The sequence below is a fragment of the Schistocerca gregaria genome, chromosome 3, assembly GCF_023897955.1.
Source record: "Schistocerca gregaria isolate iqSchGreg1 chromosome 3, iqSchGreg1.2, whole genome shotgun sequence".
NCBI lineage: Eukaryota > Metazoa > Arthropoda > Insecta > Orthoptera > Acrididae > Schistocerca > Schistocerca gregaria.
In genome coordinates, this window is record NC_064922.1 from 636041564 (window position 1) to 636113652 (window position 72089).

The window sequence follows — 72089 nt, forward strand, 5'->3', positions numbered from 1 at the left end:
ATAATGAACTCACTGCAAAAAAGTCATTAATTTTGGATTTCCACGTAGATTTCGTCGAAATTGTTATGGCTCATCTTGTTGATCCTAGGCTGATTCCACTGTGACTGCTAGAAGGTCCGGATCTGTATTTTAGCAATATTTGGAGACCTAACAAATGAGTGTTTCAGGAAATTCTTAATGATCAAACAATCCCAGTTTAGAGCAATGGTATGATAGAAATAATTTTTGACATGGTGTTCACGATTCACATTTTTATCAAACTTCTTGTACATTCACATATACTTCTCCTTAATTGTCACATCATCAAGAAAACAGTTTCGTATCAATCTTCATATATTTAATTTCCACTTTGACCAGACACAAGACTTGACTGTTCTTCTACAAAGCGAAATAACAACTTAACTTCTGCAAAGTGAGACTTAGACTGCCCTGTGCACATTCGCACCAAAACAGTTACAAGTAAGTCAAAGATTATGACAGTCTCACAGAAATGAATACATATAAGAACCATATCCCTGTAGTATATCGATACATGGGAGTACCTATATATTAATAAAACCAAATGTGAATACTGTCACAAAATACAGTATGTCTATTACTTTGTAGAAAAGTTGTACGATATGACTGGTATCGATAACTGGGGTTGGAATGCCGTAATGGTAACGTAATAAAGAACCATTACAGATTCCATCTACATTTATTACCTGGAAAAGATAAGCCTCCAAACTCACACATGTTTCATCAGTCAATAAACTAAATAACATATCAGAATACTGCAGCTTCTTCAAACTTAAAAGGGCATGTTTGTTACTTTCGAACGCCAAAGACATTTCTGTGACCAGTACCATTTGCACCAAGTTTCTCAATACATTTAAAAGCTATCCTGATTGTATAAACTAGTCTTAAATAAACGTCCATTGCAAATATAGAGGGCTGATGAAGCGTTTCAATAGTTTGCTCATATCTAGGGCAGGCAAATTTGCTATTGTTCTTAGTTTTGCGTTCTCAGTATATATTGTGGAATGATTTGATCATACAGGAAATTAATTGGATCATATATGGTTTCTGTAGTTTGGCAGTTACTCTAGCCTGCTAGATGTGTTCAACACGTTCTATATCAGACTGAGATGATCTGCCCAAGTTCCTGTTGCACTTAGCAAATTATCCACAACAATATAACTTGGTCTAGGATTTCACGTCTTCAGGCAAAGTGCAAATACTCGTATAAATACCTAATATTGACGTGCATTCTATTGCTACATTATGTAACGAAACATCTAGGTGAGTCTGCTCTTTCCCATTTTTATATCTGGTATCAACTTCTTTCACCATCTACTACTGCTCACGGATAATGTAGGAACTCTTTCTCATTCACCACATTCACGGTCGAGACTGGGTCCGTTATTATTATGATAGTTAAATTCACTATGCAGTTGTTGATTGCCGACTAGGAAATCAATTTACTGCAGTTGTTGATTCGAGAACATAGCTCCATTATAACGTCTGCAACATCAATTCCATTACACAAGCCCACTGTGGGTGCAGGGGTTAGAACAGGCCCTGCCTATCGTTAAAGGCGACCAAAAGGATTCTCACACTTTTTGGCCCTATAAGTTCAGATCCTATTTCGTGGTATGACCTGCCAATATCCTAAATCCTACAAAAGTGAGGGCCATATGGGGAAAGACGACTTTGGCACTACCCCGTTATCCACGGTGGTATGAGATTCAATCTCCTGAACCTCTTCTCGTTACTGCTTTGCATCTCCATCTGCAATTCAACTATTTTCATGAGGACACTTTCTGGGGTATTTCATCTTCTTCCATTGTCTCCTGTCCTCTTTCGCCCCCACGACATTATTGGATTTATGTGCCTGAATATCGAGCATGGTAACTAGTCCATTGTGTTGTGGTACTCATGTACCCATTTGGGGGTAGGGCCTGACAACCCAGGGACCGCAGTGCTGGTGCCTGAGCTGTAAACTTCCCACATATGCCAAGGAGTATAGGTCTTCCTGGGGCATTGAGACTCCCAGCAACAGCAGTCATACCAGTTGACCTTCGTTGTAGCTGGATGGCTCCCATGAGGAGAGCCACTGATTGGAGTGGGTGGCGGATGACTTTCAATTAAGTGGACTAAATCATCTTTCGCTAAGGACCAAATGGCCCCAGGAGACTCTAAAAAGGGGAAATGTTGATTTCAATGGTAACAGGTATGATCCTACATCGGTCCCTTCCCTAGCAACAGCTTGGGAGGAACGTATGGCTTTAGAGATACAGGGTCTGTATTCGCCACATTACTTATGTGCAACAGAAGTGATGGGTACTCCTTCCTGAACACGAAGCCTCTGTTTTTTGTTGACCATCCGGAGGATAAATTTGGGGAAGTGACAGCTCTGTCCAAAGGTTTTGATTCAGACGGCATCAACAACCCAGACTATTGTGTTACTCGCCTGTGACAAGCTGGGTGATATTCCTGTTTCGGTCACTCCCCACAAAATCTTCAATATGGTCCATGGAATTATTTTCCATCGTGACCGCATTTTACAGTCCGATGATGAGCTACTTGCCAATTTAGAATGGCGGGGTGTTAATTTCGTCTAACGCGTTTACAGAGTAGCCAAAGACAACATGGCACCCACCAGTGCCTCTATCTTTGCTGCTAAGGTGATTCACTACATGAAAAGGTGACGGTGATGGTGTACCGATGTGATGTCAAACCCTATGCCCATCTCCGTATGCTGTTCTTTTAGTGCGGAAAATGTTGCCACATGTCCTCCCAGTGCCCATCCAGTGCCACATGTAGAGCCAGTTGACGTTCCTACATCCAAATACTACATGTGTGCCTCCTCCCACCTGCGTGAACTGTGGATAGCTTCACTTATCCTGCTCGCCAGACTGCCCAGTACTCCAAAAAGATCGCAAAATTATTTAGTACAAGACCCTGGACTGGCTGTCTTATCATGAGGATAAGCTGAAATATAAAAGACTTAACCCTGTTCCCATGCGTTCTTGTTATGCTACCGCCATGAAGGCGTCACCATCGATGACATCATTATGACCCTCATCTCAGATTACTCAAGCAGGACCTCAGGGCTGCCCATCTTCCTCCCGTCTCCAATTGGCTGGGGGCACTTGTTCTCCTGTTGCTCCCAAACCTTCTGCTTTTGGAGCACCGTGGCCAAAATGCTGGGGACATTGATCTCATGGGACTCTACCTTTCACCCCCCCCTTCTCCGCCACCGCTAGTGTTCCAGCAGACACCAGCCATTGGTTGAAAGAGTGACTGGCTGCTGGTCTAAGGGGTGTCAAAGTCTTCCTCTGTCCCTGAAGCTACTGCTTAGAAACCCTCTCAGCAGTGCCCTAAGAAGGAGTAAACTAAGAAACGGGAGCCTCCAGTGCCCCCTACACCATCACTAATCCATGGCTCTGCATCTGAGGACGATGTGGAGATTATGACGTCCTCTGAGGACCTAGCTCTCGCCAAAGCCTTGGATAAAATGGTACTGGATGTCAACACTCAACTAGAGGCGACAGGTTGTTCTGAGGACTAATTTGCTTCCATATAATGCCAGACAACAGAAACCATTATCATCCAGTGGAACTGCGCCCCTTCAAACACCTTTGGAAGCTGTGGCTGTCAGAGCCAAATGGCTCAAATGGCTCTGAGCCCTGTGGGTCTCAACTTCTGAGGTCATTAGTCCCCTAGAACTTAGTACTACTTAAACCTAACTAACCTACAAGTGCCCCACACATTTCAGTGTGGTACATGGCACATATTCGGCCATTGGTCTCTTGGTTTGCATCCCTGACCTTTTCCCATCAATCCACTTGTAAGCACATGACGACTTGTGAGGTACTGACCAATATCCAATCTTCCTGTCCGTACCACAGCGTATCTCATCTCGACACTTGCCCAGGAGGGCTCTTCCCAAGGCTGACTGGAACACTTATATATCACTTACCATCACTGAATATCCGCTGCATGCCACCATCAATAAAGTGATCCATGTCCTCAATAATACGATTGTTGCCACAGATGAATCAGCAATCCCTCATACCTGCGGTTGGCTCCCACTTGATTTCAGTGCCATAGCGGTCGCCGGAAATTGCTGCGGTCATTAGATACCGTACGCAGGCCCTCCAGTGTCATAAGCGCCATCCCTCCCTCGAGAACCTTATTGCCTTCGAACGGCTCCGAGCGCAAACAAAGCAAGCAGGAGTGTTGGGAACGCTGTGTCTCCACCACTGGAACATGAACCTCCTCCTCTTATGCCTTGAGGGAAAACCACTATATTTTTTTCAAAAAACCGCTGAAAGACATTAACTCAAAATTCAGACGCCAGTGAGAATATTTATATGTCATAAGGCCTCACGTTAAGAAAGTTCTACAATTGGCTGAAGGCCCAAAATCTAACACTTGGAAAGAAACAGCCCTAATTTAAAGACGGTGAAGGCCCATGATTTAAGACTCAGGGCAAAATTAAATTTAAATAAACACAAGGGAGAAGACCTTATCTTCAATCAGGCCGAAGGCCACAAACAACCTGATGCTCGAAACACAAAGAATCCATAAAAATCGGCTAAAGTCCCCATGACTTAAAACTCAATGTAAAATAAATTTAAACAATAAAATCTTATCTTAGTTTAGTTTGAAGGCCCCAAACAATCTAATACTCGGAAAGCAAGGAACTTTAATTTAAATTCGGTGGAAGGCCCATGACTTAAAAAACACAACTAAAATGATTTTTTGTAGACAGAAGGCAGAAGGCACTTATCATAATACAATATATTAGTTAGGCTGAAGGCCCAAACCATTTAACAATTGAACAGCAAGGAACGGTTGAAGGCCACTGCCTTAAAACACAACTAAAATAATTCTTAGTAGGTAGAAGGCCCAAAGTTTTATTTCTAAACAATACATTAATCAGGCAAAAGGCCAAATCAATCTCACACCTGACACGCAAGAAACTTTTAATTTTTATACGGCTGAAGGCCTTTGACTCACAATACCACTAAAAACAATTCAACTTTAATTCAAAACCCTCGGCTATGAGCCATACAAAATGAAATGGCTCTAAGTAGTATGGGACTTAACATTTCAGCTTATCACTCCCCTAGTATTAGAACTGCTTAAACCTAGCTAACCTAAAGACATCTCACACATCCATGCCCGAGGCAGGATTCGAACCAGCGACGGTAGCAGCAGCGTGGTTCCGGACTGAAATGCTTAGAACCGCTCGTTCACAGCGGTCAGCTGAGCCATACAAATACACACAACAGAGAATATGAAAAAGCAGTGCAGCTGACGGTGCTCAGAAGTTTCGGGGGTCAACCAGCACTTGAAATGCTAACGTTCACATAGGTGAGACAGGCAGACAGCCCAATCAATCTCGATCCGACGACAACCCAACCAACAGACAGTCAACGGACCCACAAACAAAGCAACTTGCAGTCTACTCGACCAGCACACAACCGGGAATTCAACGCAAAACGTAACAGGCATGGACGCCCACAACCAAGCATTACGCTGTCAAACTCCAGACCGTGCTAGATGGCGACAACACAGTGAGATATGGACACTGCCTGAATTTACTTCAACGGCCTGGGCAGGTAACTGGAACGTTAGCGGACAAAAGGCAGAAACTTCCGCTGGTGCACTTCATTTGCAAATAACCATATACAGTTAGACTCCACCGGACGGTGGCCAAACCTATGCCAACTCGAACACACACTTGGTTGCTCGCGGGAATGTCCCTACAGCCATTAATGAGAAAGCAGATTTGCTGATAAATTAAATCCAAACTCAACTTTCGTGTCCAGGGTCGATGAACCAAGGACCTCATAACAATAGAAACAGCCCCACACACTCCGACACTGCATAGAAACCGCCAGCAGGCCCGGCCAAAGTACGTCCCGTGGAGGTTTCCTCGCTGCCACACGCCAACCAACCGACTGCTCTCACACAGCACAGCCGGAACTTAGGAGAAACAGACCAAAGATAGTACATGGTGCGAATATCAATACACACCGCTGCTGCCCCTCTCGGACTGAGTGAAAAACAGCATAATTGCAATAACCGCGTGAAACCAAACATAGAATATGAACCAAGGTGTAAACCAACGAATAACATGAGCCCAAGACGGCTCACATGTTACTGAGCATTCTGCTCGCATCTCTGTGTCGGAGAATTACCACCCCATCTTTCGTCTTCTCATAACAGAGGGTGGAGCAACAACAACTCTCTTTTGCTCCATGCCACTCTGATTCTAATAACGCTCACTTGTGTGAGTGGGACTTTCTCAGTGTCCTTTCCGACTTTCTTGACGCATCGTCTGGCGCAGATCGCATCCATTTGTAAATGCTGAAACATCTGTCAGTGGATTCTAAATGATGTCTCCTCACTGTTTTCTACCGCATTTGGAGCGATGGTGAATTCCCATCGCAATGTCGGGAATGTATCATCATTCTAGTGCTAAAGCCCAGGAAGAACCAGCAGCTATCGCCTCATCAGCGGCACCAACTTTCAGTGCAAGCTGCTTGAACGTAAGGTAAGCCAGCAGCTGTGTTGGCTCCTTTAGTCTCAGGACCTTTTGACCCTATACTAGGACGGTTTCCGCTAAGAAAGCTCCACCATTGACTACTTGGTGTACGTGGAGTCTGCCATTTGATTAGCTTCTCCCCAGCGACAACACGTTCTAGAGTTCGCGTCGGTGCTTCACACAGTGCACCACATATACAAATGGGGTCCCGCAGGTCTCTGACCTGGGTGTCCCACTCTTTTTAATTGCCATCAATGCTCTCGCCTTATCAGTAGGATCTCTCCCCTCCCACATGCCGACGATTTTTGGATTTCGTTCTGCTCCTCTTCTTCTGTTATGGCTGAACATTGGGTGCAGTTAGCTATACAGATGGTGCAGTCGTGGGCTGTCACTTATTGCTTTCAATTTTCGGCCAACAAAATTTGCGTGCTGCCCTTCCGTCGTCACCGTACCTTCCACGCCCATCCACAGCTTTACCTCAATGGCTCACTACTAGATGTAGTGGAGACTTACCACTTTCTGGGACTGATCTTCGATGCCCACCTAAATTGGCTTCCACATCTTCGTAGCTAATTGAGAAGTGCTGGCGGCACCTTAATCTTATTTGATGTCTTAGCCTAAATGACTGGGGTGCTGATCGTCGTACAATGTAGCACTGTACCAAGCCCTAGTGCAGTCCTGTGCTTCACTTGCTCTCACGTTAGCCCTACTGAATAACGCTCCTTTCTGGATGACTGCAGTGTTTTCACTGCAGAGTTAGTTGCCATCTATCAAGCTCTTGATTATATCTGTTCATACTCTGGTGAATCCTTTGACACTTGTAGTGACTGCATAATCAACATACATGCTCTCAACAAATGCTTCCCTAGACGTCCTTGGGTACTGCTAATCCAGGAGTCTCTTACATCTACATCTACATCTACATCTACATCCATACTCCGCAAGCCACCTGACGGTGTGTGGCGGAGGGTACCCTGAGTACCTCTATCGGTTCTCTCTTCTATTCCAGTCTCGTATTGTACGTGGAAAGAAGGATTGTCGGTATGGTTCTGTGTGGGCTCTAATCTCTCTGATCTTATCCTCATGGTCTCTTCGCGAGATATACTTAGGAGGGAGCAATGTACTGCTTGACTCTTCGGTGAAGGTATGTTCCCGAAACTTTAACAAAAGCCCGTACCGAGCTACTGAGCGTCTCTCCTGCAGAGCCTTCCACTGGAGTTTATCTATTATCTCCGTAACGCTTTCGCAATCACTAAATGATCCTGTAACGAAGCGCGCTGCTCTCCTTTGGATCTTCTCTATCTCTTCTGTCAACCTTTCCTGGTGCGGATCCCACACTGCTGAGCAGTATTCAAGCATTGGGCGAACAAGCGTACTGTAACCTACTTCCTTTGTTGTCGGATTGCATTTCCTTAGGATTCTTCCAATGAATCTCAGTCTGGCATCTGCTTTACCGACGATCAACTTTATATGATTATTCCATTTTAAATCACTCCTAATGCGTACTCCCAGATAATTTATGGAATTAACTGCTCCCAGTTGCTGACCTGCTATTTTGTAGCTAAATGAAAGGGACCTATCTTTCTATGTATTCGCATCACATTACACTTCTCTACATTGAGATTCAATTGCCATTCCGTGCACCATGCGTCAATTCGCTGCAGATCCTCCTGCATTTCAGCACAATTTTCCATTGTTGCAACCTCTCGATACACCACAGCATCATCTGCAAAAAAGCCTCAGTGAACTTACGATGTCATCCACCAGGTCATTTAAGTATATTGTGAATAGCAACGGTCCTATGACACTCCCCTGCGGCACACCTGAAATCACTCTTACTTCGGAAGACTTCTATCCATTGAGAATGACATGCTGCGTTCTGTTATCTAGGAACTCCTCAATCCAATCACACAATTGATCTGATAGTCCGTATGCTCTTACTTTGTTCATTAAACGACTGTGGGGAACTGTGTCAAACGCCTTGCGGAAGTCAAGAAACACGGCATCTACCTGTGAACCCGTGTCTAAGGCCCTCTGAGTCTCGTGGACGCATAGCGCGAGCTGGGTTTCACACGACCGTCTTTTTCGAAACCCATGCTGATTCCTACAGAGTAGATTTCTAGTCTCCAGAAAAGACATTATACTCGAACATAATACGTGTTCCAAAATTCTACAACCTATCGACGTTAGAGATATAGGTCTATAGTTCTGCACATCTGTTCGACGTCCCTTCTTGAAAACGGGGATGACCTGTGCTCTTTTCCAATCCTTTGGAACGCTTCGCTCTTCTAGAGACCTACGGTACACCGCTGCAAGAAGGGGGGCAAGTTCCTTCGCGTACTCTGTGTAAAATCGAACTGGTATCCCATCAGGACCAGCGGCCTTTCCTCTTTTAAGCGATTTTAATTGTTTCTCTATCCCTCTGTCGTCTACTTCGATGTCTACCATTTTGTCAACTGTGCAACAATCTAGAGAAGGAAGCACAGTGCAGTCTTCCTCTGTGAAACAGCTTTGGAAGAAGACATTTAGTATTTCGGCCTTTAGTCTGTCATCCTCTGTTTCAGTACCATTTTGGTCACAGAGTGTCTGGACATTTTGTTTTGATCCACCTACCGCTTTGACATAGGACCAAAATTTCTTAGGATTTTCTGCCAAGTCAGTACATAGAACTTTACTTTCGAATTCATTGAAAGCCTCTCGCATATCCCTCCTCACACTACATTTCGGTTCTCGTAATTTTTGTTTGTCTGCAAGGCTTTGGCTAAGTTTATGTTTGCTGTGAAGTTCCCTTTGCTTCCGCAGCAGTTTTCTAACTCGGTTGTTGTACCACGGTGGCTCTTTACCATCTCTTACGATCTTGCTTGGCACATACTCATCTAACGCATATTGTACCATGGTTTTGAACTTTGTCCACTGATCCTCAACACTATCTGCACTTGAGACAAAACTTTTGTGTTGAGCCGTCAGGTACTCTGTAATCTGCTTTTTGTCACTTTTGCTAAACAGAAAAATCTTCCTTCCTTTTTTAATATTTCTATTTACGGCTGAAATCATCGATGCAGTAACCGCTTTATGATCGCTGATTCCCTGTTCTGCATTAACTGATTAAAATAGTTCGGGTCTGTTTGTCACCAGAATGTCTAATGTGTAATCGCCAGGAGTCGGTTTTCTGTTTAACTACTCAAGGTAGTTTTCAGATAAAGCACTTAAAAATATTTCTCTAGATTCTTTGTCCCTGCCACCCGTTATGAACGTTTGAGTCTCCCAGTCTATATCCGCCAAATTAAAATATCCACCCAGAACTATAACATGGTGGGGAAATCTACTCGAAATATTTTCAAAATTATTCTTCAAGTGCTCAGCCACAACAGCAGCTGAGCCCGGGGGCCTATAGAGACATCGAATTACCATGTCTGAGCCTGCTTTAACCGTGACCTTCACCCAAATCATTTCACAATTCGAATCTCCGTCAATTTCCTTAGATATGACCTCTGAAACAGTGGACTCTCAGTGACCTACATTTTGACCTGAAGACATGTTGGGATACCAGGCAATGAACTTGTTGACCGCGTGGGCCAAAAGGTATCTCTTGAGATTGTCCTACCAGAGACCGATCTGAGAGCGGTCTTCAGCGACAAAGTTGTCGCAGTCTAGGATACTGAATGGCGCACCCTGAGTACACCGAATAAACTCCATGCTATCAAGGAGACGACGAATGTGTGGCGGTCCTCCATGCGAGCCACTCCCTGGGACTCTGTGGTTCTTTACTGGTTGTACATTGTGCATATGTGGCTAACACGTGGTTACCTCCTCCATTGTGAGGACCCACCTCGGTGTCGCTGTGGCTCCCCTATGACTGTCGTCCACATCTTTCTGGACTGCCTAATTTTAGCCACTCTCTGGCAGACTTTTACCCTTCCTAGCACGCCACCTTCGGTGTTGGCTGACCATGCCTCAACATCAGTTTTAGTTTTGCGTTGTATTCCTGAGGGGAATTATTATCATACCCTCTAAGGGTGGGCGTTTGGCCTTATCTCTGGGGCCTCCGTCCTCCCTCCATTGTAACTGTCTGTCAGCCATTCTTTGTATTTCTTTGTCTTGGTGTATGTCTTTTCCCTTAATGTGTTCATCTCGCCTTCTGTTTTGGAGTGGACATTTTAGTGTGTTGCAGAGCGGCTGGCTCATCCTCTTTTATTCTTGTGATCATCCAGTCTACACCTACTGTTGTGTGGTTTTAATGCCTTCTTCTACGTTTGCTTGTGGTGTATGTTTTCCCCGTTTTTTGTTCGTTCAAATCGGTTTCCTTTTAGGTATGGTACCACATTCCTTTTCCCCCTTTTATTTTCCCAAATGTCCTTTGGGTGTTGTTTTATCCTGGGTCTTGTTTGAGGTAGCAACGAGGGACTGATGACCCTGGGGTTTGGTCTCCTTTTACCTCAAACTAACCAACTAATCCATTCCATGACTACAACGTGTTGGTGCTACAAGTAATTGTGTTTAATATCTACGCTTAATTTTATTCGGACAGTTTATATTGCCGATGAGTTCAGTAATGACTGGCGGCCAATTCCTACAGTCACGAGTATTCTGCATTTCCTGCTCGCTGTTGTGCCATTCGATTTGATAATTTCTTAGCACATAATTAGAAATGTGTCTCTACTCCTATCTTTTTTAGTTATTACACTTGTTCTGCTGATTATTATGGTTATTAAGAAACATATTGTTACGTTGCGCCCAACAATCTGATGCTTGTGCCGGCCAACACTATAATATTCTGGTGAAAAGTACCTGGGACTGCTGTTTCTGCTACTACTAGCAACAGTCGGCTGATTTTTCACTTTTTTCTGTCGGAGCCTTTGCATATTCATGTACCAGACTGAAGAAACCGATCATCGCCATACATTCCCCGTAGTCCCGTTCAGATACATGGAACAACTATTCTCTGACACCGACAGGCAGTCTGGCGTTAAGAATTCGCAGGATATCATGAAGTGACAGATTATCGCAATATTATGCCGTGTTAATGTACTTTTCAGATTATCGTCTCAGGCTTCTCTGCTGGAAGGTGAATGGTGCTACACTAAACACTTTGTTATTGAGGCGTTCTTCCATCCCATTCGTCCAGTATTTGACCACAAAAGCTCTTACAAAATATTTTGTGGGTACAGTACTATAGTGTCTCCATACAACACAGTTTCACTTACAGTGTGTAGCCTATGCATCCACTGCTGGAACCTATTTTTTGGATTCATTCCTCGTATGTGGAAATACATCTTAGAATGCTTTAATAAATAGCACGGGCAGATACTTTTTCATTTGGCGAAAATGTTGGAAGCTACCTGTTCGTAATTAAGATGTCTTCCATAAGCACAGATGTGTACTTCAGAATAGTGCCGGCCATATATTGTGTTTTTTTGAACAGTTAAGCGACTGGCTCATAGCTCTATTGCTACATACCACTAGACACTAATTCAGAGGCCAGCATCTTTTGACTTCGTCCAGCACAGACTGTACGTCATGCACAAAGCCCTTAACATCAAACAAATCATTACTGAGAATTTATATTATCTCGTTAATGGTTTCAAATCTTTGCAAGAAATATCTTCGTATTTCTGTATTATACCAACTGAACCTTCACAATTAGCTATGTGATTTATTTCTGCCTCAATTTAGCTGTCAGTGCCCCTTGCAGTTTTCCAACTTTTCCACATGTAAGCAATTCATTTGAAAATTATTCTCTCTGCAGCTCCAATTGTATGTTAACTTTTTTGTAGCTCTATGGACACATTACTGATACAATCTGGTAACTGGCGAATGGTCGCAGACAAAAACTGGAGCACTTGTTTCCCGTCTCCTGGATCAACAATTAGTTCTGCTATAATTTCAGGAATACTGCCTGAGCATGTCTCAAATCGGTTCTCTCTTTAGATGAATGATCCTGATTTTCCTAGGTTTGTAGTTTCGTTGAGAGAGCTTCCTGGTTTCCCAACATAGCAACTACTAGATTTAGCACGGCTAATTTCTCCAAAGTGAACATTCCCATTTTTCGACATGTTAATGTAGTTGTAGTCTTCAGTCCTGAGACTGGCTTGATTCAGCTCTCCATGCTACTCTATCCTGCGAAAGCTTCTTCATCTCAAAGTACCTACTGCAACCTACATCTTTCTGAATCTGCTTGGTGTATTCATCTCTTGGTCTCCCTCCACGATTTTTACCCTCCACGGTGCCCTTGATTGCCTCAGAACATGTCCTACCAACCGATCCCTTCCTCTAGACTAGTTGTGCCACAAACCTCTCTTCTCCCCAATCCTATTCAGCACCTCCTCAATAGTTATGTGATGTAACCATCTAATCTTCAGCATTCTTCTGTAGCACCACATTTCGAAAGCCTGTATTCTCTTCTTGTCTTAACTATTTATCGTCCATGTTTCACTTCCATACATGGCTACACTCCATACAAATACTTTCAAAAACGGCTTACTGACACTTAAATCAATACTCTACGTTAACAAATCTCTCTTCTTCAGAAACGCTTTCCTTCCCATTGCCTGTCTACATTTTATATCCTCTCTACTTCGATCATCATCAGTTATTTTGCTCCCCAAATAACAAAACACCTTTACTACTGTAAGTGTCTCATTTCCTAATCTTATACCCTCAACATCACCCTACATAATTCGACTACATTCCATTATCCTCGTTTTGCTTTTGTTGATGTTCATCTTATATCCTCCCTTCAAGACACTATCCATTCCGTTCAACTGCTCCTCCAAGTCCTTTTGCTGTTTCTGACAGAATTACAATGTCATCGGCGAACCTCAAAGTTTTTATTTCTGCTCCATGGATTTTAATATCTACCCCGAATTTTTCTTTTGTTTCCTTCGCTGCTAGCTCAATATACAGATTGAATAACATCGGGGTACGCTACAATCCTGTCTCACTCCCTTCTCAACTACTGCTTCCCTTTCATGGCTCCTCAACTCTTATAACTGCCATTTGGTTTCTATACAAATTGTAGATAGCATTTCGCTCAGTATATTTTACCCCTGACATCTTCAGAATTTGAAAGAGAATATCCCAGTCAAGATTGTCAAATGCTTTCACTAAGTCTACAAATGCTAGAAACGTAGGTTCGCCTTTCCTTAATCTAGATTCTAAGACAAGCCGTAGGGGCGGTATTGCCTCACATCTTCCAATACTTCTACGGGAATCCAAACTGATCTTCCCCAAGGTCGGCTTCTATTAGTTTTTCCATTCGTCTGTAAAGAATTCGCGTTAGTATTTTGCAGCCGTGACTTATTAAACTGATAGTTCGATAATTTTCACATCTTTCAACCCCTGCTTTCTTTGGGATCGGAATTATTATATTCTTCTCGAAGTCTGAGGGTATTTCGCCTGTCTCAGTTTAGTCAGGACTGGCTCTCCCAAGGCTGTCAGTAGTTCTAATGGAATGTTGTCTACTCCCAGGGCATTGTTTCGACTCAGGTCTTCCAGTGCTCTGTCAAACTCTTCACGCAGTACCTTATCTCCCATTTCATCTTCATCTACATCCTCTTCCACATCCAAAATATTGTCCTCAAGTACATCGCCCTTGTATAGTCCCTCTGTATAGTCCTTCAACCTTTCTGCTTTCCCTTCTTTGCTTACAAATAGATTTCCATCTGAGCTCTTGATATTCATACAAGTCGTTCTCTTTCCTCCAAAGGTCTCTTTAATTTTCCTGTAGGCAGGATCTATCTTACCCCTAGTGAGATAAGCCTCTAAATCTTTACATTTATCCTCTAGCCATCCCTGCTTAGCCATTTTGCACTTCCTGTCAATATCATTTTTGAGACGTTTGTCTTCCTTTTTGCCTGCTTCATTTACTGCATTTTTATATTTTCTCCTTTCATCAGTGAAATCCAATATTTCTTCTGTTACCCAAGAATTTATACTAGCCCTCGTCATTATACCTACCTGATCCTCTGCTGCCTCCACTACTTCATCCCTCAAAGCTACCCATTCTTCTTCTACTTTATTTCTTTCCCCCATTCCCGCCATTTGTTCCCTTATGCTCTCCCTGAAACTCTGTACAACCTCTGGCTTAGTCAGTTTATCCAGGTCCAATCTCCTCAAATTCTCACCCTTTTGCAGTTTCTTCACTTTTAATCTACAGTTCAGAACCAATAGATAGTGGTCAGAGTCCACATCTGCCCCTGGAAATGTATTACAATTTAAAACCACGTTCCTAAATCTCTGTCTTACCATTATCTGTCAGTATCTCGAGGCTTCTGGCATGTATACAACCTTCTATTATGATTCTTGAACCAAGTGTTAGCTATGATTAAGTTGTGCTCTCTGCAAAATTCTACCAGGCGGCTTCCTCTTTCATTTCTTACACCAAATCCATATTCACCTACTACGGTACCCTTCTCTCCCTTTTTCTACTACCGAATTCCTGTCACCCATGACTATAAAATTTTCGTCTCCCTTTACTGTCTGAATAATTTCTTTTATTTCATCATACATGTCTTCAATTTCTTCGTCATCTGCAGAGCTAATTGGCATATAAACTTGTATTACTCTAGTAGGCGTGGGCGTCATGTCTATCGTGGCCACAATAATCCGTTCACTATGCTGTTTGTAGTAGCTTACCCACATTCCTATTTTTGTATTCATTATTAAACCTACTCCTGCATTACCTCTATTTGACTTTGTATTTATAACCCTGTGTTCGCCTGACCAAAAGTCTTGTTCCTCCTGCCACCGAACGTAACTTATTCCCATTATAACTAACTTTAACCTATCCATTTCCCCTTTTAAATTTTCTAACCTACCTGCCCGATTAATGGATCTGACATTCCACGCTGCGATCCGTAGAACGCCAGTTTCCTTTCTCCTGATAACGACGTCCTCTTCAGTAGTCCCCACCCGGAGGTCCGAATGGGGGACTATTTTACCTCCGGAACATTTTACCCAATACGACGTCATCATCATTAACCATACAGTAAAGCTGCATTCCCTCGGGAAAAATTACGGCTGTAGTTTCCCCTTGCTTTCAACCGTTCGCAGTACCAGCACAGCAAGGCCGTTTAGGTTGGTGTTACAAGGCCAGATCAGTCAATCATCTAGACTGTTGCCCCTGCAACTACTGAAAAGGCTGCTGCCCCTCCTTAGGATACGACGCGTTCGTCTGTCCTTTCAACAGATACCCCTCCGTTGTGGTTGCACCTACGGTACGGCTAACTGTATCGTTGAGGGACGCAAGCCTCCCCACTAACGGCTAGGTCCATGGTTCATGGGGGGTGTTTTTTCGACATAATTTCATCAAAGATATTTTTCTTGAGCGTTTGTACCACCTGGCTGAATATTTTCATCACTTTGCTGAACATTGATTTCTTCAGTTACGTCCAGTGTTATTTGTTTTTCTTTTTTTACCATATGCGACTAAAATTCCACGAAAGTCCCCCAAATCCCCACTAGCCTTAAAAAACAGTAATTAATAAATATTTACGAAAGTAAAGGCTGTAACAAAAGGTATGGTACAACTGTTATATGCGACAGCGTCCAAACCAATAAAGATATTCACACCACGTTCCGCTCGTGTGTCACACTATCTCGGAAAGATGTTATTCCATTCAGTCGGTTTGAACATATTTGCCTCTGGTGGCATGCATAACACGTAGTATGTGTTCTAGCTCCATCCACACTCCACGCTAGATGTTCGCATCAACGGTGGCAATACATTCGGTTCTTTAAATCACTGGTGTGGTTGTCAGGCGTTTAACAGACTCTGTTCTTGGCATACCTCCAAAGAAAGAAGTCTGTCATTGTAACATTAAGGGCTCTAGAGGACATCAAGCTGCACGACCCCTGCCAAAATAGAGATCTCTGATTCGCCGAGCACAAAAATTAAAATAATAACATTATAATTACATTTTTAATATCGTCAGTACTTCTTTATAACACGAAAATAAGGTCTGACATCGTCTTAATATTATTTTCCATCGTTGTAGCACTATAGCCTGGAAGTATCAACAATTCGGCTCACTTTCCTTGCAGAACGCTGCTCGCCGAACTACTGCAGAGTTCTGTACTTCGTATCGGTGACACTAATGATTACTTTAAAACGTAATATTATATGAGTATTAACTGGCATCAATGCTCAAGAGAGCTTGTGCGCTAGTTTCCTAATTTGTTGGGCGCTGCTGAATCGCTTGTCTGATGTTTCTGTTTGACTACTCTGGCAAGTCACTGAACGTAACTAGTGGCCGGTGGTATCTTAGAACAAGACCCATTCACTGGCGAGTAAACCGTTTTGAAAACTAAGTACCGTGTCGAACTGCACAGCCATTTCCGACTTCATTTATATAAAGGGTGAGCTCATTTGAGGGCAGAGTGGAAGTCTGTTGTGTTTGCTGACGAAAAGTGATTCTGCCTCATTGCCAGTGATGACTATGTGTTGTTTAGAAGAAGATCACTTGAGGGACAGCAATCAATCTGTCTGCATTCTAGACACACTTGACCTATGCACGAAGTTATGGTCTGGGGTGCGATTTCTTGTGACAGCAGTAGTAATCCCGTGTGCATCAGTCCGGTAATTCGACCTGTTGTGCTGCCATTCGTGAATAGCATTCAAAAATGGTTCAAATGGCTCTGAGCACAATGGGACTTAACATCTGTGGTCATCAGTACCCTAGAACTTAGAACTACGTAAACCTAACTAACATAAGGACATCACACACATCCATGCCTGAGGTAGGATTCGAACCTGCGACCGTAGCAGTCACACGGTTCCGGACTGAGCGCCTTAACCGCGAGACCACCGCGGCTAGCGAATAGCATTCCAGGGGGTGTTTTCCAACACGATAATGCCCACATACCTCCATTGCGTCCCCACATGCTCTGTGGAGTATCGACATGCAGCCTTAGCCTGCTAGATAACTGGATCTGTCTACAGTTGGCCACATATGAGACATCGCTGGACAACAACTGTATCATCATACATAACCAGCATTGATCGTCTCTGTATTGAGCTACTAAGATCAACAGGCAAAGGGACTTCATTCGACAAACTGACATCCAGCACTTGTGCGACTCCATGCATATTTGCATTCATCAGTGTAGTGGGTGCAATGTCATATGTCGCGCTTACATTACCTGTGACTTTGCAGTGTTAATTAAATGTCATATCTAAATATATACATTCCCATAATTTCATTACATTCCATTAATTGCTTTTCGGTGTTGCGATTTGTTTCCCTAAGGGTATTTGGTTGTTAAAAGAGTGCATTCTCGTTAATAAACTACATTTTGTGTCGAGCTGGGGTACGCATTTCATAAAATTACACGAGATGTATCAGTTGCAGTTATTTCATTCATTCATTCATTCATTCATTCATTCCATATATACCATCATTGGAGAATGTTATTTCGACTGTCTTGCTTTATGTGCTCTGATGTTTGCCCACTGCTCCCACTGTTCCCACATTCCTTCTTGGTGTTCCTCCTTCCTCTCCTGGGTCCTAGCCTTTCGTGTTTCTAGTTTTGACTTTCTTAGGAAACACTGCCACCTCTTATGTTTCTCCTTGAGTGGGACACGCTTCAAGATGTCATCATGGCTGATCTCCACTTCTTTAAGATCTTTCTTCACCTATGTGAACCAGACTTAATTGTAGTGTGAGTCAAATTCGTCCTTACTTCAAGTTAAGAAGTTTTCAAACTCCCACAGATCATCTCGTAAGTTTTGACAATGTTGTACGCTTCGCTGTCCCAGTCTTTCTACCATATCAGCTTAACTATGCCGTTAAGAAGACCGAGGACAAAAATCCAGAGGTTTGAGGTCAGGAGATCTTGGAGAGGAAGACCCTCCTCACTCATCCGTCTTAGTCCAAGATTGTGCGTTACATATCGTCTTGAATCACTAGTGAAATCTGGTGGCGCTCCATCAGGAATGGAGCACAATTTCTTGTTTCGCAAGTGGAGCAACTTCAGGCACGTCTAGAAGATCCTCTTGGAGGAACCGAATATACTCTTCACTAATAAGTTTTCTTGGAAGAATGTGTTTCAGTTCACGAAACTATTAGAGAGAAACACAGCTGATATCGTAACTCAGGAACAGTGTGCGGTCAGAGTTGAATCCAATTATATGGAGACTTGATCGAAACGTTTGCACTTCAAATACGTTTCTGCAGTGTCCAGGTATCAGAAGCCTCAGAAACCACATTTAACAGCGCTGACATCTGGGAGACGTTCATGAAGAGACTCACTGCGTTCCTGAAATGCACTGAAACAGATGCGGAGCCATGCCAAGTCCGGCACCGTGGCCAGTAGCTCTCGCTTCCTCGGTCGAGACTCCATGGCAGGATGGAAGCTGTCCATCAGATTCTCGGCTGAGTTAAAATTAGGTGACTTTGATGGCCATGGGAGTATGGTAAACCACTGTTAAGGTTCATCCGACCACACATGTACACTGCAAACTGCGGGACTCGTTGCATTATCTTGCTGGTAGATGCTATCGTACCGGCAAACAAGTAACATGTGAAGTGGATACGGTCCCCAAGGATGGACTCATACTTGCATTGATCAATTCTGCCTTCTACCTTCCAGAATGACTAAATCGACCGGGAAATGTCACAAACATATCCGACATGTCATAACGCTCCCCCCTCCGGCCTGGACCCTTCCAACGATTATTGCTGGATGTTCATTCCCGATACGTCAAGCTGTACACGCCTTTTACCTGTATGATCCAGCTTAAAAAGTGATTCATCTGAAAAGGCCACCTTTTGACACGTCTTGCCCCTCACTCCCACACACACATCCAGGTTCGATACTGGCATGCTAATTCCAGTCTTCGTCACCAATGAGCATTTGCCAGCATGAACCAGGAGCCTGCTGCGGAGGCCAATTGGCAGCATTGTTCGCCGAACGGTCGTTCAGAAGGCATGTTGATAGCCCCTTGGTTTATCTGGGTGGTCAGTTTCCCACCAGTTACACGTTGAAGAAATTCTGGTCGTATGTAAAGTACACAAGCGGCAAGACGCAGTCAATACCTTCGCTGCGCAGTGCCGATGGTACTGTTATCGACGACTGTGCCGCTAAAGCGGAGTTATTGAACGCAGTTTTCCGAAATTCCTTCACCAGGGAAGACGAATGGAATATTCCAGAATTTGAAACACGAACATCTGCTAGCATGAGTTTCTTAGAAGTAGATACCTTAGGGGTTGCAAAGCAACTCAAATCGCTTGATACGGGCAAGTCTTCAGGTCCAGATTGTATACCGATTACGTTCCTTTCAGATTACGCTGATACTATAGCTCCCTACTTAGCACTCATATACAACCGCTCGCTCACCGATAGATCTGTACCTACAGATTGGAAAATTGCGCAGGTCGCACCAGTGTTCAAGAAGGGTAGTAGGAGTAATCCATTTAACTACAGACCTATATCATTGACGTCGGTTTGCAGTAGGGTTTTGGAGCATATACTGTATTCAAACATTATGAATCACCTCGAAGGGAACGATCTATTGACACGTAATCAGCATGGCTTCAGAAAACATCGCTCTTGTGCAACGCAGCTAGCTCTTTATTCGCACGAAGTAATGGCCGCTATCGACAGGGGATCTCAAGTTGATTCCGTATTTCTAGATTTCCAGAAAGCTTTTGACACCGTTCCTCACAAGCGACTTCTAATCAAGCTGCGGAGCTATGGGGTATCGTCTCAGTTGTGCGACTGGATTCGTGATTTCCTGTCAGGAAGGTCGCAGTTCGTAGTAATAGACGGAAAATCATCGAGTAAAACTGAAGTGATATCAGGTGTTCCCCAGGGAAGCGTCCTGGGACCTCTACTGTTCCTGATCTATATAAATGACCTGGGTGACAATCTGAGCAGTTCTCTTAGGTTGTTCGCAGATGATGCTGTAATTTACCGTCTAGTAAGGTCATCCGAAGACCAGTATCAGCTGAAAAGCGATTTAGAAAAGATTGCTGTATGGTGTGTCAGGTGGCAGTTGACGCTAAATAACGAAAATTGTGAGATGATCCACATGAGTTCGAAAAGAAATCCGTTGGAATTCGATTACTCGATAAATAGTACAATTCTCAAGGCTGTCAATTCAACTAAGTACCTGGGTGTTAAAATTACGAACAACTTCAGTTGGAATGACCACATAGATAATATTGTCGGGAAGGCGAGCCAAAGGTTGCGTTTCATTGGCAGGACACTTAGAAGATGCAACAAGTCCACTAAAGAGACAGCTTACACTACACTCGTTCGTCCTCTGTTAGAATATTGCTGCGCGGTGTGGGATCCTTACCAGGTGGGATTGACGGAGGACATCGAGAGGGTGCAAAGAAGGGCAGCTCGTTTTGTATTATCGCGTTATAGGGGAGAGAGTGTGGCAGATATGATACACGAGTTGGGATGGAAGTCATTACAGCATAGACGTTTTTCGTCGCGGCGAGAGCTTTTTACGAAATTTCAGGCACCAACTTTCTCTTCCGAATGCGAAAATATTTTGTTGAGCCCAACCTACATAGGTAGGAATGATCATCAAAATAAAATAAGAGAAATCAGAGCTCGAACAGAAAGGTTTAGGTGTTCGTTTTTCCCGCTCGCTGTTCGGGAGTGGAATAGTAGAGAGATAGTATGATTGTGGTTCGATGAACCCTCTGCCAAGCACTTAAATGTGAATTGCAGAGTAGTCATGTAGATGCTCGGTCGTACACTTCCGTCATCTATGGCTCGTTGTGCACCACGGTTGTCTTGGCGCCTCTTATGGATAATGGCTTTCTGTCATACACGGTATGACTTTACCACGACGACACGCGAACAGTTTACTAACTTAACCGTTTCGGATCTCTTTGTTCCCTGGGCTGGAAAGCCAATTATCGTGCTCGTTCGCAGGTTAGACTGGGCGTTTCGTTTCCACATAACAACAGCTCAACTTTTTATCCTTCCCCCGGCCCGGTTTATATACTCTACTGCTAGAGTCACGACGTCCCGTCTTTGTGTGGTTATTGTGTGTTCATAGTGAAAGATATTGTATGCCCATTGTGAAAGATGTAAGAAGGTCATAGAAAAGTTTAGATGTAGTAGTGACAAAAGGTGGCTGGTATATGGCGCAGTAAAATTCGTATCAAAATGCATGAACAAACTCGGACTCTGCAAGTTCTCTGATCAACAACATCACAATATTTTCAAAATGTTAACTGCTGTTACTATAAAGAGTTGGTACAAACGAATAACGGCATTTAATATCGCAAAAGAAATGTATTCATTAGGCACATCGACGAGCAGACTCGCCCAGCGAATGAGTTATTGCCGGTAAACAGTTTCTTTCATTATTCCCCACAAAAAGTAATCACTAGCAATCTGATCGCAAGAATGAAAAGGCTGATACATGCCTACGCTAGTACTTTTAGAACAGTCCGAAACAATAACTGCATCCTCGAAGCGTTTCAGTACCCAGAATAACCACCTTTGGCCGTAATAATGGGCTTGATACGCCTGGCCATTGAGTCAAACAGAGCTTGAATGGTGTGTACAGGTACAGCTGCACATGCGGCTTGAACACGATACCACATTTCATCAAGAGTAGTGACTGGCGTATTGTGATGAGCCATTTGCTCGGCCACCATTTAACAGACGTTTCCAGTTTGTGAGAGATCTGGATAATGAGCTGGCCAGGGCAACAGTCGAACCTTTTTCTGTATCCAGAAAGGCCCGTACCGGACCTGCAACATGCGGTCGTGTGTTATCCTGCTGAAATGTAATGTTTCGCAGGGACCGAATGAAGGGTATAGCCACGGGTCATAACACATCTGAAATGTTACGTGCACTGTTCAAAGTGCCGTCAATGCGAACAAGAGGTGACCGAGACGTGTAACCAATGGCACCCCATATCATCACGCCGGGTAATACGTCAGTGTGGTGGTGACGAATAACGCTTCCTGTGGGCGTTCACCACGATGTCGCGAAACACGATGCATCCATCAATATGCTGTAAACAGAACCTGGATTAATCCGAAAAAATTACGTTTTACCATTGGTGCACCCAGGTTCGTCTTTGAGTACAAGATCGCATCCTGTGTGTGATGCAGCGTCGAGGGTAACCGTAGCCATGGTCTCCGAGCTGATAGTCCATGCTGCTACAAACGTTTTCGAACTGTTCGTGCAGATGGTTGTTGTCTTGCAAACGACCTCATCTGCTGACTCAGGGATCAAGACTTGGCTACACGATCCGTTACAGCCATGCGGATAAGATGCCTGTCATCTCGACTGCTAGTGATACGAGGCCGTTGGGATCCAGCACGGCGTTCCGTCTTACTCTCCGGAACCCATCGATTCCATATTGTGCTAACAGTCATTGGATCTCGACCAAAGCGAGCAGCATTGTCGGGATACGATAAATCGCTATCGCTATAGGCTACAATCCGACCTTTATCAAAGTCGGAAACGTGGTGGTACGCCTTTCACCTACTTACACCAGGCATCACAACAGCGTTTTACCATGTAACGCTGGTCAACTGCTGTTGTAAGTGTCGCCACCGGCACCAGCCTTGTGTGAATCCTCTGAAAAGCTAATAATTTACATATCACAGCATATTCTTCCTGTCAGTTAAATGTCGCGTCTGTAGCTCTGTAGCACGTCATCTTCGTGGTGTAGCAACTTTAATGGGCAGTAGTGTATTTATTGAGCGGTCGAGGATTGTAACCTAACGTGTCTTGGGAAAATCCCAAGGGTTCAGTGAAACTTAACACAGAGTTAAGTGGGTATTCGGTTTGACAAGTGTTTAAATATGAACAGAAAGCTATAAGTCTAAGAATAGTTCCCACGAAGCAGGTACGGAGAGGGTCTAGCGAGCGAGCCAGCGAGCGAGCGAGCGACTTGGTTTTACTAGCAGGGCTTCGATGGACCACAGGTAGATGGACCGTAAGGTATACGACTTGCTAATGGCGGACATAGTATGCACTATCATAACATGAAATGGGTCTAGGAAGACTAGAAGAGTAAACGTAAGGCCATCAAGTCTATCAATAGTGCGAAATATTGCCATTGCAACAGAAATATGTTGAAAATTAAATCATTCATTCCAGCGCAAATATGTACACTTACTAAGTGATAAATACTTTTGTGAGGCACAGTACACACTATGGCCAGTGAAGAGGCTGCAAAATAGGCATCAACAAATATTACAATTTAGTTGTTAAATATTCAATAACATTAAGTTTATGTATCTATGGCTTTCGAACCCAATCATTCTACACAGTTACACTGGTAAAATGAAGCAGTATATAGTTATTAGAGAATCGATTTATTAAGCTGTTATCCATGCTGACGGTAGTGTAAAAGAGTCTCCTACAGGCGAAAATGTCGGTATTAATGAGATACCTAATTAAACATGTTAAGAATTGATGCCAGCAGACCTACGTTGAACAAGCCTGTATTTTAGTGAAGGAATCGTTAGCGGGCGAAGGGTAGTCCATTTGTATATAAGTCAAGGATTTGTACGAAATGGGTTGCGTGGTGCGGAGCTGCTCGAGCTCTGATTGGCTGAAGTGTCATGTTGTTAGGGTATATTGGTGCTGGAAGAGGTGATTTGGGGAGTACAAGCGACGCAAAAGATCGAAGAACAGTGCGGGACGTCAATCGAGGAGAGACTCACGTTTCCTGTCATCGGGAACTAAAGCAGACTGTAGATACAGTTTGAATAGCTTATAGCATCTTGGATACGGGTATCTAAGAGTCGCGTGCACGAACTGATATAGTGAGTGCACGTCACTCACTGATGTTAGTGTAGCACCACATAACTCGAGAACTTTTTATATAATATTTATAATTTAATTTACCTACAATTAACTTTATTTACGTAGGAGCTAGAACGTTACTGAATAAACCATCTGTTCTTGAAAAGTAAATCTGTAGCGTTGAAAATTTTTACATTGTTTATTTTTATTAATTTATAATAGGCGTAACTTGCGACCACAGGATCACCTACTGGTAAATTGGCCTGTTAACACAGCAACAGGACGTAAAGCAGATGGTGTTGTGGATCGTCCCTATAATATTTATAAGACATGTTTTATTCAGACTCACACGTATGTCCCTTCGTCACTTCAAACGCAGAGCAGTAAAGTCACAAGCGTTTCTTAGCACCCTATGTGTGCAAAAAGCGTTTAAACGAGTCTCTGCTCCATTGCTTTGGTCGGATTTCCTCGCATGCAGGTGAATTTTATGAGAAACAGTGGTGAGATTTTTCTAGAAAATTAATAAGTGATTAAGAACTGCGTCTGCTTTACGTATTCATAAGTCCTAACCTAAGACATTCCAGTTTCAGAAACAGACGTTGTGAACGGTATATTTGATTTCAGCCATTTCCTTCGGTAAGCTAAACCCCTCTGCCAGAGGGCACCCAAAAAACCGGAAGAACATTGCCGTCGGCAGAGCTTGTATAGCACGCGTTTCTGCTGCTAGGTGTGCACAGAGCAAATAATTGCAAGCTCAGTGCCTTCTGTGTTGCCGACCTGCCTTGTTCTATTTATCCACAATGACTGTTTTCGCTAGCGCCTTCATGTTCTTGTTTCGTATTTTATGATGTCAACTTTGAGCGAACAACGTGAGGCTGTGAAATTGTTTTCTACTCGGTAAAAATGCTGCTGAAACTGTTTTAACGTTGAAAACAGCTTGCCAGGATGACGCTATGAGAAAATCCTAAGATTACGAGTTGTTTGTGGATTTAAAAATGGTGGTATGTCGATTGATGACAAACCTCTTTCTGGATGCCCATCAACTCTGCGTTAGAGAATTTGTGGTTAAAAATCGTATGGTTCTGATGCCCCACTCACCGTACTTCCCTCACCTGGCTACGTCGGACTCTACTTATTTACACGCATGAAAAGGGACATCAAAGACGCCGAGTTGACAGCTATGAAGAAGTCGAGAAAAAACGAGGCAGTTGCTGTCAGCATTTTCTAAAGATGACTAAAAAGAATGTTTCGAAGAGTAGAAGCTTCGGTGGGGCTATTACATTAATTTAGTTGAGAGTAGTTTTAAGGAGATAAGGTTGTTTTATAAAAAAATTTGAAAAAATATATATTTTAAAAAATAGTTCCGGTTTTTCTGGGTACCTCGGCGTATGTTTCAGAGGCGGAACTGATCACGCTGGGCTTGTAAGTATTATGTATAGCGAATACGTACTACGATTACAGCATGATCTGTGAGCAGCGTTTGAAACAACTACTTCGACAGATTTGCATGTAATTACAGGCTCCACGACAAACGTCCATATATTTATATTCTTTTACCATTCTTTGTTTCCGTATTCTTTCATTTCAAAATTGTGGAGGCATGTGCTGAAGGCCTGCCGGAGTGGCCGAGCGGTTCTAGGCGCTACAGTCTGGAACCGCGTGACCACTACGGTCGCAGGTTCCAATCCTGCATCGGTCATGAATGTGTGTGATGTCCTTAGGTTAGTTACGTTTAAGTAGTTCTCAGTTCTAGGGGACTTATGACCACAGCAGTTAAGTCCCATAGTGCTCAGAGCCATTTGAACCAACATTTGCTGAAGACCGTGTAGATGAGCTTGGCATTCGTAAACTAGTGGTCTCAGGAAGCCTCAGGTGATGAGACAGCTAGTGACACCCATTTACCACAGCTGGGCTGCTGGCCTGCGGGTCAGCCGTTCAGTGCTGGGTCAGCTGTGCCTGTGGTGGCGGAAACAGGCCGGCGGAGCGCTGTGCTGCTACACGTGCCCTGCGCAACGGCGCCGCCTCCTCGCGAGGCTGCCGCCGTCAGCTGTGATGAATGTCCGCTGCCACTCTGCACATCCATCACCGCCGCAACTCTGTGCCCGCGTAATTGTTTCTTAAACTCGGGCTCTGCGGCCTGTCTGCAGCCGATGACCGAAGACCCGCCGAGCGGCACAGCTCGCGTGGCGCACTCGTCCCACACTCCAATTATTGTTACGTCTATCTGGGCTACGGAACACTCGCGCGTAGACTCTTAAGGCGTGCTGTCAGGAAAACGTGGAATTCGGCGGACGCTACATTTACATAATTCCTGAAGAGCTGTTTCGCAGATTTCGTTTATTTGTGGGCAGATGGGTTTGGAACTTAACCCAATAAGTCCCAAAGAATTTTTAATTGAATTTTTTATTCCTTAATTATAATGTACATACTGTATTAACTACAGTAAGTACAAAAATAGCCTACAAATATTGATACATGCTGATATAATGGGCGTCCTCAAAATAGGACGCCGGAATGTAACAGTATCGTATAGCATACTAAACTGTATTCAAGTCTTAACTATTTATTTCTTGTGAAATGGTACAGAAGACTTCATACACAGTGTTACACGGTATTTCACTCATTATGTTTTTGGTTTCCCATTGAATTAGCTCTTACACATTTTCTTTGGATGCTTCTTTTGTCAATCATATGACCAATTCCATTAAACCTGATGTCTGGTATTATTCTCAACTGACTTGATGGGTCTTCCATTGGATGTCCAATATTCGGTCTTCCAGTGTCCACTTTCTGGTATGTAACTAGCAGCACGTCTGAAATCCAGTGCATTTTTCCCATGTACTAGTCTGTAGAACAGCCAGGCTTTACGAAGGCCATTTCCAGCATACGTGTAAATAGGACTCAGTACCATTTTTCCCTCTAATTACCGTTGCATATTTTCCAACTAACCACTAATGGTGGTCAACACCCATGTATGCACCCATGTATGCGTTATACGACTTCAAAACTGCAGGTTGTTGCACTTTTGTCTTCTTACTTGTTAGTCTATTGTACCACGTAGCTACTCCCAAAGGTTCAAATTTGTCAAAATTTTTACCAATTGTAACGCTTCTGTTGTCGTGCCATCGAACAAATAAGACTTCACCATTCCTGTAGAACTAGTAGTCATAGTATCCTCGAACTGACTTTCAGTTCGTTGCTGCTCAGTAGTGGATAGTCACCAACTCAGTTCTCTCTGACAGTCCCAGTTGCTCGGAAACTCAAATTTATCAGATGAATGAAAAGATCTCTACTAGTGAACAAATTGTCAAAGTATACACAATGATTCTCTGGGTTTTTAATGCAGTCCAGCATGTTTAGGACTACTCGGTTCCAGTAACGTCGTCTGGTCCTTCTTCGTTGGTCATACAGTCTACTTCAGGAGGATATACGGTTATATCAATATGGTCCTGATAATCTGACACCGCATTATAGAATGCGTCACTGTTTATTATTTCTTCTGTTTCTTCGTTAGTGATGTATCTATCTCGTCTGAAGGCCATTGTAACCTATATAAAATGAGAGAATAATACATTAGCACAAACTACAGAAAAGGGAATGTATAAAGACCTCTGTCCATCTGGAACTGTTTTATTTACTAATGGGTAACATAAAAGAGAGGTCGTTACTTACCTATGTAAGAAAATCTGCTAAGATTCCCATGTTCTAAAAAGACAAGATATCAGCAGTAGCAGAGCGTCATATTCGAACGTGTAGCAATACAAACCACAGAAATGATAACACAAAGTCTCAGTTTCCTATTTCGAGTAAAGCAAACTTTATAACACTGGGAAACAATGAATATAACTCCAATTGCACTAACAATGCAAGTAGTTTAAAAGACACATTGTTGACTATAAATAATCACAAAAAGGTCTTTGCCACATATTTTAAATATTACTGAATTGTCGGTAAAGTGAATACCTGTAATAACGAAATACGTTCCTAAGTATTCAATAATCAATTAATGGTAGGATTTATTGCTTTCAGTTTCCTGTAAGCATACATTTCTTACAAAAATGACATAGAAGAGTAATAACTGCAAATTAACAATTTATTGTATATTGATACATAAATATGTGCTCTGTCCTCAAAATAGGACACTGGTACTTAATGGGTTAAGGGCTCCGTTTGTTGCCTACTCATGCAGCATGAATACTGGAAAATTTTTTATATTTGCTTTTAAATTACATGCATTGTTGATTGCTTTTACATACAAGAAAATGATAATTTTAGACACCTCTTAACCTCTCTGAATGCTTGTGACTCAGACACATATCTTCAAGTGTCAATAGTGTTCGTAGGCGTAAGTCAAACACCGATAGTGAATTAACATACTAATAACAGTAATAACACGTGGAAAGCTCCAACACTAATCAATAAAACCAGAAAAATATTGATACTCTTATGTGTTGTAGAGGTTGCACTTTACTTGAAGAGCATAAACTATGTTGTTGTTGTCGTTGTGGTCTTCAGTCCAGAGACTGGTTTGATGTAGCTCTCCATGCTACTCTCTCCTGTGCAAGCTGCTTCATCTCCCAGTACCTACTGCAACCTACATCCTTCTGAATCTGCTTAGTGTATTCATCTCTTGGTCTCCCTCTACGATTTTACCCTCCACACTGCCCTCCAATACTAAATTGGTGATCCCTTGACGTCTCAGAACATGTCCTACCAACAGATCCCTTCTTCTGGTCAAGTTGTGCCACAAACTTCTCTTCTCCCCAACCCTATGTAAGGTGTCAGGCAAATCCAACACCTTCCATGAAAACCCTGACATGATAAGCAAATCCAGTAGTATGTCATATAGGTCCGAATAAATCGTGACAGTTCATTAACCAAAGTAATACGAGTAACGAGTGAGCAAATGGAGTACCACAGACTAACACAAGAATGCCTAAATGTATGTCGTACCTTCCCACCGATAGACCGACACAGTTCCGAGGAGAGAAACGAGAACAGAAGACGAGAGCAGAACTGTGTTAAGCTAGAAGGCCATACGATAAGGGACGGACTGGACACCCACGTCGCCAGCTATCCCCTAGGTCTCACCATCTGCACGTTTTGCGTGAGACTTTTTCGCGTCTCTGTTACGTCAAGGGCCACCCCCAGCTCATGTTAAAAGCTAGAGCCCTCCAGAAAAACAGTATAGATCTTACGATAACACAAAAAGGGCCACTACCACCCGCAAGTTTTAGCATGAGCCTTTTCGTGTGCCTGTTACAATAGGACCATTCCAAAGCCCATGTTAAAAGATAGAGCCCTCCAGAAGAACAGTATAGATCTTACGATAACGCTAAAAGGACCACACCAGCTGCAGGTTTTAGCTTGAGAGTTTTTCGCGTCTCTGTTACGTTGCAAACTTTAAAAACATTGCCCCACCACGAAAATTATAACGTTTCTCATGGGATAGACAGAATTTCTGTAGGCGGAGCTTAAGGTTAACATTGAGACCCTGACTGGTCAGATGAAAACACAGCCAGATAGTTTTTTTAAACCAACTTCGGTAAATTGTAGTAAGGAGGAGTTAAGGGAGATGCTTCCGAGATGGCGAGGAGAGCGGAGCTGTGCTGCCCGCCGCTGCCCTGACGGTGCCTTAACACCGACAAGGTAATGAAAGCTCGCGATGCCGCATTTTTGAGCGCATAAGGCTTCACTCAGAATTGCAGAAGTCTCATCTGTTATACCCCATTTTTGCGTAATACTAGTGTTGATCGTTAATTAAAACTTATGGTGTTCACCTTTGCCACTTGAAGAACAGATCTGAAACGCGATGATTTTTCTTTTATATAGTTATTGAGAAGCCACATCAGCCACTGTAATTTACGACAAGTTAGATAAGTAATTAAAGATAAATGAGGGTCACTGTAGACCATTTTGATAGTTTTTTCTTTTGTGGAAATTAAATTTAACCTAGATTATAGATGTGATATGGCGTAGGTCATCCTTCGATCCATTGTAGAACTTGGAAACCCATTCAGGGAATATTCGTTCACATTTTTGTTGAACGCAGTTGGTTTTTACCATCCTGTATTAAAACATTTCCTTTTATCAATAGTGCAATTTATAAACGATGTTTTGTGAGTAGAATAAAATTTCCAATGGTAAACTTAACTGCTTTTTCGACGTTATTTTACCAGGTAACTAAAAATAGTAAAGCCTTGAACCCTTTCCACTATATTTAGATTCTTTTACAGGGAGTGCAGTGGAGCAGACACTGAGATCATTTAGTATTTGGTTATATCATCGCTAACCGCACTGAACTCTTCTGAATTCTACATGTCATGTGTGGTCTGGCGTCTACTTACCAGCAACAGGTCCCACGTTCAAACTAGTCAATTCCCTAAAAAACACGCACAGAGCGTCGTTGCGAGAAAGTGGTAGAGAGATACGATATAGGACAAACAGACACCACTGTGAATGTTTAGACCTATTCAACATTTCCTCATTAGTTATTTGATCTACCCATCTAATCTTCAGCATTCTTCTGTAGCACCACATTTCGAAAGCTTCTATTCTCTTCTTGTCCAAACTATTCATCGTCCACTTTTCACTTGCATACTGTACATGGCTACACTCCATACAAATACTTTCAGAAATGACTTCCTGACACTTAAATCTATATACGATGTTAACAAATTTCTCCTCTTCAAAAACGCTTTCCTTGCCATTGCCAGTCTACATTTTATATCCACTCGACTTCGACCATCATCAGTTATTATGCTCCTCAAATAGCAAAACTCCTTTACTACTTTAAGTGCCTCATTTCCTAATCTAATTCCCTCAGCATCACCCGATTTAATTTGACTACATTCCATTATCCTCGTTTTGCTTTTGTTGATGTGCATCTTATATCCTCCTTTCAAGACACTGTGCATTCCATTCAGCTGCTCTGCCAAGTTCTTTGCTGTCTCTGACAGAATTACAATGTCATTGGTGAACCTCCAAGTTTTTAATTCTTCTCCATGGATTTTAATACCTACTCCAAATTTTTCTTTTGTTTCCTTTACCGCTTGCTCAATATACAGATTGAATAACATCGGGGAGAGGCTACAACCCTGTCTTACTCCCTTCCCAACCACTGCTTCTCTTTCATGTCCCTCGACTCTTATAACTGCCATCTGGTTTCTGTACAATTTGTAAATAGCTTTTCACTCCCTGTATTTTACCCCTGCCACCTTTAGAATTTGAAAGAGATTATTCCAGTCAACATTGTCAAAAGCTTTCTCTAAGTCTACAAATGCTAGAAACGTAGGTTTGCCTTTCCTTAATCTTTCTTTTAGGATAAGTCGTAAGGTCAGTACTGCCTCACGTGTTTCTGTATTTCTACGAGATCCAAATTGATCTTCCCCAGGACTGCTTCTACCAGTTTTTCCATTCGTCTGTAAAGAATTCGCGTTAGTATTATGCAGCTGTGACTTATTAAACTGATAGTTCGGTAATTTTCACATCTGTCAATACCTGCTTTCTTTGGGATTGGAATTATCATATTCTTCTGGAAGTCTGAGGGTATTTCACCTGTCTCATACATCTTGCCCACCAGATGGTAGTGTTTGGTCAGGACTGGCTTCCCAAGGCCGTCAGTAGTTTTAGTGGAATGTTGTCTACTTCGGGGCCTTGTTTCGATTTAGGTCTTTCAGTGCTCTGTCAAACTCTTCACGCAGTATCGTATCTCCCATTTCATCTTCATCTACATCCTCTTCCACTTCCAAAATATTGTCCTGAAGTGTATCACCCTGGTATAGACCCTCTATATACTCCTTCCACCTTTCTGCTTTCCCTTCTTTACTTAGAACTGGGTTTCCATCTGAGCTCTGGATGTTCATACAAGTGGTTCTCTTATCTCAAAAGGTCTCTTTAATTTTCCTGTAGGCAGTATCTATCTTACCCCTAGTGAGGTAAGCCTCTAGACCCTTACATTTGTCCTCTTGCCATCCCTGCTTAACCATTTTGCATTGCTGTCGATCTCATTTTTGAGACGTTTGTATTCCTTTTTGCCTGCTTCATTTACTGCATTTTTATATTTTCTCCTTTCATCAATTAAATTCAGTATTTCTTCTGTTCCCCAAGGATTTCTAGTAGCCCTCGTCTTTTTACCTACTTGATCCTCCGCTGCCTTCACTACTGCATCCCTCAGAGCTACCCATTCTTCTTCTGCTGTATTTCTTTCCCACATTCCTGTCAATTGTTCCCTTATGCTCTCCCTGTACAACCACTGGTTCTTTCAGTTTGTCCAGGTCACATCTCCTTGAATTTCCACCTTTTTGCAGTTTCTTCAGTTTTAATCTGCAGGTCATAACCAATAGATTGTGGTCGGAGTCCATATCTACCTCTGGAAATGTCTTACAATTTAAAACCTGGTTCCTAAATCTCTGTCTTACCATTATATTTTCTGTCTGGTACCTTTTAGTATCTCCAGGGTTCTTCCATGCATACAACCTTCTTTCATGGCTCTTAAACCAAGTGTTAGCTATGACTAAGTTGTGCTCTGTGAGGCGGCTTCCTCTTTCATTTCTTAGCCCCAATCCATATTCACCTACTATGTTTCCTTCTCTCCCGTTTCCTATACTCGAATTCCAGTCGCCCATGGCTATTAAATTTTCGTCTCCCTTCAGTATCAGAATAATTTATTTTATTTCATCATACATTTCTTCAATTTCTTCGTCATCTGCAGAGCTTGTCGGCATATAAACTTGTACTACTGTAGCAGGTGTGTGCTTCGTATCTATCTTGGCCACAATAATGCGTACACTATGCTGTTTGTAGTAGCTTACCCGCATTCCAATTTTCCTATTCACTATTAAACCCACTCCTGAATTACCCCTATTTGATTTTGTGTTTATAACCCTGTATTCACCTGACCAAAAGTCTTGTTCCTCCTGCCACCGAACGTCACTAATTCCCACTATATCTAACCTTAACCTATCTATTTCCCTTTTTAAATTTTCTAACCTACCTGCCCGATTAAGGGATCTGACATTCCACGCTCCGATCCGTAAAACGCCAGTTTTCTTTCTCCTGATAACGACATCCTCTTGAGAAGTCCCCACCCGGAGATCCGAATGGGGGACTATTTTACCTCCGGAATATTTTACCCAAGAGGGCGCTATCATCATTTAATCATACAGTAAAGCTGCATGCCCTCGGGAAATATTACGACCGTAGTTTCCCTTTGCTTTCAGCCGTTCGCAGTACCAACATAGCAAGGTCGTATTGGTTATTGTTACATGGCCAAATCAGTCAATCATCCAGACTGTTCCCCTTGCAACTACTGAAAATGCTGCTGCCCCTCTTCAGGAACCACACGTTTGTCTGGCCTCTCAAGAGATACCCCTCCGTTGTGGTTCTACCTACGGTACGGCTATCTGTATCGCTGAGGCACGCAAGCATACCCACCAACGCAAGTTTCATGGTTCATGGTTCATATACTATAACAAAAGCATTAGTACACAGTAATAAACAATCTTTTGAGAAAAGAACAGTGAGTAATGACGTAATATACTTCCAGCACAATCCCTGACAATATCTCTTCACTTTCACCTAGACGTTCTTAGCAGCACCCGTTAGCCGTGAACTGTAAGATACAAATGGTGCTTATCTGTTGAGTTATTAAAGTCCTTATTAAGGCATTTTTGTTTCATAAATCAGAAAGTAAGAAGCTAAAATGTTGTTTGCTACTAAGTATTTTTGCCATACATGCTGTGTGTAACACGCCTGGGAGGACAAATGGGTGGGGTACCTTACATGGTTGTCCTTCCTGCTTTTATTGACCGTACACCCTGTCCACACCGCGTACCTGATAATCCCGAGGCGTTAGTATTGTTCTGCTCCACACTGCTGCTGGATTCGATGAAATTATCTATCGAAATATGCAAGCGGTTTCCGGGGAGCCACTCAACGCTAAAACACAACATTGTTCTACTTCTGGTGTGAACAACTATATTCTGAGACGATAAAAGAAAATCGCAGATTGCACTGTTTACATTCTAATTCATAAGTGTTACCCCAATTAATGGTTGACTAAGAGTCCACAATATCACTCAGACGAGCGTACGCGTAACCGACACGACGTGGGTGGTGGTTGGTGATGCGGAGGCCGAATGATCGCAGGAAACTTTTTACGCTGGTTACACATACACAGATATTTGGTAGCAGTACTCCTTGACACTAGTAATGATATAGCACTGTTCATTTCAACACTTGTACGAACTTGGGCGTAACCGTCGCGTTGCGGCTGTTTGATTATGATGCGGAACGCGATGATCGAACGCAGGTTCTCACGCTCGCTAGAAGACAATGGCACTTAAATGCTGTCGTTTGTGGTAAACAGTATTGCTGATTCAAATTAGTTCGTTCTTGGAGACCGAACACGGTGAGGATGATTCGTGAACGGTGCGACGCGCTACGAGAGGATACACAAATACGTTATTAATGGCACCGCTCATTTTTCATTATATCATTACCCACTTTCCTCTGAATCACGTTCATATTCCATCACTTTAATAGAACTTTAGCAACACTTCATCTTCCATACTAACAATGCCTCTCACATGCAAAGCTACCCACAACACAACATAACATAACAGTTACGTGTCCCATGCTCGACTCGACAGACGGGGCTGCACGAAAAGATACTCCACAACAGAGCCAGTGATATGACAATACGCTCACAAGTGTATTACAAGAATTGCTATTTTTATTTAAAATTTAATACTGACATCAATTCCTGGTTTGTTGTCAATTATCGGGAGCCATAGTATATTCAATATAGGCAGGAACTATTAGCTCATTCCACTAAAGATTATACAGCAGCTAACGGCGTTTATAAAAATGACTGCCACATGGCCACACATGCACATCATACCGAGACATGGAGAAGCCAGGCACATTAGGAGATTCACCTGCAGGTTAGGAGGGACTGAACAAGTGATGACAACTTAGATATTAAATTCACTAAACTGGGACCTCTAATTTCAATTCTAAGTGCTACGCAGTGGTTAAACGTTTTCGTACTATACTGTGTAAACGATATGTTTATGTACACCATCCATTGCTCGAAAAACTTTTTCCGATGGTCTTTGAGAGCTTCTGGATAACGAAAATTCTAAACAAAAATCTCAATGCCGTTAATATCAGACTGTAAATAATTCATAAGGAGGGCTTAAAATATATTGATTACGTGCCAGTAGTTACTTCCAAATACAAATTCATTTTAGCACCATGCTTTCTGATGTAATAGTCATATATCCCTCAATGTTTACTCAAACTGGCCTATACCGATATTTACGTTCACTGACACACTAAGTACTTCTGCTGAATAAGCGGTACCCACTCTCCTTGCCAAACTCCAAACCTGTGAAGTCAGTACGTTCAGAGGCATTGATGTTCGTCGTATTTCCCAATTAAAATATTCCGTAAGCTTACCTAACCTGCCCAACTAACTCCTTTAAACTAATGTCTGAAGTTGCAAAACTGATGTAACTGCACTGCCAAATTCTGTGTAGGCTGTTGTGTTCTAGACTGACTGAGTAACCCCCCTTGCAGTGAGCTCAATGACCACCAACCACGTTAGAACTCTTGTGCACATCACACAAGTGACCATAAAAGATATTTCGATAAATATTGACTTATTATGAGGGTTAAAATAATTACACAATATCAAAACCTTGTTATTTACCCTCAACCGATTGAAATCAAAAAAATTCTCAAGATCTACTGAGAGCTACACTTTACAAATTTTACTGTTGACCTGTCTCTGTAGACGTATTGTTGAAGTGCATGTCATATTTCACTTATGTCAGCATCACCCCTTCCTTATCTTCAATGTGATTCGAGGAATCACTACATCCTGCCACTTTTGGAGGTCAAGGAGGGAAGGGCATCCACACCTCCACCTCCTGAGATGAGATTAGGTTAGATTAGATTCAGTTTTCGCTCCACAGACCAAAAACCGAGGTGATTCTCGTGGGCATGGAAAATGTCAAAAATTATAACACAAGTAACACATAAATATAAAACATTTGAATGTAATACTTACTATCCTGATCATATCTCAGGAGATTGTCGATATAGGTGAATACATTGCGCTAAACTGCAACAGCTAATATTTATAGAATTAACATGCAGTCGGAATGAATCATTTTCATGCACAAAATCTTGACTGTTGTGACCAAGTGCTGTCGAAACTGAAATCTAACACATTTTTACTTAATCTGCCTTAACGATCTCTGTTAAGATATTCATCTGTCGAGTAGAAGGAGTAGTCAATCAAAAAGTCTTTCAAACTCTTTTTAAACTGCGCATTATCTGAAACCAAATTATTAACAGTTGCTGGCAATTTATTGAATATGTGTGTTCCTGAATATTGGACCCCTTTTTCGATGAAGGTAAGTGATCTTAGGTCTTTATGTAGATTGTTCTTATTCTTAGTGCTGAAAATATGTGTGGGGCTATTGGTTGGAAATAGAGAGATATTATTTGCAACAAATTTATTAAGCAGTAAATATTATAAGATGCAGTGGCTAGTATACAAAGTTCCTTGAGCAGGTTTCTACATAATGTTGTCGATTTTACACAACAAATGATTCTAACCACACGCTTTTGCACCCTAAAAGCTTTTGCTTTGTTTAACGAGTTATCCAGGAATGTGACCCCATATGACATAATAGAATGAAAGTAAGCTAAGTATGAAAGAATTTTTTATATTTTTACTATCTCATACATCTGTGTACTGCATATAGTAGGTTTTCTCAAAGTTTAATGACAGTGAATTATCTTTAAACCATTTGTTAATGCCAGTCAAAATTTGATTAGCAGCTATCTCTAAATCTGTACTTTTTACTTGTTGCAGTGTTTGTATAATCTGCAAACTAAACAAACTTAGCATCTGACAATGTAACAGACGAGAGGTCCTTAATATACACAAGGAAAAATAAATGGATCCAAAATGGAACCATGAGGAACACCACATGTAATTAAGTTCCAATCAGATTAAAACTGAGTGCTTACTACACAAGTATTTTGCAGTAACACCTTTTGTTTCCTGTTAGATAAGACTCAACAATTTTGCAGCATTGCAATTGACAATTTCAATAATGCAGATTCTTCACAAATAACCCCTCACTCCAAGCTCCCCTTCTGTGCACAAGTTCAGCTTCCTACCCTATTGGCATTTTTTTTTTGTAAAAAAGGTGATTGCATATGCAGAATCATTATCTGTGCACAATGAAGTACCACAAGCAGCAGCCATCATCTGGAATGGAGAAGTATAGTATCAGTATTTATTACTTCCGCCCATTTCTGATTATTAATATTACTGTTAAGTGCTTATGCTTCGTTGTATTCAGTTTCATTTTCTTAAACTTTTATTGACGCACAGCAGCAGCTGCAGCTCACAGGATTTTCGGCATTAGTAGACACTAGTGTAGCACGAACAATTAGCTTCGACGATTACCTGATCCAGTGCTGAACGAGCCCTCTTAGTATCAGCCCATAAGAGATTTGCACGACACTTCAGACCTGGTGCCGTTCGACTGTGCAGTAGGACAAGCACTGCGGCAAAGTCCCACAAGAGCTCTCTCATTCGCTAACACATACAATATAACCCTCAGTGGTTCAAAACGTGTGAATATGGGTTTGTCACCCGACAGTGACTTTAAAGCAGTTATAGAGGTACAAAACGCACAACATGACAGTGGTAAAGTACAGTACTCATGGTATGAGTGGGACTATCTGTGCAGTGTGTTGGAATTGGACATGCTGCGTCAGTTGTGCAACGACGCTGGTATCAGTGGTCACGAGAACATTCTCACAGCAGTAGACTAGGTTCAGGATGCCTAAGCAGCTGAGACACCCGCCAGAATCATCATATTGTAAGGTCAGCAGTGGTGGATCGTACACCTACCACAGCAGAGATAAGTGGGCATGAGAGCCAAGGCGAACTGTTGCGAACCATCAAAGGATAACTTGTTAAATGAAATGGCGTGCTTTTGGCTTTAGCGACGAAAGCAGATTCCTTCTTCATGCAAGTGACGCCCGCTTGTAAGTTCGGCGAAGACCCAGTTAGCGCTGTCTCGTAGAGTGCATTCGTCTAAGAAACACTGGCACTCTCGTTCAATTTTGGTTATTCTGAGGGGAAAGGAATCATCGCTCAGTACGTCCAGAATGTCGATAGACCCATTTTTCTGCCGTTCTTGCAAAAGGATGGTGATATGCTACTTCAATAGAAAAATGCACGCCCACACACTGCCTATAAAACTCAACGTGCTTTACAAGACATACAGAAATTTCCCTGGTCAGCAGGACCTCGAAAATTGTCTCATCGAGCGCGTGTGGGATATGATGGGACGACAAGTGACTGTTGCAACTTGCTAACAAATAACTCTTACAGAAATGCGGACTAAGGTCTAGGAGGGTTGGCTTAACGTAACCCAGGACAATATTCTCCATTTGTACCATCGACTGGATGCCACAGGTAAGAGTTACTTGGCCGTCCGTGGAGGCTACACCACATACACTTTGTGCCAATACTTATTAACTCAGAATCGCTTGTGCTGTTGATCTGAGATTTCACAGTGAATTCGAAAGTAAAATTTTATGTACCGACTTGACTGAAAATCCTAAGAAGTTCTGGTGTTACGTTAAATCAGTAAGTGGCTCGAAACAGCATATCCAGACACTAGGGGATGATGGCACTGAAACAGAGGATGACACGAGTAAAACTGATACACTAAACACCTTTTTCCAAAGCCGTTTCACAGAGGAAGACCGCACTGCAGTTCCTTCTCTAAATCCTCGCACAAACGAAAAAATGGCTGACATCGAAATAAGTGTCCAAGGAACAGAAAAGCAACTGAAATCACTCAACAGAGGAAAGTCCACTGGATCTGACGGTATACCAATTCGATTCTACACAAGGTACGCGAAAGAACTTGCCGCCTTCTAACAGCCGTGTACCGCAAGTCTCTAGAGGAAGGGAAGGTTCCAAATGATTGGAAACGAGCACAGCTAGTCCCAGTCTTCAAGAAGGGTCGTCTAGCAGATGCGCAAAACTATAGACCTATATGTGTGGCGTCGATCTGTTGTAGAATTTAGAACATGTTTTTTGCTCGAGTACCATGTCGTTTTTGGAGACCCAGTATCGTTTCTGTAGGAAACGTGGATTCCGGAAACAGCGATCGTGTCAGACCCAACTCGCTTTATTTGTTCATGAGACCCAGAAAATATTAGATACAGGCTCCCAGGTAAGTGCTATTTTCCTAGAATTCCGGAAGGCGTTCGATACAGTTCCGCACTGTCGCCGGATAAAGTGAGAGCCTACGGAATATAAGACCATCTGTGTGGCTAGATTGAAGCGTTTTTAGCAAACAGAACACAGCATGTTGTTATCAATGGAGAGACGTCTACAGACGTTAAAGTAACCTCTGGCGTGCCACAAGGGACTGTTATGGGACCATTGCTTTTCACAATATATATAAATGACCTAGTAGGTAGTGTCGGAAGTTCCATGCGGCTTTTCGCGGATGATGCTGTAGTATACAGAGAAGTTGCAGCATTAGAAAATTCTAGCGAAATGCAGGAAGATCTTCAGTGGATAGGCACATGGTGTAGGGAGTGGCAACTGACCTTTAACATAGACAAATGTAATGTATTGCGAATACATAGAAAGAAGGATACTTTATTGTATGATTATATGATAGCGGAACAAACAATGGTACCAGTTGCTTCTGTAAAATATCTGGGAGTATGCGTGCGGAACGATTTGAAATGGGATGATCATATAAAATTTATTGTTGGTAAGTCGGGTACCAGGTTGAGATTCATTGGGAGAGTCCTTAGAAAATGTAGTCCGTCAACAAAGAAGGTGGCTTACAAAACACTTGTTCGACCTGTACTTGAGTATTGATCATGAGTGTGGGATCCGTACCAGATCGGGTTGACGGAGGAGATAGAGAAGATCCAAAGAAGAGTGGCGCGTTTCGTCACAGGGTTATTTGGTAACCGTGATAGCGTTACGGAAATGTTTAGCAAACTCAAGTGGCAGACTCTGCAAGAGAGTCGCTCTGCATCGCGGTGTAGCTTGCTCGCCAGTTTTCGAGAGGAGCGTTTCTGGACGAGGTAGCGAATATACTGCTTCCCCCTACTCATACCTCCCGATGAGATCACGAATGTAAAATTAGAGAGATTCGAGCGCGCACGGAGGCTTTCAGACAGTCGTTCTTCCCGCGAACCATACGCGACTGTAACAGAAAAGGGAGGTAATGACCGTGGCACGTAAAGTGCCGGTGCCGTCCGCCACACACCGTTGGGTGGCTTGCGGAGTATAAAGGTAGATGTAGATATAGAAAATGTAATTATTTCCTGTACTCCTTATGCACTGTTGCAGCAATAGATGCTGACTGAACTGGAAACCTGTAAAGGGATGCAATAATTTTTCCCAGCAGTGTACTTTTATGAGAATCTCTCAGGTATCTGTTTTACGAAGTATTTCGCTGCCGTTATATCTCAATTGAATTAATGACATTCTGAAAAAAAATATAAAAAGATAAGTCTTCTGCACTCTACCGATGTTCATTTACGAAAACTTACTAATCCACAAAGCTATTTTTCGACATTTCTTGGACAGAATTTATTTTTTCGATGAATCCAGCAACAATTGTCCACCAAACACTTGATCCGTTCCTTTTCCTACTTTCCACAGCAGGTGCTCAACCATTCTCTTGTAGTGTTAATTTAGATCACCCTTTATATTCTTGCATCTTCACTTTTGTGTCATTTGATACTTCCGCAATATGCAGCACAAGCTTAAGAGTGTCCCTGGACCCATCCCCAGGGTGTTTCGGCCTCTCGGACTTCTTTATTAGCATTTATCTCATGCTTTCGACTTTATTTCACATTGTTCAGAGGTTCAAATAGCTCTAAGCACTCTGGGACTTAACGTCTGAGGTCATCAGTCCGCTAGGCTTAGAACTACTTGAACCTAATTAACCTAAGGGCATCACACACATCCATCCGAGGCTGGATTCGAACCTGCGACCGTAGCAGCATCGATGTTCCGGACTGAAGCACGTAGAACTTCGCCACAGCTGTCGTCTTCACTTTGTTATTTTGCATGTCAGAGACAGCAAGTAACGCATCATTTCATCTAAAATAGTTTACTCTGTCCTTCCTGACACTAAACTTAGAGCCACAGCCATAACAGACTTCCATATCCATTTTCCAATTGCAGATCACTCTGTTGCTACTATTTCTTTCTCATGACACCATTCCCTCTATTACTATGCAGATACACAAATTTAACTATCTGCACAGACCATAAAATAATTATAAATTCAATTTCCCTTGGTGCAATTAGTTTCACACATAACATAGATACAATGTTACCACAAAGCAATACAAAAAATACGAAGCTTATTTATTCCAAAGTATATTTCAGGAAAAAATGATAGTGCTCTGCTCAGAAATTATTACGTTCTTGCCTTTCGTCCCCGCCTCCGTTCAGTCGTAATTAATAATATTAAAATTAATAATCAAATTAAGGACACAGCTCTTATCATTGGATTGATCTACTTAATAATGACGCATACAATAAACAAATCAGTAAATGCATTACCATCATCAGTTAGTTTACTGAATTTCTAAACAATTGGCCTCATTCTTAAGTATAAGTCATAAGTCTTCAACTGACCGAACGAATAACTATTTTCAGGTGTAGGTAAGACGAGTACTGCAAAGTTCATACACAAAATAATGGCAACTGATATCTTTAAATATCCCTATGATGAAAATTTATATCTCGATGTATACTACATTTTATGATCCAATTAGCATCAGGTTAAAAATAAAAAACATGGACAAGCTCCATTACGTTTTGGTAACTGCAAAAATTCATCTGCCAATCCAGTCACGTATTAACATCATTATCTCTTAGTTACAAGAGAGACAGAACAATGGTAAAAATTGTTACACACGATAGCGAAGCTCAAGAAAAAACAAAAATGGAGACAGTACAGCATCGCTGATACTTCCGTCATTGTCAAGCACATGATTCACGAAGAATGTGAATCCTCCTCTGCCACCAATCTGTTGGCACAATTATGTAATCTAGTGTTTTTACACTGAACTCTTTCTTAGATTAGAGAAAAAAATAGTGGCATCATTATTTTGATCCATCTGCGTTTCTTCCAACTCCAGCTTGTGTCCAGTGACAATCTCTTACCGCCAACTGATTTTGCTGCTCATCGTCGTTTGCTGGAAACTTTTGTTTATTGACTATATTCACTCCTTCAGCGACAGCACAGTCCCCTACTTAATTTAAATGAAAAGTTGTAGCAGTTGCGAATATTGATAACTGTCAGCTGTATAACGGAATGATTGTGCAAATGTATGCCGGACAGGGTCTCGAGGCCGGATTTTGCGCTTATTGCGATCGGTCGCCTTATTATGAGGCTATCCGAACACGACTTACGACAAGACGGAAACTGCCGTACGTCTCCCACCAAGCGTTTAAAACCTGTATTCGTACGTCCATTATGTATATTTCCGTAATGGGGAAATATTTTTTAAATTCCTGGGCTAAGAGGACAGAGCGGATTAGATTATGGAAGGGGGCCAGAATGATTTCATGTCAGTTGCACCCAACATACAAACTTTATTTATCAACACACAGTATTGCAAAACCTTAATCAGCCCCCTTTGATCAACTTTAGATCGGCTGAAGGCCACATTCTAAATCCAAGACAAGAGGCTAAGCAAAATTCAAGTACAAGATTCTTCTGGAGGTTTCACTCAAGAATAATTTCTAATTCTTCAATGGAATTGTCTGAAGGTTTTAGCAATTTAATTTTAATTGAACTAGGCAGGAGGTCGCATATTAAGCAATAAGAGAAGTATCACCCAAGAGGTACAAGGACTTATCTTAAAAAAATTTCATATAAAATAAAGAATAACAAACTCATGCCTTAAGGAGGGTACGACGTCAAACGGGCCGACTTGGAGCAGGAGAGGCACCATATGTCATTTTAACTTCAACTGTTTATACTCTTAGAAATAAATTCGTAAGACTTTGTCAGCATGACTAGGAAGGATTCCGGATTCACACACATAGCAGTGGAAGTTCAAAAGACTAACAAAATGAATTTTTTTCAAATGAAATTTCATAATTTTTTCGCTTACTATTGGCTACATTTGTTGCTACAGGTACATTTTTCTTCACAAGTAAGAGAGATTCTTTGATGTATTTTGCACAGCATACAAACCATACTTACAGGTGTATGAAACTATAGAATTTTCCGAATCTATTATAACTGTGGTAAAAATTGAGATAACTAACCACAAAATATGATTATTATCTAAACATAAAGAGTAAAACTTAACAGCTTATTCATTTTTTTCATAAATTAATTACATTTCAGTCACCTGTAAGTATGGTTTGTATGCTGTGCAAAATGCATCGAACAATCTTATTTACAAACAGAAGTGTACCTATAGCAACCAATGAAGCCAATAGTAAGTGAAAAAAATTAAATTTCACATGTAAAAAAATATTTGGTTATGTTTTTGAACTTCCGCTGCTACGAGTGTGAATCCTGAATCGTTCCTGGTCATGCTGCGAAAGTTTTATGAATTTACTTGTAAAAATATATACAGTGGGAATTAAAATGTCTTGTGGTGCCTCTCCTGCTCCAAGTCGGCCCATTAAGGGCAAGACAGAATGGTTGAAATGGCTCTGAGCACTATGGATCTTAACTTCTAAAGTCATCAGTCCCCTAGAACTTAGAACTACTTAAAACTAACTAACCTAAGGACATCACACACATCCATGCCCGAGGTAGGATTCGAACCTGTGACTGTAGCGGTCACGCGGTTCCAGACTGTAGCGTCTAGAACCGCTCGGCCACCCAGGCCGCTGGCAAGACAAGGGCATTAATTTAAGAAATATTAATACTCAGCTGAAGGCCATACATCAACACAATAATCTAACGGCTTAAGGCCTTAAAAGGTTTGATGTAAAATTCGGCGAAAGCCCCATATAAGGAACAACGAAGTCATATCTAAACGGCAAGACAAGGCTGTGTGGTAGATACGACAGCTTGGCTGTGTAAGTGGAAGGGTAGCCCACAACAGTCAGATAACAGTATTCACAATTACAACAACCCAAGCTTTAATGATCTTCCAGCAATAAAGGCTCTTAACAAATCTCAAAGCAAGGAAAAACTTGGTTACAAACATATGATAACTTTCAACCAGTGAATAACCCCAATAAAGAATTACCAATAAATATAACGTAGATAAAGAACTGCTTCACAAGAATGCTTAAATTAATTACAAATCATGAAAACTAATTTAAAAATTTTGTGTTAAGCTTCAACAGGTGAATAACCCCAATAAAGGATTATCATTTAAATAAAACGTAGGTACGAAAATGTCTTACCAAAATGCTTGAATTGTGTAAAATCATAAAAAGCTGAGTTACAACTTTCCTCACAAACTACTAAGGAATTTACAGCAAATAAGCAAGTTTGATCTGTTTAACCAAAAGGTAACTGCCAAGTCCAAGCGACCGAAGCCACTCAGAGCGGACGACCGCCCAAACGCTGGTCATCAACCGACATCGTCACGGCCCAGTGGCCACCATGCTAAAACCGACTAACGTCTCGGTAAGCGACCGGCGGCAACACAGGTGTGACAGTGACAAAGTCGGCGTACGCCTTACGAAACGCGGCACAACCTGAAGCGGGAGCAGGCACAGCTGACTAGCGGCCATACAACCGCGAGCAAACAAGTCTCACGTCGCCCGTACTAACGCGGGAAATGATAGCAAGCGACAACACGCCACGCACAAAAATAGCAACCGTGCCTACCCCTCGACCACAGAATGTGCCCTGTCTCCTTGTCTATGGTAATACAATTTATAGCACACAAAAAGCGAATTAATAATGGCATTAGTTCAACACAAGATCAGTTAACAGTTAGGTTAAAAAAAATGGTTCAAATGGATCTGAGCACTATGGGACTCAACTGCTGTGGTCATCAGTCCCCTACAACTTAGAACTACTTAAACCTAACTAACCTAAGGACATCACACACATACATGCCCGAGGAAGGATTCGAATCTGCGACCGTAGCAGCATCGCTGTTCCGGACTGAAGCACGTAGAACTTCTTGGCCACAGCTGCCGTTTTAACTTTGTTATTTTGAATGTCAGAGACAGCAAGTAACGCATCATTTCATCTAAAATAATTTACTCTGTCCTTTTGACACTAAACTTACAGCCACAGCCATAACAGACTTCCATATTCATTTTCCAATTGCAGATTGCTACTATTTCTTTCTCATGACACCATTCCCTCTATTACTATGCAGATACACAAATTTAACTACCTGAACAGACCATAAAATAATTATAAATTCAATTTCCCTTGATACAATTAGTTTCACACATAACATAGATACAATGTTACCACAAAGCAATACAAAAAATACGAAGCTTATTTATTCCAAACTATATTTCACGAAAAATGATAGTATTCTGCTCAGAAATTATTACGTTCTTGCCTTTCGTCCCCGCCTCCATTCAGTCGTAATTAATAATATTAAAATTAACAATCAAATTAAGGACACAGCTCTTATCATTGGATTGATCTACTTAATAATGACACATACAATAAACAAATCAGTAAATTCATTACCATCATCAGTTAGTTTAATGAATTTCTAAACAATTGGCCTCATTCTTAACTTACTGACTATGTGTAAGTCATAAGTCTCCAACTGACCGAACGAATAACTATTTTCAGGTGTAAGTAAGACGAGTACTGCAAAGTGCATACACAAAATAATGGCAACTGAGATCTTGAAATATCCCTATGAAGAAAATTTATGTCTCGATGTATACTACATTTTATGATCCAATTAGCATCAGGTTAAATATAAAAAAAAAACATGGACAACCTCCATTACGTATTGGTAACTGCAAAATTCATCTGCCAATCCAGTCACGTATTACATCACTATCTCTTAGTTACAAGAGAGACAGAACAATGGCAAAAAACAATTATTACACAGGATAGCGAAGCTCAAGAAAAAACAAAAATGGAGACAGTACAGCATCGCTGATACTTCCGTCATTGACAAGCACTTGATTCACGAAGAATGTGAATCCTCCTCTGCCACCAATCCGTTGGCAGAATTATATAATCAAGTGTTTTTACACTGAACTCTTTCTTAGATTAGAGAAAAAAATAGTGGCATCATTATTTTGATCCATCTGCGTTTCTTCCAACTCCAGCTTCTGTCCAGTGACAATCTCCTACTACCAACTGATTTTGCTGCTCATCGTCGTTTGCTGGAAAGTTGTTTATTGACTATATTCACTCCTTCAGCGTAGCAGTCGCACGGTTTCGGACTGCGCGTCTAGAACCGCGAGACCACTGCGGCCGGCAACAGTTAGGTCCAGTAAAGATTTACCAACGGATCTTCCTTCAAATCAACTTCCGGACCACAGACGGAAATTAGTAAACTTGGCATAAGTTTTCACCAGACCGATAAACAAGAAATCAAATTAAACAGTTGCCAAAAATACTGTCACGATACGCAAGCCCTTCAAGACCTTGCTATCTTACAGTTATTAACGGCGAAACTTACACAAATGAATGACTAGAAATTCACCATTGAAAGCAAAAAAACAACACACCACAAAGGTTAAATTAATTAATTTGCAGACGAGCAGGTCACTGAAAGCTCAGTTCGACCAGCTTAGGACTAAACTCACTCGGCAGCAATACATTTGTGTGCGTGATAACTAGGTTGCCCAAACAGGACTCTAAAATCCAAAACAAGAGGTCACACGTTAGCTGTCTTGTTCTTTGATACTAGGCACCACCGGGCTAAGACAATCGCGACGAAAAATAAAATCTCTAAAATTACAGCTGCGTGCAGCGAAACAAATGAGTCAGGGTGAATGAAGGTAAAGCACAAGCCACTGTTCCAGCCGGAGCGTAACCTTTTCAATGCACATACGGACAGAACAACACGCGTGGGCATTAAGGGAGCAGCAGATGAGTACCAAGCAAACTATACTGCGCCAAAATACGACCCACGTCACGTCCACAAACCGGAGCATTGCTCCCGGAGCTGCTGTCTGCTCGCCGGCCTGCCGCAACTCTCTGGCCCCTGAAAGCGATGCTCACAGCCGTCTTGCTCAACGCTCCCTTCTCGGTAGTGCACAGCTCTTCTCTTGTTGCCTCAGAGTGCGGCCGCAATGTCCTTTCTCCCCTGCTGTCCGCCGCAGACTCCCGTACTCGCACTCACTCCCTCGTTAGGACCCGCTCCGGCAGGAGGCGCTCGCGATCGCACATAGTGCCAACCTCAACCACAGGAGTAATCGATAGCTTCTTGCGCCAGAGAGCCGCGGCACGGCTGAAAGGTCGCTAATTCAGGATATATAAAAACTCTGCTGAAGGCCACACATCATCCAAATAACAAACAGGGATGTTACTACGATAACAGACACGGAACGGCGCTCAGAAGTTGCCAAGGGTCGGCCTGGATATGTAACACTAACGCCCGGTAAGGCGAGAGAGGCAGCCTCACCAACAATCTCTAAACCGGTGAACCAACCAACTACCTGATTTCGGTCACCAGACGAAAAACACAAACCAAAATGCCAGTGAGGCGAAGAGATAAGTAACACTCGTCTTCAAATATTGATTTGTTAAGCACAATAACTACTGACATACATGAACATCGCAACGGCTGTGGAACTACACGCCGTGGTGGACAGCTTCAGCACTGCTAGAAAACACTCAATCGCTGCTCTGTCGCAGCCGACGAACTGGCTACTGCAGCATGCAGACAGCATTACAGAATTTACATCACTGCACAGTCGAACTGACACAGAGTACACAGTGTTGCACGAAACACTGCCACAAGAAACTGAAAGAGTCGTAAAATACATCACTGATGAACAACTAGAACAAATCACCGGAAGACATACACACAAACCAGAAGGACAGTCGTTGACGAAACACAAGTCGTCTGACCAGACGACCGACCAACAACGAACCAAGGTCGTTGGCACTCGAACCATGTGTGTCCGCTGTCCGTCGGGAACTGGGAGGCACGGCGATCCGGGCACACTGGCTCGGACCCAGTCGTGCAGAGGTAACTCTTGCCCATTGGCCACGATGTCTGCGCACAAGAAGGAACCAAGCCACGTCCAGCAAGGCGACCCAGTGACGAGTCCCATAAACGGTCAAAAGACCAAACATTCTTCACCCGAAGAGGATACAAACTAACGACTGACCAAAGGTCGATCCCGTTGCCGTCTCCGCCCGTCGGGCAGTTCATTCTGTGTCGCGAGCGGTCGGCGAGTACTGGCTGTCCGCGCCTCCCTAGCGCTCCGTCCCCGACTGCTGCCACGTCCCGACAGCACTTCTGCTTCATTCCAACTGCAACCGCCCCAGATTCGATCTCTCTCCACGACACACCACGACCGGAAGTAATAGTTGTCCAGCAAAGATAATACGACAGGGCAAATATTGATACGCGCTGGTGCCGCCACTCACGTGCAAGCAAGTCAGTAATTCAGTGACACCAGGAATTAAAATTTAGAATGAATAGGCGGGCGTACGGTCAAACAAGATGTTTCATAATAGATGGCACGAACATGAGCTAAGCACCGTTCAATACTACTTGCCCAGTGCTGTCGATAAATGCGATATCGTATTTATCGGCCAACCTGGATCTCTCTACCGCGGTTATAGGTACATGGTTGACGATATATGGATGTTTAGCTCTGACCGTCAGTCATGCTCGGATAGCGTAGTGATAAGGTGACCGCACGCAATAAGCGAAAAATCTGGCTTCCAGTCCCGGTTCGGCATAAATTTTCACTGTCGTAATTTTGTTACATAGCTGACAGTTGTCAATATTTGCGAATGCGAATACGATCCATATATTTCATTGCAGCTGTAGTCTTTCTTAGTGCCAGTTCCTTCTGACTTGGATGCATATCCGAAGGAACATTCCATCGTAATTCGGAATAACACAGGCACAGCTCTATTGTATCCTGCTTGGTTGCCCATCCTAACTTCTTCCAGATCATTTTCCAACTGTGTTCAATCATCACTTGACTCACTTCTCTCAGGCCTCCCTTTTGTTACTTACCACTGTGCTTCTGTGTAGTACTTAAGACCATTAAGTAATCTATTTACCTCTTCTAAACACTGATTATACATCGTCTCATAACAGGAAGTATCTGCACTGGTACTAAGAGCATTTATATGGTAACTAATATTCATCTCATCTAGATTTCTAGTATTTACGTCTTTATTCACTGTAAATATTGTCCTACAGGTCACCCCTCTCATTAAACTGACCACTTCTGTCAACTTCGTACAACCTGTGTATCTTTTCTATTTTCATCAACTAATTTAGGGGCTTGAACATTCTTCTAACTAAAACTTCTTTCTTCTTTACCTCCCCCCCCCCCTTGATAATACTGTATCGAAGTGGTCAGAATTTATGTTTATTCCCATTGTTTCAAATATAGCTATTATTTAACTGAATTGGCTTGCTGTTACACATTGATCATCTGTATCACGTCATTGGTCCTGCATTAGTTCGGTCTCTTATAGTTGGCCAGTGATTTCCTCACCACCACTACAGTAAAATGGTCTATTTGTGCCCCTCCAGGATCTCTTCCATCTTCTTCGTATCCTCCTTGTATCTGCTTTTGCCGTCCATACAACATTTTCGTGGTTTTGATTAATATATCATTCCATTCAGTACTAACATGAAACATTCTTACGCCACCTCGATTCCTACCATCTGTTTCCACCATTTATCACTATCCCCAACACCGACAGTCAATTTTGTATGGATAGTAGTTAGTAAAAATTCCTTTTCTACACAGGTGTTCATAATATAGTTTCGTCCTTCTATAAACCTCAGTACTATAGCAGTTTGTTAAAACTCCTTTTCACACTGGTGTTCATAACATAACTTCGTCTTTATGTAAACCTCAGTACTATTAGGATGTACGTCTACAAACTCATTATACGGTTCCATCTGTCTATTCTGTAACCAACAGTTTAGCAAAACCTTTTCGGAAGATGCTTCCAAACTGTTACGTCCCATGACAGTTCCGATCGCCAAAATTCATGCACCATCTACAAACATCTTTTCTGAAATACCAGTTTTGTCAACTTCAGGATACGCCTGTTTATCATCTTCTTAGAAAGATCTTTGAAAATTACTGAATGAGTGATACGGAGTTATACTTCTCAATCTCCATTCCTATATTCACAAAAAATGCCATACTAAACGGAAAAATAGTGATCACTTGACAAAAGGTGTCTAAATTTTTACTGTCTCTGAGGTTCTACATGTAATTAGCGCAACCTCAATGTGTTTCTTATTTACTTAGGAATCACTGCTTTCATTTGCTAATCTACAGCCTTTACTTCACGTTTGACTTTGTGCTCTAATGAGCCTGCCATTTCGCTCATATTTTCGATGCTGCCATTCGTTTAGGTATATGGTCAAGTAAAACGTTCCGCTTACTGTTCAATAGTTGCTGTGTGGCTAACCAGTTATTAATAAAACTTGTAGAAACTAACAAGAAAGTTATCTTTAAATAACACTTGTAAGAAGCGAGAAGAAAGCAATCAAGGAGCATTGCTTTAGCTACTGCTGGCAGGTGGCGTGTGGCGGCGTAAATGTTCTGAGAGACGGGCTAGCCATGCTCGGTGAAACATGCACCCCACAGCATTGTTAGCCAGACGATTTCTCTGAGCCAGCCTAAGAATCATGTTATGAGCTACGTGATCGGCGGAGGGGGGGGGGTGTTTGAGTAGTGTGCAAATTTGCAAGAAATGCGCACCAAAGACATGTAAATGGCTGTAAATTTAGAGATAGGTTCATACGGAATATAGCAGTACCACCACGACGCCCTTGCTACTCTGGACGAGAGGCTAACAGACATTGCCATCAGAACAAGTGGGGTCATAACAGGATGGGCCTGCTGCCGCACCACTGAATCCACCCTGTGCTCCCGACCCGCCGTCAACGCCTGCCGCTACCGGAGCCCAACCACGAGCTGCATGTCTTGTCCCGTGCACGCCGGTCTTCCCTCGTCACTGTGGTGGACGCTAGTCAGGCCGGAGGTAGCTGGCCACATGCGTACTTTAGCTGAATGCAATCACAGCACAAGACGGAGAGGGCCGCTCATATCAAGGCCTTGGACGACTGAAGCGCTGATAGATAGCTGCAGGCTAACTTCAGAATCGCAGCTCACTGACCTGTACCGTATACTTCCACACTGAGACACAAGCCAGCTGTTTGGTGGTTATCGCAGGCCTGCCCTGCTGGCACGGGGCTTGTGTGCCTTACATTGTCAACGGCAAGGCGTCTAACTGAAGTCTAATAAAATATTTTACTGGAGCACAAGTCTGTCACTAGTTCTTACAGGCCCATCACCCCACTACCCGTCCTATGGGTGGTGAACCCTTCAATGTGGATAATTCTGGCGCTACAGGTCTTCACTTGTTAAACGGAATGTTCCTGGAGACGTTAGAGATTATCAAAAAAGATTTTGCTCCACAGAATGGGTAAGCTATGAAAAAGTACAGGACGCCACCAAGACTGCACTGCGTGAAAAAATAGATAAAGGGCACATATTACAGAACTTTAGTCATGTTTTCAAGAATCATTCTTTCTATAAGTGCTGTTGCCTGCAGTGACGATAATGCAACATAGAATACCTAAGAGGAGAAGTGCTGTACTGGCACAGTCTCTGCACCTGATTTTAGAAGAGTTTATCAGCAGTTATCTGAAAGCGTAACACAAGAGTTTTATAGCCCATTGTAAGTCTGAATTGTAATAGTACACAAAATATCCACTGACAGGTACAAAGAAATGTCGATACTGCTGCGACTACTGCCATCTGAACACTGAAGGAACAACAGATGCTTATGCCTTAGCAGATATCACAGAAACCAGTTGTAATCTTGGGTGGTGCTGCTATTTCTCAACCATTGACGTGAGCAGTAGGTACGACCAGCTGTAGAGGATCACAGACGATGGCTCAAATACTGTGTATTCATTACCTTGGGAACTTTTTTGAAAAATATGTAAAAACCGCCAACCGGTTGTATAGGTTATCAATATACATTGACCAGGTTTCGTCACCTCTAAGGGTGACTTCATCAGAAGGTGAGGTAATTACATGGAGAACATTACCAGCATAGAAAACTACCGTTTGGTTTGTAAACTGCTCCCGCGACAACAAGGTGCCGTTCTTCTGGCAGTACATAGGAAACTGATTTCAGTTCTATTAGCATTCGAGCAATATAGGAAGGGACTGAGGAAGGTGTAGAGGGAATTACTGCCAGATCTATGTTAGTAGCAGTGTCTAAAAGACAGAACCTGCCATTCTACTACCATGGAGCGACCTCTGAAATGAAAAGCCTATTTGCATGTTTATATATGTGCCAGTGATATGTGCCAGTGGCGGACAAGCAAAGTGCTCATGTGCTACAAAGTGCACATCCATTCAGTAAGTTTAGAAACAGTGAGATATTGGTGCTGTCAGCAGACCGTTCTGTGTGAAAGACAGCAGTCAGCATGAAGCACTGCCTGAGGGAGGGCTACAGCAATTCCAATGTGGTGTGTTTACCTATTCGTGAAATCTAAATGGAAGGAACCCATGCTTCATGTAATTATTCACAGGTAAGGAAGAGGATGAGAAATAGCTAAGAGGTGATGGAATCGATGCCATCCTTTCTGCGAATGGTTCTGCTTGGGGTATACTCAATATACGAGAGTACAATTGTTGTGATAAGTTGCTACAAAGAAGGGACTCTACGGGGATCTAGAGGTTTCAAGTTAAGCGGCAGTGGCTTGATAGTTAATGGAACCACGTGTAATATTACGAACTAATGTTCCATTTCCCCTATACAGTCTCGGGAGACACTGTTCAATACAAATGCAGCGGTATTGACCGGACTAAAACTTGGAGATGTATCATGAATAAGGCCTAGATGGCAGCCACAGAGGAGGAGTGGATCACTGCAGGTCAGCTAATGCACAATGTTGGCCAGTATCAGGATGGTAGAAAACGAGTAATCATGACCCTGAGTGTAGCCTTCCCCACCGCTACTGTGAGTTCCATTTTGCTTAGTGACGCCTTTATCTATCTGAGACAACAGGCTACTGAGATACCCCCTCCACAGATAATCCAGGTCCCAGTGGATTGGATTCCCTGAGGGGGTGGGTGGGGTTGCTGCACTGGGTGACCAGTGTGGGCCTGTGTCTGTAGGCTGTGTCGCTCCATGGGGTAGTGGGATGAGGGCGGGAGCGGTGTGGCAACAGGCTATTGAGATACCCCATCCACAGATAATCCAACTGGATTGGATTTCCTGTGGGGGTGGGTGGGGTTACTGCACTGAGTGGCCAGTGTGGGCCGGTGCCTGTGGGCTGTGTCGCTCCATGGGGTAGGGGGATGGGGGCGGGGGCGGTGTGGCTTCGTTGGTGTGGCAACAAGCAACTTATAACATCAGGTACACAGAGGGACTGCGAGAGTTGCTAGCACGCAGCAGTCGACAAGAGAATATCACCACATCAGATCAAGAACCATGTTGTGAGCTATATAACTGAGGGGTGGGTATAAGGGAAACACGTGCATCCTGGAGCCATATAAATAGCTGAGAATATTCACTTAGATTCTTAGGAGCTCAGCACAACCACAACAACACAACTGCAAGAACGCTACGGCTATGCTGGATGACAAGACAACTGATCACCACCAGAAGCAGCTGTGCATCATAGATCAGACTTAGACAGACTGTGGGACTTAGTGACATAGTGCCAGCGACCTTCTGTGCGCCTCTGGCACCGCCAGATTCCTGTCAAGGACAGAGGGTCGTGTCCCACTCAAGACTGTCTTGTCTCGTCGTTGCGGTGGATGGGAGCCAGGCCTCAGTCGTCTGGACGCAGACGCTTTGCCGCGGAACATAGCCACAGCCAATGAAGGTGAGTCCCGCTGACGTCAGGGCATTGGCCGACTTACGTGCCGCTGGGTAGCTGGGCCGCGTCGCAGACTGATGGAGCGTGAACCTCTGCGCTGGGTTGGAAGTCAGCCATCTAATGGTCATTTCAGGCGTCCTGTGTCGGAGTAGGATGTGGCTGCCTAGCATTGTTAACGATCAGATGCTTAACTGAAGTCTAATAAAATATTTCCCTGTGCTATAAGTCTGTCTCTGAACCCCACCAGAACGTCACATCATCACTCTCCCTACAGAGTATCGCCTGAAATAGGAGTTACACCTTCATGACTATTTAAATTTGTTACTCAATGACTGGATTATCTCACTTAATATTCGATGATTTCATTACAGGCTTTTGTAACCTGATTGTTAATTCTATATATGATAAAACGTATCCTGATACCAATACATAACAATAAATTGACCACTAGATGGTACGAGGGGTAGGTCCACTAGTAAAAATGTTTAGGGCAAAATGTGAAATGTGTTGTCGGGTCAGTCGGGAGAGCTGAATGACTTGGAACTTGAACCAGTCGTGTGATGACTTCTGAATAACAAATACTTCAGCGAATTTGAAATTTTTAAACTTGCCGAAGGCAAGAAGCAGGGTGCATCAATCGCTGTGGAGTATCGTTGTAAAATAATCACGTGAATACAGTAGACAGAATCACTTATGAATTTCTGAGTATTACCAGCAGAGAAGTTAGTACAACAACTACGCGTAATAAGTTACGAAGACTGGGGTACAATGGACTAGTATCTCCTCGTAAGACACCATTTTCTGAAGTCACTGATAATTGAAGCTTCAAGCGGTGGATAAGGGTGTTTGTCGTGGTTTGTACGTGATACACTCCTTTCTTTTGTCAGAGGCTTATTACGGAAGATTATCAACGCATATTACACCATGTGTGCTGTTCACAGCAGAAGGAAAGTTCGGATACGAAGATGGTTTGTTTAAGAGTGAAAGCACAGTCTGTCACAAAGCATAATCTGGGTGGCAACAGTTAGTGGACAATAACCTTCGTGAAATGGACTGGATTGTTCTCAGTTTGACTATCGATATATAACAACATTTTGTTATTATGGAGATAGCGGTACTAGTTAGCAGTGGAACTAGTAGTAATAGTAGTAGTATTAGTAGAAGTAGTGGAGCCTGCCACTATGGCCGAGCGGTTCTAGGCGCTTCAGTCCGGAAACGCGCTGCTGCTACGGTCGCAGGTTCGAATCTTGCCTCGGGCATGGATGTGTGTGAAGTCCGTAGGTTAGTTAGGTTCAAGTAGTTCTAGGTCCAGGCGAATGATGACCTCAGATGTTAGGTCCCATAGTGCTCACAGGCATTTGAACAATTTTGAAGTAGGAGCAGTTATAATAGTGGAAATACTTATAGCAATCTGCATCCGTAAAGTTTGGTGAATGGTGTCAGAAGATAAGTCAAAGCTGCAAGCAACAGACATATACTGGTTTTCAAAGTAATCACCATTAAATACCACACAATTCTACCACCGATTGGTCAGCTGTTGGAGACTGTCAGAAAACGTTTCTTGTCTAATCACATGATGCACCGTGCAACGTCGCCCAAAAGTAACCATCAGACAATAGGTAGTTTGTTGTTCAGTGCAAAAGACAAACAACAAGCTATAACAAAAAGTGTAGTTTATATAATCACATCCCGTGAGTGTCAGTCTTGCTACACTGGACAAACAGGGAGGTCAATCTGTACCAGGCTTAAAGATCACTACAGCAGCTGGAGATTGAAGAAGCCTGATTCAGCCTTTGCAGAACATTGCCTGAACAATAACCAGAAATACACAAAAGATGTACAAGTCCTGCACACAAAAGAAAAGGGGGCCAAACTCAACCAATTATAAGTTTTACAAATTAAAAACCAGATGTGTATATATCTACACCTGTTATTAAACGAGCAAACCCAATTCAGTTATTCACCTCTTGTAGATGGGATAACAACCGCAGGATAGGAGCAAAACTTTGAGCCCATCGGAGTTAAAAAGTTCTGGACGATGCGTAAGTTTTGTCTAGTCATTGCAGTGTAATTAATGAAAGTTTAATAACGTTTGTAATTTGATAAAAAATGGTCATTGACCTAATAGTGCATTATGCTATGGATCGATACCTTTAGATGTTGAGATGTTTGTCTTTACCTTGTCGTGTTTATCTGTGCATTATCATCCTTGGGAATCAGTAATGTAATTGAAAACGCTCTAATAACCCGAAACCCCTGTTGTGCAACAACATTAACAATAAAACTATGAAACAATGTCAAAAGTAACGTTTCAATAAGAACCTACAGTTGGTGTAATTAAACTAACCCTTTCAGAGCTAATTAATGTGGAGAAGCAGAAAGATGTCTACCGACGCCAAATATGCAGAATGACGGGGAGTTGAAAAACATTCACCTTTTGTTGAGAGAGAAAGTTGAGAGCACAGCCGTTGTGGAGATCTAACAAGCTTGATCACGGAGCTTTGAGCGATTTCACAAAAGAAGTTGACTGACGGTTTATATCTGATGTCAGTAAAGTGTTGTAGCAAATGGTGATTACTTCGGAAAACTGTAGAGATATTTTGTTGTAACTCTTGTTTCGTGTATTTTCAGAGACAAGCCACCAGACGTTTCACTGCAACTTATCTTATTAGTTCCAATAAAGTGTTGGTCTGGCGGATAGCTGTGGATACATGAATATCTGGTACAAGAGAAATTTTTGCATCTGTTATTGTAGTTACTGCTATTAATTATAAGGCTGTGACTTTTATCCTTGTTTAATTAACCTGACAGATCTTGCAATCAAAAAATTTTAACAATCTTTGCCTTACCACTCGAAGCTCATCCGGATGAATCTCCTGTTACAGAGTATTACGGCCACCATTTAGTAGTGTTGGAAACCAAATCGAAGTCAAATATGATGGCGCCGATCTGTTTTGGAGTAGGTAGGATCATTATAGAAGAACGCAAACAATCCGCCGTAGCAGTAGAGTTGAAGTCCTAATCGAAGCTTATTGACTCCTGCAAATTCATTTTGTATTAGAATGTGCAGCAAGTAGGAACGCTGTTGAACTGTAAATTATTCCCCTCAGCAAAAGCATTTAACGATATTGCTACCTATTCAAAGAGCCTTGTGGACGTATAAGAGAATCAATACTTCCCTTTCTGTTTTCATACAGGGCTCCTTCAGTTGTAAAGAAGTATTTCATTTCGCAGTTCTTCTGCGTTTACCTTCAACGATTGTCGTGATGCCCACTGGGGGCTTCGTCAGAGTAACAGCGTCTGTTAAATGTGTATAACGAAATGAGAAGTGGTAATGGACAGAGCTTTACACAACATCAAAGGCGAATGGCAACAGTTTATGCTAAGTCCATTAACGTGGCACGGCACAGGATTCCGGATTTCCATCCCTAATGAGGTCTCCTTTATTTGCGATGCGGTCGCCTGCTCGTGGCCCGCTCGTGGTGCAGCCACGGGCCTGTTTGCCCACCAGATCATCCCAGCCAGGCCTGGGGTCGTGCCCTATGGCACACAGCCGTGACGTCACAGCACGGAGCTCAAGTCGGCTGGTAGGCTGCCTGTTGCTTGCAGTTCGCTTGTCACCGTAACAACAACCATTATCGCACAATCTGAACTGTAAATCACACAACAAATGTGAATCGGTTTTGCAACTGCAGAGCTACAGAAAATAGAGGACGTTACATGAACTTCAACCTTACTTCAGTATCACGATTAAGCTACATAATGACCTCATTCCAGGGGAGCAATATTCTTAGAAATATACCAGAAATATACCAATGGAAAATTAAACACGAACGTCCAGAAGGAGTAGGAATAAAGTGGTATTCTTATATTATATTTTTCCCCCACGACTTAACAACTTGTCACATTGGTAAATATATGTGAACCAAAAAAATAAAGGATAATTTTGCTCTACATCTTCGATCCAACGTTTACAAATGCGACTAGCTACCAATCTAGAAGCAAATGGTCATTACTTGTTTCCTTGATAGACCGAAGTTCAGTAGCACTGGCCTATGTAAATCTTTACATCAGCAGAACGGCAATAACATATGCCTATTCAGTCTTTAACAGCTACGTTGCAGCCGACATCTCAAGTCGAAAGTGTTGGGAAACCGAACGGAAGGGCCGTGTAGCCCAACTTTACTAGAGGTCTACAAATGTTACGGACGCTGCTCTTCTTAGCTTACTGATATATACACAGTTTGTGGGCCAGTACGAGGCAAATGATTGACCGCTTGTCTTTGATGTAGACTTTATAGTAAAGTACATTCCAACTCAAGAAACATTGTCCCCGTACAACACTCAGAAAGTCCCATGAATTGTGAATTCACTGAAACGATCTTCACTGAAGCGCCAGAAACATTCTGGGCCTGAACGCATGTTACTTTTAAGTCAAATCAATGGAGCCATAAACTTAAATGCTTTATCTGCATTTGTCTAAATCTGAAGGACTCAATATTATTAGACAAATTCCTGTCTCTTACCTCTTACGCTGCCCAAAATAAGTAGGGGAAATGTTTTAGGTTAAGTGAAAGTTGCAGTTACAGAAGCCGAAGAAGAATTGTGTTGGGCTAAGCTGCGAAAATCTAATAATCTATGAAGACTGGTAACTTATATTATAGGTGGCTCGTTGCCTGTGTTCCATGAGCAAAGGTTATTTGTAAACAGAGCTTCCGTATTATTAGAGTCATTCTTTCCTAAGTCACTTTTAACGATTCCTAACAGTAGCATATTCAAATAAATGTCTGTACTGTTTCGTATGTGTAGCAGTAACGGGCCAAGGGAGATGAGGTGCATGGCTAAAATCACTGTCCCGATACCTTTTTTTAGGTATTCGGCAGTTTTCATGCTTCAGTAGGTCTGTCCTAGGATAGTTACTTAAACACGTGATAGGCACTTTTACCACCGTCGTGCCTAATTATGATATTATATCACCGCTATTAGCAGTGAAACTGACAAACTATATAGCAAGCTCTTTTACATTTATACTACCTAAGAAATGCGATAACAGTTTAACGAACTGCGGAGTATTTTCGTTCTTCGAATACTGATGCTTCATGCATCATTGGATTGCTGTGATGAACTGAAGTAGTGCATACGGTCTTCGATTAATATACAGTGATCGCAAATTCGATTCCAATCTCGATTACTCTTCTCAGTGAGTATAGTGATATATCGAATCAAAGATGACTTCCAATACACATCTTCTGGCCTAGTATTTCCAACTAAGGTATGTGTGAAGTTTGTAAAACACATTTTCTCCTTAAGGCAAAGATCAGGACGTCAAAAGAAAACGGTGGATTATGAACTACAAATGTATATACATTGATCTCCGTACCTGGACAAATATTCTTTACTCTACCTTGCTGAGCCAAACGCTCTAGCGATAAAAGTTGTTAAGAGTTTTGCATAGAAATATGTTAAAAGGAGTATACTATAATCGAGCATGGGTCATAAGGGGAAGGAGTTACTGAGAATGAACGTCTAGAGCACAGTATTGTACATAAGTAGATCACGGAAAGTGGGGAAACCGGAAGAGGAATCAGAGCGTTTGGTACTACAGAAGATTTCTGAAAATTTGACGGACTGATGCAATGTATTCGTCAAATGAAACGACTGCTGGAGTACGTCAAGAGTAATCAAAGTTAATGACTAAATAAACTTCTGGCTCTGTCGAATGCTAATTACCTGAAATTCCGTTCTAGTGAAAGTCAGGCGCAGAAGACTTAATCAGCAAGTGAAAATGCATGGTGACAGAGGACACTGAAAATATGAACTTTGCAATAAATCAAATTATTTACTTGACAATCGCAATGTCATTTGGACTTCGTAAAACGGACTTTGGATAGCAGGAAAGACATTGACAGGCCTTTGGTAACGAGATAATGGCGTGTGATTATCACAGTCCACTTCCAACACCTTAATTAGTTGGAAAAATATAAAGAAATATTTAAAATAATATTAGAAGAAGAAGTTGACCGCTGTGTCAATAAATGACTATATGGCTACATTCGTTTACTCTTATTATTAAAATCGAGTTGATGATAACAAAATATACAGACCATTGCTTGGTGACGTACTGGATAGAAAAGATTGGCAATATGTGGACTTAGATTCTTTCGTTGTTTTACACAAAACGTAACATTACCGCAATCGACACTGGACTATTTAGATTCAAAGATACAAGTTTTGTTATAAACTCAAAATGATTCGATCCCTGTCACTGCGAACACAGCGATGCGTTATGCCGACAACATATAAGGAGGCTCACAGCAGAATGATGAGGTGGGCGAGAATGTAGAAGACGGTGTCAAGAACAAAGATAAGGATGATAGAGGACACCGAATAACTTTCATTAAATTTGAGGTACCTGAAGAGGGTAAAACTGTAGGGAAGGAAATTGGAATGTATTCAACACATACTTAAGACTGATGCATGTAAGTGTTACTTTGATATGAAGAGGTTACCACAGGGGAAGGAGTCGTAACAGATGGCATCAAAACAACTAGAAACAATATTTTAAGAAAGAAAACAATAGTCATGAATATGATGCTGTGATGACTGGTGTGACAGAATTGAACTTCTGATCCGAAAAAGAATATCCGTGACAATAATGTGTTAGAAATTGGACTTTTTTTTATTAAAGTTACATATAATAGTGTGAAAGGATTGAGTGGGACATAAAGGCCAAGTACCAGCTGATATCTCATTGCCATGTAACTCCAAAGCTACTCTCGTGGACAAGTAATTGTTATCTACATCTACATCTACATGATTACTCTGCAATTCACATTTAAGTGCTTGGCAGAGGGTTCATCGAACCACAATCATACCATTCCTCTACCATTCCACTCCCGAAGAGCCCGCGGGAAAAACGAACACCTAGACCTTTCTGTTCGAGCTCTGATTTCTCTTGTTTTATTTTGATGATCATTCGTACCTAGGTAGGTTGGGATCAACAAAATATTTTCGCATTCGGAAGACAAAATTGGTGAATGAAATTTCGTAAATAGATCTCGCCGCGACGAAAAACGTCTTTGCTTTAATGACTTCCACCCCAACTCGCGTAACATATCTGCCACACTCTCTCCCCTGTTACGTGTTAATACAAAACGGGCTGCTCTTTTTTGCACCCTTTCGATGTCCTCCGCCAATCCCACCTGGTAAGGATCCCACACCGGGCAGCAATATTCTAACAGAGGACGATTCAGTGTAAGCTGTCTCTTTAATGGACTTGTCGCATCTTCTAAGTGTCCTGCGAATGAAACGCCACCTTTGGCTAGCCTTCCGCACAATATTATTTATGTGGTTTTTCCAACTGAAGTTCTTCGTAATTTTAACACCCAGGCACTTAGTTGAATTGACAGCCTTGAAGATTGTACTATTTACCGGGAAATCGAATTGCAAGGGATTTGTTTTGGAACTCATGTGGGTCACCTCACACTTTTCGTTATTTAGCGTCAACTGTCACCTGCCACACCATACATCAATCTTTTCTAAATCGCTTTGCAACTGGTACTGGTCTTCGGATGACCTTACTAGACGATACATTACAGCAACATCTGTGAACAGTCTAAGAGAACTGCTCAAATTGTCACCCAGGTCATTTATATAGGTCAGGAACAGCAGAGGTCCCAGGACGCTTCCCTGGGGAACACCTTCTATCACTTCAGTTTTACTCGATGATTTGCCGTCTATTACTACGAACTGCTACCTTCCTGATAGGAAATCACGAATCCAGTCACACAACTGAGACGATACCCCATAGGCCCGCAGCTTGATTAGAAGTCGCTTGTGAGGAACGGTGTCAAAATCATGCCGGAAATCTAGAAATACGGAATCAACTTGAGATCCCCCGTCGATAACGGCCATTACTTCGTACGAATAAAGAGCTAGCCGCGTTGCAAAAGAACAATGTTTTCTGAAACCATGCTGATTACTTATCAATAGATCGTCCCCTTTGAGGTGATTCATAATGTTTGGATACATTATATGCTCCAAAACCCTATTGCAAACCGACGTCAATGATATAGGTCTGTAGTTCGATGGATTGCGACCTGCGCAATTTTGCAATCTGTAGGTATAAATCTATCGCTGAGCGAGAGGTTGTAAATGATTGCTAAGTAGGGAGCTATTGTATCAGCGTAATCTGAAAGGAACGTGATCGGTTTACAATCTGGACCTGAAGACGTGCCCGATTTGAGTTTCCTCGCAACCCCTAAGGTATCTACTTCTAAAAAACTCATGCTAGCAGCTGTTCGTGTTTCAAATTCTGGAATATATCATTGGTCTTCCCTGGTGAAAGAATTTCGGAAAACTGCGTTCCATAACTCCGGTTTAGCGGCACAGTCGTCGGTAACAGTACCATCGGCACTGGGCAACGAAGGTATTGACTGCGTCTTGCCGCTTGTGGACTTTACATACGACCAGAATTTCTTCGGATTTCCAACCAAATTTCGAGACAATGTTTCGTTGTGGAATCTATTAAAGGAATCTCGCTTTGAAGCCCGTGACAACTTTCGCGTGTCTGTAAATTTTAGCTAATCTTCGGGATGTCGCGTTTTTCTGAACTTCGCATGCTTTTTCCGTTGCCTCTGCAACAGCGTTCGGACCTGAACTACAAGTAGGTCGTTGCTCCTGCACTGTTGTTCACCGTCGAACACACGCCAAAGCACCTTTTTAAAGACAGTAAGACACTGAAATCAGACGTGGACACTCAATATAGCACGGTAACCCTGAGCTTAATGTTGCTCTGGTCTACCAAACCACTACCTACGTGGTAACAAAGCCGAGAGGCGGGTGAATCACGGCCCGCCCCTGCTAGCGGTAGGCAGCGGCCATGACTTTGAGTACTTCCGTGCTGACCACTTTAGTCTTCAAATGGGCAGCGGCCAGGCGGCGTGGCGCTTATGTCCTATTCGTGTCGAGGGCGCTGCCGCCCAGGAGGGGCGTGCAACTGGCTCACGTCTTCTTCACAACCCTCTCTGCTCTAACGTTCCCGATCGGCGTGCCGACCCTTGACGATACGCCGGAACAGGGATAGACCTGCATTCTACATCTACATCCATACTCCGCAAGCCACCTAACGGTGTGTGGCGGAGGGTACCCTGTGTACCTCTATCGGTTCTCCCTTCTATTGCCGTCTCGTATTTTTGGTGGAAAGAAGGATTGTCGGTATGCTTCTGTGTGGGCTCTAATCCCTCTGATTTTATCCTCATCGTCTCTTCGCGAGATATACTTAGGAGGGAGCAATATACTGCTTGAATCTTCAGTGAAGGTATGTTCGAGAGACTTTAACAAAAGCCCTTACCGAGCTACTGAGCGTCTCTCCTGCAGAGTCTTCCACTGGAGTTTATCTATCATCTCCGTAACGCTTTCGCGATTACTAAAAGATCCTGTAACGAAGCGCGCTGCTCTCCGTTGGATCTTCTCTATCTGTTCTATCAACCCTATCTGGTACGGATCCCTAACTGCTGAGCAGTATTCAAGCAGTGGGCGAACAAGCGTACTGCAACCTACTTCCTTTGTTTTCGGATTGCATTTCCTTAGGATTCTTCCAATGAATCTCAGTCTGGCATCTGCTTTCCGACGATCAACTTCATATGATCAGTCCATTTTAAATCACTCCTAATGCGTACTCCCAGATATTTTATGGAATTAATTGCGTCCAGTTGCTGACCTGCTATATTGAAGCTAAATGATAAGGGATCTTTCTATGTATTCGCAGCACATTACACTTGTCTACATTGAGATTCAACTGCCATTCCCTGCACCATGCGTCAATTGGCGGCAGATCGTCGTGCATTTCAGTACAATTTTCCATTGTTACAACCTCTCGATACACCACAGCATCATCTGCAAAAAGCCTCAGTGAACTCCCGATGTCATCCACAAGGTCATTCATGTATATTGTGAATAGCAACGGTCCTATCACACTCCCTGCGGCACACCTGAAATCACTCTTACTTCGGAAGATTTCTCTCCATTGAGAATGACTTGATGCGTTCTGTTCTCTAGGAACTCCTCAATCCAATCACACAATTGGTCTGATAGTCCATATGCTCTTACTTTGTTCATTAAACGACTGTGGGGAAATGTATCGAACGCCTTGCGGAAGTCAAGAAACACGGCTTCTACCTGTGAACCCGTGTCTAAGGCCCTCTGAGTCTCGTGGACGAATAGCTCGAGCTGGGTTTCACACGACCGCCTTTTTCGAAACCCATGCTGATTCTTACAGAGTAGATTTCTAGTCTCCAGAAAAGTCTTTATACTGGAACATAATACGTGTTCCAAAATTCTACAACTGATCGACGTTAGAGATACAGGACCACAGTTCTGCACATCTGTTCGACGTCCCTTCAAATCCTTTGGAACGCTACGCTCTTCTAGAGATCTACGATACACTGCTGCAAGAAGGGGCAAGTTCCTTCACGTACTCTGTGTAAAATCGAACTGGTATCCCATCAGGTCGAGCGACCTTTCCTTTTTTCAGCGATTTTAATTGTTTCACTATTCCTCTGTCGTCTATTTCGATATCTACCATTTTGTCATCTGTGCGACAATCTAGAGAAAAAACTACAGTGCAGTCTTCCTCTGTGAAACGGCTTTGGATGAAGACATTTAGTATTTCGGCATTTAGTCTGTCATCCTCTGTTTCAGTACCATTTTGGTCACGGAGTGTGTGACATTTTGTTTTGATCCACCTACCGTTTTGACATAAGACAAAAATTTCTTAGGATTTTCTGCCAAGTCAGTACATAGAACTTTACTTTCGAATTCATTGAACGCCTCTCGCATAGCCCTCTTCACACTACATTTCGGTTGGCGTAATTTTTGTTTGTCTGCAAGGCTTAGGCTATGTTTATGTTTGTACATACTCATCTAACGTATATTGCATGATGGTTTTCACTTTGTCCACTGATCCTCAACACTATCTGTACTTGAGACAAAACTTTTGTGTTGAGCCGTCAGGCACTCTGTAATCTAGTGGTTGTACTGGATGACATAACGATCTTACCTCATACCACTAATAAAGACTTCGTGTGTCAGATACTCATTTGAATTATATTCAAGGTCAGACCCAGTTTCCTCCACACCTGTAAATTTTCAGCAATTGTTCAAGGTCACCAAGGCGAACCCGTCTCCAGCCCACTTGCGTAGGCAAGTTGACTAGTTGCCTGACGAATCTAGATACCGGTCACATGGTCTTGCATGATACCCCTCGCCTCTCACAGATAATTTGAGCACTTACAATGGTAGGGAAGACCCTCCTTCCAATAGATCGATAAGATGAGCTGTTCCACCCCTTTAACATCCTTTAGTATAAGCTCAGTAGTGTATGCCCCTTTATTCAAGGTTCGTATATTTTGGAGAGTGTCTACTTATAAACAATTTATAATTAACGCTAATTCTACAGTGAAAGGGTTTTCAAGTAATAACAGTAATCTAACAACTTAATTATTTACTATTAACCATTTCGTTGACAATACAATTGTCTCACGAAAATTATTTGTTGTTCATAAACAATTCATGGTTTGATTTATAAATGAAGTGTTTTATAAATATTTTTGATGACTTATATACAATGGCTTATTTGTAGTACATTTCTAAACTGTATTTTGCATTTTTTGTGACTTATGTCCATTACTTTCAGATACATTTAATCACGCTGAAAGTAATTGAGAAGAGAACAATTTAAACCTGCATTTGTGATTTAATCTGTGTAGGTTTCTATGCACTCTTGTTACTCTTTCATACAAGCAATATTTCCATTTCAGTCATTTTATCAGTGGCTTATTTGATTTTTCTACATAGAATATTTATATTTCAATCATATAGTTCTGATCACTTATCTACGTGCAACATTTATGGGAAATGAGGACTATCAGTATCAGGTGAATATAAACATACATACACACACACACACATACACACACACACACACACACACACAAATATCGAAGTGTAATCAGTAAGTGTAGTGTTTGGCGAGATCCAGAATACACATACTGATATAGACAGCCTTTGTGAACAGAAGTAGAAACTTTGGCCGTCTTTACATCGACTAGTCCTTCATTGAACACCGCAATCTGCTTGAAATTGATCCATTGACGTAATCTCTTGCTCCTAAGTGATCACCCCCATCCCACTGCAGTAAACAACATAAATTTAGCGGTGTTTTTGTTATTGTATTTTATAGCATTATCGTACAATAAGCTTAGTAGTTCATGCATGCATGTTACTGACCAGAATAATATACAGAAGAACGAGAAATAAAATTGATGATCTGTGGTAGAACAGTCAGTTTGGCTTTAGGAAAGGTAAAGGCACAAGAAGGGCAATTCTGAATTTTTTTTGACAACGGAAGCAAGACTGAAGTAAAATAAAGGCACGTTTATAGGATTCATCGACCTGGAAAAGCGTTCGCCAATGTAAAATGGAGCAAAATGATTGAAATTCTGAGAAAAATATGGTAAACTGTAAAGAAAGGCTGGTAATATACACTGTGTACCAGAACTTAGTGGGAACAATAAGACTGGGAGACAGATGTGGAAGTGCTCAGTTCAAAAAGGGTGTAAGACAGGGATGCAGTCCTTTGTACCCACTGATTAATCTATACATCGTAGAAGCAGTGACGGAAACAAAGAAAAGTTTCAATAGCGGAATTAAAATTCTATGTGAATGGATGTCAGTTACAAGATTCTCTGATGACATTGCTATCGTCAGTGAAGGTGAAGAAGATTATAGGATCTGCTGAAGGAGATGGTCGAATGAGTACAGAGTAAGGATTGACAGTGAATCGAAGAAAGACGAAAATAATGAGAAATGGAAGCAGCGAGAGAACTTAACATCAATATTGATGGTCATGAACAACACTGAAGAGCCAAAGAAACAGGTACACCTGTCTAATATCATGTAGGGGCATCGCGAGCACACAGAAGTGCCGAAACAAAAGGGACACGGACCGTTGCAAGGCATCCCAGATATGCTCAATAATGATCATGTCTGGGGAGTACGGTGGACAGCAGAAGCGTTTAAGCTGGGGAAAGTGTTCCTGGAGCCACTTTGTAGCAATTCTGGAGGTGTGGAGTGTCGCATGTCCTACTGGAATAGCCCTAGTCCGTTGGAATGTACCAGGAACATGAATGGATGCAGGTCTTTAGACACGACGCTACGAACGGCTCACCTATCAGAGTCGTATCTAGGTGTATCAGGGGTCCCACATCACTCCAACTACGCACATCCCTCACTTTACAGAACCTCCACCAGCTTGAACAGTTCCGTGATGACATGCAAGGTCCATGGATTCATGACGTTGTCTCCATACCGGTACACATCCATCCGCTCGATACAATTTGAAACGAGACTCGTTCGACCACGCACTGTGTTTAACGTGTTTCCAGTCATCATCAGTCCAACGTCGGTGCTGACGGGCCCAGACGAGGCGTAAATCTTTGCGTCGTGCAGTCGTGAAAGTTACATGATTGGGCCTTCTTCTTCAAAAGCCCGTATCGTTGGTGTTTCGTTGAATGGGTTGCGTACTGACACTTGTTGAAATCTGCAGCAATCTGCTGAAGGGATGCACTTCTGACACTTTGAACGATTCTCTTCAGTCGTCGTTTACCCCCTTCTTGCAAGATGATTTTCCAACCTCAGTGATGTCGGAGTTGGATGTTTTACCTGTTTCGTGATATTCATCGTACACTCGTGAAATGGTCGTACGAGGAGATCACCACTTCGTCGCTATTTAGCAGGTGCTCTGCCCCATCGCTCGTTCGCGACCTATAAAACCACGTTCAAACTAACTTAAATCTTGATAACCAACCAGTGTAGCAGCAGTACCCGATCTAACAACTACCTCTGTGTTTGGATACGCATGCCTATACCAGTTTCGTTGGCGTTTCAGTCTCTAGTGAAGTTAAGGAATTCTGCTACCTTGACAGTAAGATAACTAAAGACAGTCTGAACAAGGAGGACACAAAAACCAGACTAACACCGGCAGAAGGACATTCCTGGCCAAGAGAAGTCTACTAGCATCAAACAATGGTTGTAATTTGGTGACGAAATTTCTGAGAGTGTACGTTTCGAGCAAATCAAAAGTTAAACTGGAAATGTGAGAAACCAGGAAGGAAGATATTAAAAGGTTGTGATTTGGTGTTACAGCGTGATGTTACAATTCAGGTGGACTGATGAGTTAAGGAATAAGGAGATTCTCTGGAGAATTGTGGACAGGAATATATGGAAATCAAAGGGAACGTATGGGAATCACTGACAAGAAGAAGAGACATGATGGTTGGACATCTGTTAAGACACGCCGGATTTTCGTTTGGTACCAGAGGGTGCCGCAGAACAGTGATTCCCAACCTGGGGACACTTACCCCCTGAGGGGTAAAATGAAATTTTTCTGTGGGGTAAAAAGTATGCTATTCAATTATGTTTCTGTCAGTTATTGTCAAAAGCTCAATGCTGTAATCAAAACTTTGTCAGACTCTAATGTTGACTATGTGAGTGAGTCGTCCGCGGGTCGCGGTCATGCTATTTATTGCTCGTCCTCTTGTTATTATGGTTCTGTTACCTTGTTTTCTTTTAATTCGATTTACTGGCGTTACTAGGTGCCTGGTTTGCCTGCCCGTGAGTGGCAGCAGCAGCGGTGCTGATCGATAAGTGCACTATCATACTATCTCTGGAGCGACCGCTAGTATTGTTGGGTCGTCGTGTGTCTAAAGTTCAATATGGGGAGAGGGGGGGGGGGGGTGCGATGCAGAGTCATGGACGGAGCGCCAGTGAGGCGCAAACAGCCAGTACTAGCAGACCGCCTGCCGCACACATGAAATGTCCTACAGAAGGAGATTGGAGCTGAAACGACCTCTGGCTGGTCGTTTGGTTGGTGGTCTGATTGGGCGACGTGTATTTGGTCCTTTGACCGTTCTGGGCCTCGTCAGTGGATCATCTGGCCAGATGCGAGTCGGTTCCTTCCTCGTGCAGAGAAGTTGTCGGCGATGGGCAAGAGTTACTTCTGCAGAGGCGTGTCCGAGCCAGTGTGCCCGGGTTGCCATGTCTCCGAGCTCTGAACAGACATCGAATTGAGTCAGAGACGGAGCGCCAGTGTGGCGCGGGCAGCCAGTACTTGCAGACTGTCTGCCACGCACATGTACTGTCCGACGTAAGGAGATTGGAAAGGGAACGACTGCTGGTTGGTCGTTTGGTTGGCCGACTCACTGGGCGACGTGTATTAGGTCTTTCGATCATGTCTGGGACTCGTCAGTTGGTCATCTTGCCAGACGTGTATCGGTGTCTTCCTTCTGAAGATGTTGTGGCCAATGGGCAAGAGTTACCTGGGTTCGAGCCAGTGTCACTGGGTCGCTGTGTCTCTGAGTTACGAACTGAAATTAAATTGAGTTGGGTTGCAACTGCTGTGAGCTCCAGACAGCCAAGACTCGCCCGACCATTGCCGACAAACATAATTTGAGAAGAGACGACCTTTTTTGGCTTTTCGGTCAAACATCTCATAGGACCACTTATATTTGGTCGCTTTTGGAAACTCTCTGTGCCTGTGACTTGTCATTTCTTCTTGTTGTTCCACGATGATTGGTTTTAGGATTGTCAAAGTGTTTACGTGGAACTGTGCGTACCTTCTGTGATTTCCGCTGAGCAGATGAATGCGGTCTGCGTACTGGCGTATCCAGTCGGTCAGTTGCGATAGAACAGTGAGGAGGTGTCCACGGCGTGGAGTCAGGCTGGTGACGCTGACGACAGGCACGCTTGATCGGAGTTGCGAGGCAGTAGCTACGAGAGCTACAAGGTTCGTCGCCTACCAAACCTGGATACTGGAGTGGAATAATCAGTTAACCTGTTATTAAACCTCAACTGCCTTGACACATTTTTGTTCATTGCCGGTTGTTGCTTCCTGGGCCGTTCCCACGAGCAGCAATGTACGATGTGCTGGAGACAGCAAAATTTGGCAGCTGTCTTCCTGTATTGTGTTTAAATTTGGAAATGATTATAAGTTATTAGTGAACTGCACCAACGCTATTTTCTGCCTTGTGGCCGTTAACGTCCCAGTTGCCTTCAGCAGACTTTAGCATAGTTTTCCTCCAGTGTGTTTTCCTTGCCATGTTGATGCTTCTGGCACGGTTTTTAGTTAGAAAGCTTGATGTTGTTCTCCCTTTTTCTTTGGGTTGTTATTGTGTCTTGGCTGTGTTTAGACGCCCATTATTAAGATGTAATCCTGCTGCGATCCTCGTCCTTTCTGGTGTTATGGGATGTCATCCAGTTGGTTGGATGGAAGGGAACAGATGGGGTTGCTGGTTGATTCTTCAGCCATCCCTGGGTCGTGCTGCCACCTGATTATTTAGTGTTACGTTTGGATTCCTGTCTCACCAAAACTGTGGTTAGAGTTTCCTCCCCAGGCCGACCCTTGGAACGCATCTGAGCACCACTTTTCTGCTGTTTGTGATCGTGATTTTCTTACGTCACAAGTACTGTGCCAGGCCTTTAGCCGTGTATTAATGTTGTCTGTTCTATGTTCAGTATATGTCCTTCAGCCGAACCTTATGTGAAGTATTTTAAGATTAGGCCTTCAGCCGTGTTTTATTTGAAATTCTTGTTTGCTCCGTATTTAGGCCTTCGGCCACGTTTGTTTTAAAACCTGTGGCTTGCAGCCCGTAATGTGTAAATTCTTGACTGTAAGGTTTTCCTTTAATTATCTTGAAATCTTAAAATGACCTTCAGCCGTACTGTGCAAATGCTTGTCTTATGTATTGTCTTTAATTATTTTGAATAACTGTTTGGGCCTTCAGCCGTCAGGGTATTTCAAGATTTCTTAAGAAGGTTTTCTGTTGTACTGTGTAAATGTTTGTCCTTAAAGGTTTCCTTTTATTATGTTGAAATGTTATTGGGCTACCATACAAGTAATTAATATAAATTTTCCTTAATATAGCTTTCAACCGAAATTTGCAAATGCTTGCCTTTTAAGAATGTAATTCGCTGATCTGAAATGTTATTTGGGATTTTAGCCGAGAAGATATTTTAATTTTATTTAAGTAAGGCCTTCCGCCGCTTGTCTAAATTCTTGTGCCTTAAAAGGAATTATTGAAGGATATATTATTTTTACTTAAGTAAGGCATTCAGCCGTTCCTCTAAATCCTTGTGTTTTAAAAGGGATTATTTAAACTTTATTATCGAGAAGTTACTTGGGCCCTCAGCTGTGAACTGATCCTGATCGTTTTAAAGAGAAAACTGTGCATTGGTTTTCGAGGAATAAAGTTGTGTGTTCTCGTGTAACTAACAGTTACATTGTTCCACAACCTGATCCTCTCTGTTCTACAACACCACATTTTAATGAGTTATCAATCATCACTTTTTCCATTTACTAGCATTAATGCAATGGACGTTACAGGCTCCTCACATAGTCCATCCACTGCATACTTAACTTGTGGTTTGTCACGCACGTCACTGATGGTAGAAGAGAGACGTATACTTAACAAATGCCAAATATTCCAAGAAAACGTCTTCTCTAAGTTATAGATACTACCCGCAGTAGTCCAGAAATTGCTTCCTTTCCCACTTCAAAACAGACAAATGAATTAATGGACAGCACCACACAGCAGCAACTACGTAAGGGCACTACAGTGCTGTACACATAATTATTATTATTGTTTTTGTTATGGTGGTTAGACACAAAGCATTAACAGAATGAAGTCGTCCA